Here is a 72,089-nt window from a genome sequence, read left to right on the forward strand (position 1 = left end):
TGGAAGATGTCTAACCTGAAGCACGTCAGAACAAACCTGTGTTGGGCATTTAAAACACTGATTAAATACGGTTGCATCGTGAAGCTTGTCAAAACAGATTGATTATGCTGTACAGTAGGCTTGTCAAGTTCCAACGTTAATCTCTTTTCCTCTAGGATATTTAAACATTCACTCCTTAGTACTTTCCTCGAGGTATGCATCAAGGTTTCGGGATTATCATAATATTCTGGGTGTAGATATCAGACATAAAATTCTTAATATATTTTAGCCATAGTATTTTCAAAGCATACTCAGAGCCACAACAGTCCTGTGCAATCACGCGATTAAAACCTGTATGGTCCGATGTCCATAGTTTATGCCAGAGAAGGACTGGCTGTACCCTTATCAGATCTTCTAAATAAGTTGCATTCAATTTGGAACAACTAATTGGGAGCCCAAGAAGATTTTAAAAAAAAAACCATTTTCTAGCCTCTGTAAAGAATCCACATTTGCATGCCCCCAAAGCTCGGAACATACATCGCAATCGATCAACATTTAGCATTATAAATGTTCAGCATTTCATTAGGGTGTTTACGGCCCAATTTCCTTGAGAAGTTGCACAGGCCTGTGATTGATCTAGAAAACTGCATCCTTCTCGAATTTACTGCACTTTTCCAATTGCCGTCACTATCAAATAAAATTCCCAAGTACAAAAAAATAGGCGTTTGAGGTCAAATCGCATTTCCTATTAAAATATTGCGCCCCTTAGATAACTTTTGGCCAGCTTTCATAACATAAGTTTTGCTTATATTTATTATTAAACCCAAGTTCTCCATAAAGTGTACAAATTTATCTAAAAGGTGCAGCAGAGCCATGGGGGTGCAGGTCACGAGCACCACGTCGTCCGCGTATAGCAGTGCTGGTACGGGCCGATGGCCGATTTGAGGCAAGTCGATACAAGAGCCTGCAAGAGTGCTGCCCAAGCTGTTGATGTATAAATTAAATTGAAACGGGGCCAATATGCACCCCTGACGGACTCCATTGTTAATGTCAATTGAGAGTGTGCATTCACCTCTCGTACCAAAGCGAATCTTTCCAGAGCTCATTGAGTACAAGTATCTAAGGAAATTAACAATGGCGCAATCGACACCCATTGAAGTAATTATAGACCAAAGTTTATCATGAACAACACAGTCAAATGCGGAGGTCAAATCCACAAACACCAAAAACAGATTGCCCCTATTTATATGTGTATACTTGTTCAGCAATAAATTTAGGTTAATGGCCAGCTCAGTGGTCCCAATTCCCAGGCGCAAGCCATATTGAAAGTCGGACATGATGTTGCCCACTCCTTTAATCTGCCCAGCACAATGCGACCCACCACCTTGACTAGAGAATCCAGCAAAGAGATGGGTCTGTAGTGTACGGGGCAGTTACGATCACCCTTTTTAAATATTGGCACAATATAGGATTCGGACCAGAGCTCGGGAACCCAGCGTTCCGGCAAGATTTAAAAAACAAAGTGAAGAGTGGGCCCCAGAGATCAGTATTATTTTTTAAAATATTAATTGGGATCCCATCCGGGCCTGGTGCTTTTCCTCTTTTGCTTGAACCAAGTGCCCAATTCACCTCTTCCAGTGTAAAATTAAAATCAAAGTATTTCGACAAAAAAGTAGGCCCAGAGGGGACATTTCCCACCACAGACGCTATGCTATTTTGACCGTTTTCAGTTAAACCCGTATATAATTTAGCAAAGTGAGCTACCCATTCTTCTTCTGTAATGGTGACCTCAATTCTGGGCATATCATCATCACTAAAGAAGGGAGAGTTTATGACACGTCAGTATGCCATGGAGTCATGATTAAGGCTCGCCTCGTGCAGGTTATCCCATGCCTCCTCCTTAAGACCCTTTTTGCGTTTTTTTAATGCTAGCCTGTAGGCCCGCCTGCAATTCTGTACTTCTGTAAGATTCCTCTGTATCTCTTTCAGGACCCTCTTTAGGTTTTTGTGTGCCTGAGTACAGGCATAATCAAACCACCCTTGGGTTTTCCTAACCCCTCTGTTCTGGTTGATAGTCAACCCAGCCTTAATCCCCTCGCTGATTTCGTTTAAGGCCTCCATAACCTTACTAGCTTCTGCAGTCTCAGCCAAACAGATCTCAAAACCCCTTCTCTGCTGGCTAATTAGTTGGTCTTAAAAACTAGACGGGTCAACCATAGACCAGCGTAAAGTAAAGCCATTCAAACAGGAGAGTACTATATTCTTTGCACCTTGATTGATTAGAGAGCTAGTATCCAGTGTTAGACTCTGGGGAAAATGATCACTCACTGCAAAGTTATGTAATAAGAAATTGAAGATAAAGGCAGAATAGCATTTAGGGAATAGAAGGAAATCAATAACACTCTTTCCCCGCTGCCATCAAATGCAGCTCATTAAGTTTCTCGCCATATCCTGAATGGGAAAAGTGAGTGACATCGTCCCCGGTAGGGGAAATCATGCCACAGACTTTGTTGGCTGACAGTTGGCAAGGTTGAATATTAAAATCACCCCCCAGATCAAAATTTTATCGATGGATCCCTTATCCAATATTATTTCCAACTCCACATCAAGATGACATAATGTTTCCAGTATATCTGAATTACAAGCTTTATAAAAGTTGACTAAAATCAACAAAAAAAGAGGGTGAAATATCAACCTGAACAATTTGATAAAACGGATGGTAGGAGTTTGCAGTTACATTAATGGAGGCTAGTTTATTGGATATGTAGATGCAGAGGCCACCCTTTGGTATACGGTGTCTTGATGGAATGGCTGGAGAATGGAAAGACTTAAGGCAATTAAATTGTATAAGTTCAATGGCCCATGTTTCTTGTAGCATCATGATGTTGAAGCCTGCCATAAACTCTAGCCATTCTGGTATATTTTGCTTACTGCGAAGCCCCGCTATGTTACAGCATAAAACTGCAATATTATTCCTAAAAATTGTGGTTAAATTCTTATTAATCTCATTCCTCAAGGTAGTCTACACCACAGATGTTAGAGGGTTTAATACTTCCTCATCTATCGAATGGTGCCTGCCATTTACAGTTGGAGTTATGGTGTCCGTATTTGTCTTATTTCTTGTTGAAACTAGCCCCACCACTTCAGATGAATTAGCTAAGTCTTCTGCTATTTCTGGACAGTTCTTAGGGGTCAAGGTTGGGGTTACCAGGGCAGTTGTATTGACATTAGCCCGAACTGGTGCCTCGGCCCCCAGTCAATCCACCCCAGTGAGATCCGAGAGACAATAAAACCTATTGGATAGAATGATAGGATATGCAGATGGATGAGCTTGCTCTACAATGCAGATTGGCGGTTGGGGTAGGGGTTGTGAGGAAAAGAAGGACTGTGTATGTTCATGCTGGTAGTTCAAATTCCGTAAGGGTGGTTGATAAAAGAAACACAATTGTAAGACTGTTATTTGATTTGGGTTCAAAGATGCTGAACCAAGCTTGCTAATTAGATTTTTTGCTAAAGTTGGAGATTTAAAGGAAAGCACCACAAAATCACCCTTCAGTACTTTAGGTCCTCTACCAACCCACCCAATACGCCTAGCCATCTTAAATTCTACAAAAAGTGCATTCCCAAAACCTATTTTAGTGTTTATCCAATTAAGTGATTTATTTCTTAGCTAGTCCCGGGTTCTTTGGCAAATGCACCTATAGTTGGGACATTATCTAGAATAACCACATAGGGAGTCGCTTGCGGTTGGAGATCTAATCGATCGTCATTAACCCTGCACGGGGCAAAGCCAACACTCATACTCTGCTTGTGAGGCAGGATACTGGAAGGGCCCCTGTTCTCAGATGACCTATTTTCTGTTATTAATACTGTTTGGTGCGGAGTCTTTAAATTTGACACAGGGCAAGCAAGTGCTGTAGATCCCCCTGAGGCTGGTTGACCTAGTGTACATTTGTTAGCTCCCAAGTGATTCGAATTTTGGCCATTACTGATATGTTCAGCTGAACGACCCAAATTGGTTATACCCAAACGTTCTACACAAGTATGCACGGCACGTTCAATGGCCTTGAGTCTATCCATAATAGAGCAGAAGGTAGTATTCACAAGTTCAGTTAAGGCTTGGATACCCAAATTACTATTGATTTCAGAGATGATCCCGGAAATCCAAGTCCTCACCTTTTCTTTCATTTTAGAATCGGTGTTCACATGTATAAATCAAAAATACCTTAAATGAAAAACCTCCAAGACTGAGGTTCTGCTAATGTACAATAAAACAAATCTTTAGTAAGCTTCTCTGTGGATGCCTGCTATTGGTGAGTGCCTCGAACAGGTCCACTCTATGAGGGATCTTGGCTTTATTTTAGATTCAGAGCTCAATACGTAGAAACATATTGCTAACATTACCAAAACATGCTCCTATCGGCTTGTTGCTGGCAAACGAATCCTACCTTTTCTCCCTAGTAACCATAGAATAATGGTAGCCAATGCCTTTATTTAGCTGTATATAGATAATGTCAAGTCAGCCTTTCTGGAACTACCAAAGAAAATATCAAAGCTTGTAAAAAAGTAAGTAGGTTATAGATAGAGACAGTCATTACCTTAAAGAAATTAGAGCCAACATCCAATAGTCTGCAACAATTACACAGGCTACCAGTGGGGAAGTGTATCCTCTTTAAGGCTTCCTGCACTATATACAAAATGTACCATGGTACTGCACCGAAGTTCTTAGTGAACAAGTTCAAGAAATACTGTTCCTGGTTGACTGGGGTCAAGATGTAACCCCAATCCTAGTCCAGGTAAGGAACATGCACACCCTAAATTAACCCATGACCACCCTCTGGTAGCTTGGCACAGAGCTGTCAGGCTTACCTTTAGAGGCAGTGTGTAAAGTATTTGTGCAACCTTACAAACAGTAAAACATTGAAAATACCACGCAAAACAGATTCCATGCCAGGTTAAAAAATGAGAGCTTAATGTTATAAGTAAAACAAGACCAAAATGACAAAAATCCAATATGTAGAACTGGAATTATAAATTTCTAATGAATAAACTGTAAAATAGTGCTTAAAAGCATAAAGCGCCAACAGGTGATATCTTGTCGTGCTGGACTGGGTCTAATCCAAAAGTTCAGGCTGACCATTAAGGAGTGCGGGTTGGATGCAGTCTCAGATTAGTCCTGCTGACGTTTTACCTTCTTTAGTTTTGTGCCAAGAGTCCCGTTCAAGGGGAAGACGTTTGCTGGGAGCAAGGAGAACATCACTGGCAATTTCCAGAGGAGTGTGAAGAGCAGACCTGGTGTCACAGATGGATGGGCTGGGGCCTCACAGTGGCGATTCATGCCAGCGGACAATGCTTGCTGGGCGAAGAAATGAACTTGCTGCGGCTCGCGCTGATTCTCTATGCGAGTGGCACAGTTCCGGAGCAAACAGGAATGTTCACGTTTGTGAAGAGCCCAAAAGCACAACTTTAAGAGCTTGAGAACCACGCCAAGTGCCCAGGGACCTGGAAGGAGCCTCTTGGGGGTCAGGAACTTGTTGAAGATGGTTCCAGATGATGAGGGGAGCCTGCTATGTCCCTGAGGCTCAGATCAGGCAGCCAGAAGACCAGCCCTTTGAGTCCCTCTGGGGTCCTGGGTTCAAGATGGGTTCTAGGTCTAGTTCTTCCTCTTCAGGAAAGAGAGAAGCATGTCAGCACAGCAAGGCAGCAGCTCCTTTAGAGTGGCAGTCCATCATAGTGGCAGTCCTTTTAGCAGCACAGCAGTCCTTTCTGGCAGAGTATCCACGGGTCAAGGGGTATACTGAAGTGGTGGTGTCCGAGTTCCAATACTTATACCCAGTTGTGCCTTTGAAGTGGGAGAGACTTCAAAGACATGCCTTTGAAGTACAGAGTCCCTGTCCTTCCTGACTTGGCTCCAGGCTCACTACAGGTGGTTATGGAGCCCTTTGAGTGTGGACAGGACTCTTACGGTGTAAGTGAGGCTAGCCCAGCTCCTCCCTACCATTTTGCCAGGATGGCCCATCAGGTCACACCTAAGCTCCCATTGTGTGTGGCTAATGAGGAAGAATACACAAAGCCCAACTGTCAACTAACCCAGACATGTGATCAGAGACAGGCGGCAGGCAGCAGGCACCAAATGGCTAAAGTAAGAAAATGCCAACTTTCTTAAAAGTGGTATTTTCAGAATTCCAATTTAAAATCAGACTGCACTAAAAGTTGTGATTTTAAATTGTGATTTCAGACGCACCAAACTCGAGTCACTCATATCTTCCAATTTGGAAATTACACCTATAAAATGTAATAAGGCAGTCCCAAAGTTATCGCATGGGAGAAATAGGCCTTGTAGTAGTGACAAACGACTATGAGTTTTTCATTTTACATACTCCTCACAATTTCTTTTGCTAAAATAGAAATTTGGGGCACGCCCACTTACTTCAGAACTCCATGCAGAGGCAAATTCAATTGAATTTTTTTGATCATGCTCCTCTCCAAAGCAATTTTTCTAAAAAGGAGCGTGGCACGTGCCAACACATGCGCTAGTCTATTTGATTCATACAAAAGCCTAAAAGTAAACTATATATGTTGCTGCCATTATTAATAGGCAGCTAAGTAACCTTTTGTGGCATGGCATTTGGAAAACATCAATACCTAGAGTTCTGTCAGGGAGTATTTCCGCGATTCCTACTCACACACAGAACATGATGTGTTGGCAGTTGTAACACCAGGATGTTTTGTTGCCATTTCTTCCACAGGGTTCTGCCATGCTTAATGAGATAGAGGTTCTGTCAACACTTTTATGCTGGTTTGCACCACTAATACTTATTCCGGCTTCTCCTGCTTATATTTCCACCTGTATGATGTATTCATATTTTACTGAGATATTCTAGCATTTATTCACTGAAGCTCTACTAACATTTCTGCCAACTTTTTCTTCTTAAATATATGGCAGCATGTTTTGCAAAAATTAAGACAGGGTTTATGCTATTATTCTACGACATCTAGATAATTATTTTCTCTTATAAAGACTAGATCCTCTGCCAACAATGAGCATCACTGATGTGTCATGGATTGTCTCACTCAGTATGACAATTTATGCAGTGCAACAGGCTGGGATCAAAAGATAGTAAGGTTCTACTGAGTGGCTCCTGTGCACTCATATTGCTTTATTTTGTTAGTTTTCCATTCTAGGCTCCGCCCTTTGTTGTAATGCATGGTGTGCAGCCTGTAAATAATTTTTAACAAATAACTGATATGAATACCATAAATAAATCAATTGTTGGATATTACCAACTACTGCATGTTATTACCCCCAGACTTTTGCCTTCTTCTGTTGAATCCATCTTTTCTGGCCACAGGACTTTACACACTTAACTCCTGCCAACCAGTGGTAAAGTGCCTGTGCTCTCTTCTCTAAACATATTAGAATGGGCATACCTCTAATTGGCACTTTTAATTTACTTGTAAGTCCATAGTACATGTTATTGCATGTACCCAGGGCCTGTTCATTAAATGTTGCTAGTGGGCTGCAGCGCTCATTGTGGTGCCAGCCTAAAGTAGCACTGTAAAACTTGTCCCCAGTTCTGCCATTGCAGCCTTGGTTTGCACTTTCCTTTAAACCTGGCAAAATAGGCCTTTTGTCATTCCTAAACCTTTGTTTTTAACATTCATAAGTCACCCATAAGGTATGTCATAAATGCCCATACAGCAACGTAAAGGCTACACGGAAATTACTGCGATGTTCAGTAATTCAAACTTTTACTGGACGGGTCATCATCCCTACATATCTCAGATTGCAGGGACAGGTAACCATATAGATGCAATTAGGTGTGTTGCAATTCGTGTGTGAACGCAATTCCCATGAATCTTTCACATGGGAATTGCGTTTGAATTACTGAACATCGCAGTAATTTCCGCTGTCATAAAGTGAACACTAAGATGTGCATGCATTTTTTCCAACTCCAACGCTCACCGGATTCATTAAGATGGGTTGTCCTTGAGGCTTTCGCTAAAATCACAAAAGAGGTTCTCCTGTTAAAAGCGCAGAGATGTGTCCATCGGTTGTCTTCACTCACTCGAGGGCTCAATGAGGAAATACCATGGAGTGTGTTGAGAACAGGATATTTAGGGTCACATTGCTATTGACCCGACCGATCTTCACACACTTCCACCCTAGGTGGTAGACTGCATTAACATATGCTTATACCACTACCAGCATACATTCACCTTCGGTGTAATTTAGACGCTGTTCTGCAGTCAATTCTACTTGCAATTATAAGTGCAGTTAGTATCCTCCTAAAGGGGTTCATTACTTGGTTGGCCATCTTCATCTGACTACATCGTTACCATTGTTACCTATTATGGGATCCACACGCTTTATTGTAGGGAGTTCCACTTGCAAGTACAAGCACTTATTTCAAGGAGATCTACATTGTGACAAATATCTAAGCTATTTTAAATATTAGGAACTTTTGATATCATTTGAAAAAATAGCATCTCCTATTCCCCATTCATCACGCAGATCAAGGAGACTGGTGCGGTCACGTTAAGATGGCGGTTATTGTTTTTGTCTAAAAGCCATACTTCCAAAATGGCAGCCTTCAGAATCACACTATTGTGTGATGAGATCCAGATGCTTTATTGTAGCAAGTTCCATTTGTGACCACAAATACTTATTTTAAAGTGATCTAAAATGTGATACATGGCTAGATCCTTCATAATATCAGGGATAGTTGACATCATTTAAAAACGGTATCTCCCCTATTCATCACATAGATCTAGTAGACTGACGCGATCACATCAATATGGCGCTCATTGTGTTCAATAGTCATACTTCTAAGATGGCCACCATGAAAATCACACACAATGTAGGCATTCTAGGTTTTTGACACGATGCCACCATGCCGTTCCAGGCTCCAATTTACACGCTTTGCAGCACTTTTAAGCAGCGCTACACCGGTATTCCAGACCTTCCAGTCCCGGCAGCGGCGGGTAGGTCACCGGCCGAGTTGCGGAGAGCGCAAACGTGAGAATCCTTTCCCCGGTTTGAGCCTCACAGATGCTTTGGCTATAAGCATGTTAATTTTATGTATAACGGATGGCAATTTACCATGGTAACCCAGGACTATCCTGAATACAGGGCAAAAACATACTTACGATAATGCTGAGTCCAACACCTTGCTCTTAAGCGAGTACAGAATATTCTTACAAGAGCTTGATAACACTTGCTACATTATTTATATTTCCTGTACCCTTTCCCCCAAATTGAGCCTCATAGATGCTTTGGCTATAAACATGTTGCCTTATGTTTAGTGGATGGCGATTTTCCTTGATAACCCAGCACTATCCTGAATACAGGGCCAAAACATATACTTGCGGTAATGCTGAGTCCAACCCCTTGCTCTTAAGCAATAACAGAATATTCTTACAAGAGCTTGACAACACATGCTATATTGTTTATACTTCCAGTACATTAACTGAAATTTCAAAGCGTCATGACCTATTTCTTTTCTCACTTACATACCCTCCTTAGCACATGAGGAAGTCCCTTATGTATGACCTGCCGGGTATTGAGGACGTTTTTAAACAATCCTATTAGGGTGAGTCTAATAAATTCTTTCTGCAACTTTGTTTTCACAAGGGGTGCCTGTGTTCACGAGATATCACCTGTGAGAATCACACCACGTGGCACAACTTGCTTTTGCTGGTTTTTAATTCCAATTATCACCTGTTTGTCGTGAATCATTTGCCTAGGGGATAGGAGAGTCAGTTCACATATACTGTATGTTTTGTGCAAATTAACTGTTGTGCAAATTTCTCTCCAAACTGATAGATCCAGTACTATCAGGTAGATCCAGTGCTACCAGGTACTTCACACTAATAGTAGTTTGGGTGGTCAGCAGTGTGAGTTTTTTCCACATCACTACCCTTGTTGAAGATAGATGACAAAGTTTTTTTAGGTCCTGACGAATCGCCCCTAGACTATAGATTAGGCGAGAAACATGTTGACCATTTACACAAAAGAGCCCCTCAACTGAGACATAATTCCAACTTTGCGCCTTTTTGTTTTTACTCAGGGTAGGAGACCCACTGATTAAAATTGTTGTTGCTGGTACTCCCAATCCTTTCTTAACTCACTTATCCAACACATTTTGTCATCTTCACTCACTAGGCCCCTCACCCCCACAGCACCAAACGTCTTTTGGAAAAAAGATCTCCGCCAAAGTGCCCCATCATTGGGAGCCCGTCGGGTATTGCAGCGCTGACCCAATGAGGAGCAGCCCGATGATGAAGCATGACACCCATCTGGGTGTGTTAGGGCCCAATATTCCAATAAAATGGATTGCCACCTCTGAACCATTCATGGCCGAGTTATCTTAGATCCCTTTAACTGACTCTGTTTTAACTAATCAGGAACAGCATATTACTTGTTTTTCTATTGACTCTGGGCATTTATGCTGGACCTCGCCAAAAGCCCATTGTCCCTCTTTTGTATAATAACTTGCAGCAAAACACAGAAAAAGTGCTGCACAAGTGGTTAGGGTTACCCCTTGGAACTTCTACCGCATTGGTTATAGAGCCGCTAGGAGTTCCCCCCACCCATAGGCTGGCATTGGTAATAAATGTGGCATTCCCAGTACCCTCCTCAGAACTCTCCTGCACTAGTGAACAATGAATCAGAAGGACCGCCTTACTGCTTGAAGGAACACAACAAGCTTCCTGAGGCCCTTCTGCAGTTGCCCAGCTGACCAGTTCCAACATTGTCTGCCCAGGTGGAAACCAGGTGATTGAGAGCAGACTGAGCTCGACAGCTTTCGTTCATAGCATTTAGGTTGTAACAGCCTGACATTTTTTCAATGCACCTGCAATTGATAACCTTTAGGATGAGTTACAACAAATTCTGGTAGCCGCAACATTTTTGAAATCTGTATGAGCTGTGTATTGTGATGTGCAAGTGTTCAGCAAACCTGACAATAAGTGATTTAACCCAGTAATAGGATTTTTTCTCCAAACATGTTTTTGAGGTTATTATTAATCTTCTTTATTTTAATGTTTGTTGTTTTCCACAGCTGCTGCTGGCCTCTGTTGACTTTAGTCCTAACTGCCAGGTGATGCCCCCCAGGTCCGGAATCCGTGGCTGGTGTTCAAGTGTACTCCTCTTTTCGTCCCCAAAATGCAATATGTGGGAGGTAGAAACTTTATGCCAACTTTCTGCCTGGAGAACTGACAGAGACCAGGGTCTGCATCAAAGCCGGTCGAACTCCGTTTTGCCACACTGAAGCAGATCTGACTTTTACAGAAAAGGTTATCAATCCAAACATAGAAGGCTTCACCAAGACTGTTGCCGAGCATGTAGATGTTGAGGCCTTTTAGGGAACAGAGTCTAACCACTAAGAACTTTCATACCATCATTGACTACTGCACCAGGACCCCATTCTTGAGCAATCTGCTGTCGAGCCCTGCTTTGGATTCAGTTTGCAGCTTGACGCACAGACGATCACTTTTTCTCCCCAAAATATTGACCTGCACCAAATAGGGTTTGCCTTAACTTTTAACTTTGCCCCAGTTTAGCACAACCAGATACCTGCGGTTGGCGCTTTGTGGTTTTTGTTCCTATATTTAATTCAAACTTTCAAAAATCATATCTTTGGTTCACCTCATTGGATATTAATTGTTGTGATGTCATTGTTTTCATTAAAATATCCTCTACTTTTCTAATTAGGTTAAGGATTTTTCTTATGAGGCGTTTTTACTTCATTACTGTTTGAGTAATGAATACATACTTTACCCTTTGCTTCTAAGTTAAGCCTGACTGCTTTGTGCCAAGCTACCAGAGGGTTAAGCACAGGTTTATCTAGGGACCCTAGTGTTTCAAGCTGACAGGGATTGTGATTATTATTCAAGTATTTAAGGTGGGTTTTCACCCCCTCAACTAATACTCCAATTTCTTACACAATATATAAACACTGTAGCCAAATCTGAATTCCTTTGCTTTTGATGGGCTCCTTCCCTTGCTGGTGCTGCACTCTAAACTACTCTAATCCCTGGAGTGCTGCTACTGCTGCATTGAAACTGTAATTGAATGTTCCAGCCACCAAAGCACAAACCTTGCCGCACTATCTGCACAACCTGATCTTGGAACCAAAACAACAGCTCCAATGTCCCCTACAAAATGAGCAGACAGGATAGGATGACATTTATAAAGCACACTAATACCTGAGGGGGGCAATGCCTACAAATAGCTGCCCAGAAATGACTATCTGCCCACACAGGAGAATCAAATATTCTATCAAGAATACATATGCAGTTCTTATTTATATATATATATTGGATCTCGCTTACTGTGACCAACCATCTTGAGTCACTGTTCAAAAAGTACAAGAGTTGACAACAGAACTTATAAAACAAAGAGTTTACAAACGAAGTGCGCTTGATTGCCACATACTTCAACCTAAAGCTTTTCCATCTGCAGAAGATAAAAGGTTTTATGAATGGCATACACAAATAACATAATGCACAGATATAGTATAATATGCCAATGTAGTCGTAAAACAGGATTCTATAACTTGACCAGCTTAAAACTCGCCTCATGAATTTGGTGGACACTTGCCTTTCATCTGCTATGTAACAATGGCTATTTGCTGGTGAGTGAGGTCTTTGTCCCCACATTTATGTATTCTTCTTCGTAGGTCAAGCGCTTCCTCGAAAATATATTTAAAAGCCTTCATTGCAGCCCTGAAGGGATGCTATGACCACCCATAATGTGTGAAGCACTATAAACATCTATTCTTATGCACAAAACATCCCGTACTATACTAAAAAACATCTGGTACTGAATTGCAATATCCACCCCTTGCTCTTTACCTCAGAATAGGTACAGGAGGCACAGCGAATGTTAGTCACATTAATCTAAAAAACAACATGGATGCGATAGAGAAGATAAAGATTGCTGGACGTCCTCAATTCGACGTTTATTTGATAGAATGGAGGTTGGTAGGTTGACATATAACAAAGAAAGTATAACTGTTTGCATGAGGATAATATGCAGCAACTGTGCAGACAGAAACACTTCCAATTCACCACCCTGGACTGCATATTCACTCCTTATTCCTATTCATCGGATCAGCTTAGATCCTGGCTGTGCTCCTTGCTACTTGCCACTGTAATTCATCACCCAATTCCGTGCATACCAGTACTGAGAAGGACGTAGATGCACTACAAACCCTTGGTCCTTTCAACAAGTTCATTTTGTTTATGAAATACAGATCTGTGAAATCATTTATTTGCTCATCGGGTACGCTTTTTTTTATATCTCAGGGCATTCAAATGTGTTTTGTTAATCCTATAAACGAAATCCGTTTTCAGACTGGCCAGCCTTGTATTTTATTCATTATCTAAGCGGCATTTCTATGTTCTCCGTTGACTATTTTGCACAAGACGAAAGGGGAAGTTTGGGGGGGGGGGGGGAGGGGTATAAGGATGGCAGATTCATATAGGGTCTCACTTCCCAAATAAATGTATCTTCAGGCAAGTAGTCGGATCAAGTGTCACCAAATCGGGCCGTGGCATTGTTTGAATCAGATTGACCTTGGTTTGAGATCACAGTCTTACCCCCTTCACCTGAGAAGAGTTTGACAGACTGGTGCAATAGCGCATGCATTGCCACTAGGCAGCACATTGTGCGCCAAAGCAAGGAAAAGATAGGAAGATGCAGTATAATGTTAAATACGGTGCATTCCTGCCCTTTTCCTCTCATGCAGCACAGCAAGGTGACTTGCTGCGCTGCATGATTTCTTGAAAAATGTGCCCCATATCTCTCTTTGTTTTCTGTTCACTGCTAATGCACCTCACCAATCCAACTTGGTGAACATTTTAGTAAGGATGCTTTGCCCTGCTTCCAAATGGCCCTCTCTTAAACTGTAAAATTAAGTTTCAATAAGGATGTTCCTTTGCCAAAAAAGGCATACATGCATATACGTTCTCACACAGTGGAAATCAATGGCTTATCAACAGAATCTTTCCCCTTTAAAACTGGATGGAATTCTGTAATCTGCACTATAACAGATTTACCACAGAGACAGCCACTCTCCTCCAGACCAGATATTCACCTTTCCTTCACAACATACAAGTGAATTCTGCCTATTAACACATTTTGCTGTGACTTCACATGAGCTCTTTAGGTGTGTCTAATTGGGGAACCTTGCTAAAGAGAGAAACTTGTAAGCATTTAGTTCTATACTTGTATGATTACAATTCCACAGCCTTGAGAAAGACTTGGTTTGCATGCCGCGTATGGGCAAAACAAGTGTTGGCTGAAAGAAATCCTATGAACTCCTAGGCCGCTGAATGAAGAACAATATGCCAATATCAAACAGCCAAATGCATTTTGATAGAAATTTTGTGGAAGCCGTAGGTTGGGCGAAGCAACATGGTGGCGCTGGGTTAGCTCTGTCTGGTCCTCTTCCCAAGCAGCACCGAGCCTCAATGGCATTCTCAGACCCGTACCCGGACTCCTCCTTCCCCCGGTTCTTGATGTTGCCAACCTGGTCCTGAGCACTAGCCAGTGCTTGTCAGAGATGGTGAGTGGGTTGTGGCCATGCTGCTGAGTTTACAGAATCGGTGGGTTTCTTCAAATGATCTTCTCAGCCGCTGGGCTGTGGGCGGACCCTTCCCTCCGGCAAGGGAGAATGGTTTTGCGGCCTACTGGCAAGTGCTTTCTGGGAGAACAATTTGCTGGATTGGGACCCCGTCAGCAATGTTTCCATTGGCAAAGGAGAGTTTTTGACTGGACTGAGAGAAGGCGCCTCCCAGAGTGGTATAGGGGCAGGTGGTGGAGACGGAGGCACACTACCTGGAGTCTGGTGCAGTGCAATGATTGTCTTCATTTTCCTGTGCTCCTGTTGTTAATTTAAAGACATTACAAAGTTGCAGCAGTGATTTTCCCTGTTACAGTTACTGCTCAAGACGGCAGAGGGATTTTTAAATTCTAAGCTAAGGAGTCTGGCTTTTTTTGTTGAAAATTACCTCCAGCCTCTACTTCTTTAGGATGGCAGCTAAGTAATTGGCTCTGAGAGGTGTTGCTGCTCAAACCTCTTTAGCATCTCCCTGCAGTCCACAGAGGACAGAGAGGAAGAGACGCCAACCTGTTAAAGTCCCAGTTGCTAAAACAACTAATCTCTGTGATTCTGCTAAAGCTGGGGAGTGCGGGATGGCACAGCCATCTGCTATGCTCCCTACTGGTGAGACCTGTGGGTCGCAAAATCAGGATACGAGTCTTAAGGGCCAAATCGGATCAACCAGTCATTACGGATGCAGTCTCCCTACCTGTATCAAACTTTACCACATAATGTCAGAGAACTTTAGATCGCTATATTTCTCCCTCTCACGCGGCAGCCCCTATGGCTGGTGGATGGTGAGACTTCACTCAAGAATTTCTTGGGAGCCTGTGTCAGGGACCCCTGCGCCGCCCCACAAGAGTTGTCATCAGGGGCGGCAGCCCTGGCCGCAATCTCTACTAGCCTTGCTCCTGGGCTTAATCCTGGGCCACATCAAAGAGGGTCCCAGAAGGCAAATGCCCATCAGTGTCCTTTTTCTGGTACTTCAGAGGACCTCGCAGATACTGTAGCAACAGGGGATCCTGACACGGGCACGGTCATAACTGCACAGCAACCCCCATTTGTATTTGTATTTGATTTATAAAGCACCGGAATCGCACCGGAGGGAGTGTCTCCGCGCTGCAGAAAAAGGCAAAAGACAGGTCAGAATAATCAGTAACGGAATAGATCGGTTTTGAGGAGTTTTCCTGAAGCGGAGGAGATTGGAGCATTTACGCAGTTTCATGGGCAATGAATTCCAATATTTCGGATCCAGATAGGGAAACTTTTGCCTCCAGTTCGTAGTTTGCTAAAGCGGGGGACAGCAAGCAGACCTTTACCCTCTGAACAAAGCAGTCTGCCCGGGAGGTAGAACTTAAGTTTTTCTGCCAGGTAGCTCGGACTCCCACCATAGAGTGCCCATCTCAGATTTGTGCTCTGCAGAAGCCCCCTGGGGCCTTCTTTACATTATCAGATGCTGGGAGTATGTCAGATGTTGACTCTGAGGATCACAAACCAGGAAGTATTGCTGTTATGAATAGTTGTATGGGTTGGTTGCCTTTTAGAGCAAAAGATAAAGGAGGCAGCCTATCATCAAACACCATTGACCGGAGGGCAGGTGTGGCTTCAGTACAAGCACCCAAATTGAAGAATTGGTCGCACTTGCCTTTACACAGGTGTCCTCGATCCTGTGGTTTCTGCATCAGCGTCCAAGGATTAACTCTGTGTGACCCCCATGGTATGGAGCTTACCCCTACAAATGCTTCTCCTCTGGCCTTAGTGATAGTCGCCTCTTCAACCTCTCTTGTTGCTCCTCACCGAACACAAGACATGGGTGAAATGGTGCCAATCACTGCTACTACTGCCACTTCCGAGCCTGCTCCTCTACTTTATCTGCTATCTACAATCTCCTACAACAGCATAGAGAGAAGTATTGTAAGGACTCTCTCATGCTAAAAAGTGCAGATCTCTAGACGCACGTTGTATTGAGGAAATTCTCCAGGAATATGGATATTCTCCACACGTGTCTTGGCAAAGTTGGGACAACTCAGACGGAAAGGCAGGTTGCAGTGGGGAAGTCAATTTGGACTCCTTGCAGCCCGAATCTTAGTTGGGTATGCTCTTGTCTAGGGTAAGAACTTGGAGAGTAGATCTCACAGGAATTAACTCAGGATCGTTGATATTCCTGAAGGGGCAGAGCGGGACAACCCTTGAGGATATATAGTTCATCTCTTCAAGGAGTCTTTACCTGCCCTAAATGATTGGTACATGGATGGTATGATCGAAAGGACTCATTGCTTTCCATTGTACCCACCTAAGGAGGGTCAGCTGACTCATTATTCACAGCTATCGTGATCTATGTCTGTAAATTTTTATTGCAGCAGGAGATCTTCTGGGTGACTCCACCAAGGTCACCAAACAAAGCTTGTGGAGTAGAGTTTTTTGTCTGCTTGGATTTTTGTAAGGAGACAGCGGTCAGATGGTGGCAACTCCTTGAACATATTCCTGCTCTTTAAAAACTTTGGACGACAGTCTTGTTAATGCAACCTGCTACTTTGTGTATCAAGTACATTGGCCAAATGAACTTTGCTTTTGATGTGGTGAAGGTTGCAGATCTGTTGCAAAAATAGCAGCAAGAAAAATAATGTGTTGTTAGATCTGACTCTTTTGGTTGGTCACTGGTCTGTTTCTTGTAGGCATTCGAGCAGGCACTAGATTTATAATGGTCCTCTTACTTCTATCCTTGTTTTCTTTTTCTCCTATGTTCACTCATCGCTCATGGAGGGGCGGGGTCTTCTTCCTCTCTTTTATTGTCTTTTTTCTCATTTTTCTTTTTCTGATCCATTCTTCTGATTTTCTGATGTCGGGCTGATTTCTTACGTAAACATTTATTTTTCTTCTTTTACCTCTTTTTTTCTATTTTTTATCCTCAGCTTGGGGGAGCTTCAATCTGTACAGCAATTTGTGGGGTCGGATATATTTTTCATGATTCAAGGGGGTGAGGGATGGCCCATGTTTGGGGCTTTGCTTTGGGGGGGGTGTGGATCTGGGGGGCTGGTGCCGGCAGATTGTGTTTTTCAGGGATGAATGGGCTATGCACAGCTTATTGATTTAAAAAAGGAGTAAAATTTGGTTTGGGTTTGTAGGAAAAAAACAAAAATTGGAGACAAAAAAGAATATTTTCATCATTGTGATCCGATCTATCAATGCTTCTGAATTCTCAGTTATTCAAATAAAAAAGAATTAAAAATAATAGATAGAAATGTGTGAATTATACAACAAATTGTATAGAATAAAATAAATGTTTCCAGACTGCATAGGTGTAAAAGAATATACAGTTCTTGAATTATCTTTTCTTTAAAAACCATTTTTCCTTTGCATTGTTTCTTAAAACCTTGCTTGGTATGACAAAAAAGAAAACCCAACATAACATTTAAAAAATAAACATTGCTACATTTAACATACTTTTAAGTATCGGCTAAAATGCCAGACAGATTTTACTTTGTTAGTCAGATGGTTTTAGTTGTGTGGTCAAGATACAATTGAAAACATGTTTTTGCAACAATGGCTATCTTTTAGGGTGTGTGGAGGTACGTTACATTTTCTTTGAATAGGGAGCGGGGTTACGCTATTTGTAAAAATACCTGTGTGCCTGTTTCCAAGGGATGACAGTCACAACTATGGCCCTCTTTACATTATCTGGCAGACTTGCGTCCACCCGACACCGTTTCGGTGAGGGAACCAACCGACTATAGGTCGGGCGGTTCTGCACACCGAATTTGGATGTGACAGCACATGGTGCCGCTGCAAACTTCTTTTTTTCAATGGGAGCTTGTGCGGGGGGCAAAACCGCCTGCAGCTTAAGCTGACATTGAAAAATGGTGCCTGCCACATGGGGCAGGAATGTGAAGGCCAGGGCCACAAACGGATGGCCGGGGGCCCTGCTAGGGGCCCCCAAAGGCACTTTTCGACAGCAGTTTCATGTTGGAAAGTCCGACATGGAACTGCTGTCAGAAAGTGCCATCGTAATCCTGATGGCAAAAACGCCATCCCTTATGGAATATGAGGCCCTTACGACTGGCCAACAGGCTCCTTGTTCCCATCGGAACCCAGTCTGATTAACCGGCCTGTTTAAACTCCGACAGCCATCTTTGTAATACGGTGGTTGGAGTTTAAACCTTAGATGTCGGTCGGAAAGCCTCTGACTGCACCTGTCATCTAAATCAGGCCCAGAGTGTCCCAGTCCTCCTTATGTAGTTGCCTGCTTTAATGCCTCCTAGGATCAGCGCTTTAAAAGTAGGATTTAAATAAGAAGTGAACCCTTCCTTTATATTGCATGCAAATATCCTCAGTCTGAAAAGCACATTTTGTAATGCCAGTTCCGTTTGCTAGAGCTGCTGAAAAAGTGTCCCTGAACATTTGCCACATTGTTTATGTCTGTGCCTGGAAGCATAGACATCACAGAGCATTTCCAAAATGCTGATAAATGTTAATCAAAATAGCTGAGAGCGTGTTAACTCCAAAACGCTCAACGCGGTTTAGGAAAATTTGATTTCCAGAAGGATGTTTTTGTACAATATATCTTCAAAACGTATTTTTTGCACATTAACACAGCTCAAATCCTTTACTATGATTTAAAATTCAAATACAACCGCACTGCTGCATAACCAACATAATAATCATATGAATAAATACTCCTCGCCACAGTTCTACTTTATCATACCCAGCTTTGCTACAGCATTAATTGGTAATGTATTCTTTTTGCAGCTCATCAGAATGACATGACTTGCAATACAGCAGCTTTTATTCTTCTGTGTTGAAGTTGTGTCTTTTTTTTTAATAAAGATCATGTTTTCAAAACAGATATTCAAAAATAATCAAACAGGGCATCACACTTTTTTTCACAATCGCCAACAACCTAGATGGAACCCCAAAATAAAAGGACATGATTAGAAAATGGCAATCAGTGTATGACAATACACGTCACATTAATCACATTAAAATATTTTAACAGGGATACTATGTGAAACATCTCAAAACCCAAGCAAAGCCATAACATCATTCATCCATGACCAACAAATGGCCAACAGCTCCCCATGGATTTCATACCCAAAGACACTGTAGAACAAGTCATTGATATGTCCATGCCCAAAATAATGAAAGTTTCCAAACCAAAAAGGTTCAATGACCCTGTAATAAAAAGATGTAGGCATGGCCATTGATGGAGCATCAGAATCAAGAAGTGGGAGTGTGAAATATTAGGCTGTATCATTGACTTAAAAACCAATTTCCATACTTCTTCACACTGCTCCCCGAATGTTCTGAGAACTCTGCATTGGGAACACCAACACCGTTTATCATCTGTTACTACTGAGCTATCAGCTTGTGATTGGGTGTGTAAATAGATTTTGTTTCCACCATCTTGTTTAGTTTAGATGCAACATAACCTTCATTGATTACCCTTGCAAAGCAATTGATCAATTTGAGGTCTTTTCCCTGGGAACCCACATATGATTGTCATGTTAGGATTCATGAGGTTGCAGAAGTCCAGGTTAACATTCTATGGTTGTCCTAAAGTTGAGAAAACTGCAGAGTATTGTGTGGGTATTAATTTATCAGCCAGGGAAATGGCTGTCAGCGTCCTGTGTTTGCTTTCTGTAACCAGGTTGGTTATTCCAAATGTGTGTGGACAATCTAGCTTATACCCATCGTAACCTTAAAGAGGGTCTGATATTTAAAAAAGTTTGCCAAACTGATCTACCTTCCCTTACTATTTGTTAAACCTTAACTTGTGCTAAACAACCCCAGGCTTTCTATTACTCCAAAGGACTGTCTTCCTGATGAGAGCAATAGAGTCAAAGTATAAAAGGGAAAGCTTTATACGTAGGCTTGTTAAGGCACAAGAACATTATGGGCTTTATTAAGAGTCCGGCGGTCAAGACCGGCCAAAATCGCAGGGGCGTGGTGGTGGCTGTCTTCCAATCCCCCCATTACGGCCAGGGCAGTCGGGCCGCCCTGGGACCACCGCAACCAGAGATTTCTGGTGGTGGTGCAATGATCTTGAGGTGACAATATGCTTGGCGGGGGCACTGCAGACCCGCCAAACATATTATGAGTTTCCTCACTGCCACACTATTCAGGGCAGTGCGACCACCATGAAAAATGTGGTGGTGAGGAAACAAAGCTGCCTCATGCCATGTGGCTGCACACAGGGGGGCACAACATGTGCCCCCTCTGGGCATGCACACCAGTAGCTGCACAGCATGGACTGCAGCAGTCCATGCCGTGCAGGTATTGCCTTTGATGTCCTCATTGCTGTGCATATTTCCCAGACGCTGCCCTGGGAACGCAAAAGAACCACCCGCCAGACAGGAGAAGACTGACCTGGCAGGCAGTTCGTACATAGTTTTGGTGGGGCGGGAGCAGAGCGGTCCCACACCACCAATCTCATCGTATAGCCATATGTAAAAGTTTGCAAAATTCACTACAGTGTCAAAACTGAACTTGAGAGAATACCTTCCATAAAACAATCATGCAAAATACTGGCAAAAGGACAGATTTGAGAAGAAATATGCCACAGGATATTTTCTACTCAAACAGGTCTCCGGTGTAAAATAAATGAGTGAAATTAAAGGCCCATAAAATTTGTAAAATTTCATATTGCGTGAGGTTTACAAATTTCACTAGCATGATAAACATTTCTCAAATTACTCATCAAGTAATTTCTCACTGGAGCGAACATCATGTTTTTATCTGTACCTTGCCTTTTTTAACGGCTTTAATCTCAGTTTTACAATAATTCAGGGTGTATTCCAAAATGGTCTTGGTGTATTTTGACCACGAATACAGGGATTATTACTCCTTACTGAAGGATGTCTTCCTTATCACCACAATCCCCTTAATATAGGGACAATTTCCTAATGTTTGTTAAAGTGGTTCCAATGTTAGCACAAACAAAAATGGTGAAAAGGGGAACCTCTGATTGGCATATTGAAGAAATTCAATCCAAAATGAGCAGATTCCATGACCCTTGTCACAAGCCCTGCAAGACTAGATTGTGTAATAACACAATGGAACCAAAAATTACCAAACCTATATTTTCTCACAACTACTCAATACTTTTCATAGAGACATTATCCAGTGCCCTTCCAGCATCAAGCAACAGGGATGTTGCTTGAGGGGCCAGAAGTTTGAGCCTTTCAATAAAATGTCATAGCAGTCTCAAGGCAGGCTCAAGGCATTACTCACCAAATGCCGGTTATGAATCCTGGATGTATTGTATGTATTGATTTTTGGACGCATTTTTGCAGTCTGTTCACTAGAAGTGAGCCTCCCTCTCGCACTCGTCATTTAAACTAAAAAGATGTCCCTTGTCAAACCTTATTGACGGACACACTTAAGGTGATTGTGATCACTATTTTGTTTAAGGTCTTTCCAATTTTTTCTATTAAAAGAGATGAAGAGGTCTCAGTTACTACAGGCTGCCACATTTAGTTTATAAGGTGAAGTCACTGGTCATCATCCCTGGGTGTAGCTACTCCACCCCAAAAACTGTAATGTGCTATCACCTACCAGGATCTTGGGCAAAGAAATAGAGGGAGTTATCCCTTCAAGACCACAGCATGAAAGACCAATTGAAGGCCCACTAATCATACTGAAAAATAAGTGTTTCTCTAAGAAATATTAGATCTGTAGCCTCGGATCCCAGCAGTTGCAAGAAAGGCCTCTGGAAGCATTTTGTGTCTCTGTAGCTCAAACAGGAGGTCATTGTCTGTCGCATAATGTGTCCTTGGTTCAAAGCAGGCAGGCCCAGTCTTCTCTCTTCAGACAACAGGGCAATCCATCTTCTGAGTCTCCATGGGTCCAGGAGTGTTCTGATGAGAGGTTCTGAGGATGCCACTTCCATACTCAGTGCTAGACTGTGGGTGAGGTCACCCCCTATGTCGAACCCTAAACAGAGTCTGGTCAGCTTCCCCCTTTTCCTTGGATTTGGCTCCAATCTGTCTACAGAGACAAAGGGCAGGCCAGTGACAACACAGGCATCTTCAAAAGTCAGAAAGAGGTTAAGTACAGCCCAAGACTACCCTTTGAAGCTCAGGACAACTGTTAGGCCATCCTGCTCAGGAGAACACCGTTCCCTACACCCAAGTTCCTTTTAGTCCCTTGTCTGGAAGGAATACACATCACATAAGAGCTATTCACAGTCATGTGACCCTAAACACATTTGGTTTGTGCCAAAAAATTGTCAAATTTCTAAAAGGAACGTAAAATCTGGCTTTACCCTTATAGAGGATTTTATATTAAAATTCAAAGAAGTGGAAGAAAATGTCTCTCTCTGCTCTCAAACTGAAGTTATCATTTCTTAATTGTAATGAAGTAACTCAGTGTAAGTCTCTGGGAGAGTTCACCTTGCTAGTTTGAAAAATGGCTTTATGAGTTTTTACCTTTTCAGGACATGTAAAACTTAAGTACACATGTCCTACTTTTCAAATACCATGCACCGTGCCTTTGGGCCTAATTTAGGGGTGACATAAATTGTAAAAAGGAAGGATTAGGACTAGCAAAAGGTTATTTTTTCTCAGACTGAAATGGCACTGCAGGTTCAGTGGCATGCCTGAGACATATTTTACAATGCTACTTTACTGGGTGCTGCAGCCCACTAGTAGCATTTAATTTACAGGCCCTGGAGATTTATAAGTAAATTGAACCCACCAATAAGCTGTATACCAATTTGACTAAGTTTAAAATGGAGCATGCAAGCACTTTACCACTGGTTAGCTGGAGGAAAAGTGTGCAGCCCTATAGCCAAAAAAAACAGTTTCAGCAAAGAAAGGGCCACGTCCAACATTAATCATACAGTAACAGCCAGAGTATTTAACCTAGAGTAACTCCAATAACCTAAAGGGGAATTACGTGAAATTGCAATATTATTTTCATTTGCCTAAATATTATATTAGTGAATAATACAATGGATGTACTTTCATGCACTGCATAAGGCAGGCATCCCTCATTTAGGAATCTCTAGCACATGGAATGGTCAAGTTTTTACTTGCAAGTCTTTCAAATTCAAAGTTAAATGAGTGCCTAGAGCACCCATGATAGACCGTTGGAAGTGTTTTTTACTTGCATGTAAAATGGTATTAATTGGCCAATAGTAATGCAATGAATTCTTACATGGGTTAGTGGCTCATGTATTTATTTTGAGTGTATTTAATCAGAGGGTTTACTGCAGTGATTGGATGTTGTATTTGGGTCATCACTTTAGCCAGGGAAATTAACGAGTATTCGCAAAGTGAACACGTCTCGCCTATGGGACAAATTGGCTTTGCAGCATGGTTAAAGAATAAAGCGGTAGCCCCATCACTTTGTCGGCACATGCACCACATGTGTGCATCTACATATTAACTCCGGAACTTTTGTTGATTGCTTTCATCTTCATTGTCTTCTTTTTGCTCTCTCTACTCTTCTGTCTTTGCAGACCATTGTCCTGTCCTTCAACCCCCATTCTTTTGTCACACACTCCCCTGTCCCCTCTGGCTCTTATCCAGCCTCTCACTCTCTTCGCCCTCCACTTATTCTGCATATCTCAGTAACTCTCTCCCCTCATCTTCGTTATCTCTATCTGTCCTCTTGATCTTCTTTCTTTGCAGACAATCCTCCTGCCAACCCACCTCCACTCTTCTGCTCATTCTTCACCATGTCTCATCTACTCCGTCACTCCCTTTGTTTCTCTTGCTCGGCTTTCTCCTTCTTCCGTCCCTCTCATCGTCCCCTTCCCTCTTCCGCACTGTCTCTGAGCTCTCATCTTCTCCCTCCTGCCTACCTCTGGTATCTCCCTCCCTCACTGCGTAGCACCGCAGAAGCAAGAGCAGGACACCCACATCTCAGCAGCATCTTTGGCCCCATGTTCCAAATCACAATAATGCTGAGCCTGCGACTGCATTGAAAATTGACTGACTGAAGGCTGCAGGTCACCATCTTCTTATCCCGGTCCAGTGCGAGGAAGCAGTTGAAACACTATAGAACATACAGGTTACGCACACACACTGCTTAATGTGTAAAAGAGTAAATGCTGGGGCCAAAGGTTTTGCTCAGAAGCAGAAGCTGGTGAATTCATATGTCAGGGATACCGAATACCAAGGCAGCATAATCCAGATTCCCCCTCCTGCCTCTTTCATCCACCACCATACACTCCCTGCCCCTTTAGCTTACTCTTTCAGATTCTTTAGCATCCCTGCTTTCTCTCTTTTCCACTGTTTCCCTCTTTCTCTTCCTCCTCCGTTGCTCCTTTTGTTTTCAGGTCTCGCCTATGCAGCGCGCATGCGCACCCTAGGAGGCGACCTCTTGGAATCGATTCGCTTTTTTGCCCAAAAACGTGCACGCTTTGCATTGCCTTCAATTGCAACGCATGCACATTTGGTGTTTCCCTTGCGGGAGCAAGCTTTGGCGACATCTGTTTGTAATTATCTTGCAAACAGATGGTGCCCCTGCTCGCTCCCGCAAGGGAAACACTGTGTGTGCTCTCGGCCGCTCTCCCCCCACCCCTCCCACTTGTTTACCGAGCGTTAGCCCGTGCTCCCTCAAGGTAAACAGCCGCCCCCTCCCTCCTTACCCGTTAAAGGCCTTGCGTGGGGCCGCCTTTAGCTCTGCACATCCATAGAGGAGGTTTATGAGCGCGCCTTGCTAGATCTCTCCTGCCCTCATCAGGCAGCCTACTGCAACTGCTTAGCATCTATTCTACGCTGTACTCTGAATGGCTAGGAAACAAAGGGGCATTTTCTTCTTACGTGCTTTGTGTTTCGGCATCGGTTCTACAGCTCTGTGGGCAGCCCTGTGTGTACCTAGACAGCAAATGGTACCCCAGGTCTCAGCTCAGAAGAAGGGTACTGCCAGAGGAGGTATACACCCCATACGGAAAGTGTTCTAAAAGTTTTTATAAAGTGAGATTACTGCCCTCGAGATGTCTTAGGTTCTCCCGGTTGCGATAAATAAGTGACCTGCGGTACACAGAAATGAAGTGATTTGCCTAGGATCACACAACGTGGTCGAATTGGGAGGCAGAGATAAGAACTCAAGCCCAATTTGTTTGCACAATTCTATGACCGTTTTGCAAAACTATTCTTTCGGAAGGAAATGTGGTTTGCTGATATCTCGTATGACTTATTTGAAGTGACTGCAGCTTCCTTAAAGAAGTCTTACTAGATCCTGGCAGGAAACTGGGTTGAACAGAAAATGTCTCTCGGCCACAAATTTCTGAACGGAGCAGTCTCCCGCTGATAACTCCTGAACAATGCGTGAGGTGCGGAAATGCATAATTCGATATTTTGAACAAATTATGTGAATTTCGCATTACATACGATTCGGGAATTTCATATTTTTTGTGTGGAATTAAGACTTGCAATCAACCCTTTACAATCAAAGGACCCATCTCCTGCTCCTAGCGTATGTAGTTCGGTGGATTTAACTCTCCCTCTGACGGTCAGAGGGAGAGTCCGACCCCTTATTCTGTCCGTCCGTATCTACACCTTGCTGTAGTATTAAATATTACAGATGTTGGACAGACTGCATGAGAGGATTTGACGGGCTGCTCAGGATTTACTATTTGCACCCTCTTTCAGGATACTGTATGGTAAACAGTTAAATTCAAGTCACCATGGCTGGGGTACTCCACCCTTTAAAGGCACCCACACTCTCCCTTTCTCCCTCTTCCCACCAGATACAGTGCTTGTGGGGGACCCCAGGCCTCTCATTGACACTCAAAAGACAGCGTCAGCGGATTTAAGAACCCCTTTAAGCTATGTTAATAGGTACTTGGTATAGCGCAGCGACACGCCCGAGGGCCGGACCATCCCCAAAAGAAGGACCATTCCCAAAGAAATGTATTCTTCACTTATACCGTCTGCTCCACCGTCTCTGTCTCTGGACATCTTGTGTATCCCTCTGCAGCCCTCCTTTCTGTCAGTCCCCCCCTCATCCCTCCCCCACCGCCCTGTCTTCTTCTCTCCCTCCCTCAGACCTTCTCTTTAATCTTTCAGTTATTCAGAACCTCTTTGTCTCTTCCTGCTCCTTCTTTTCTGTCTCTGGACATCTCGTGTATCCCTCTGCCACCATCCTCTCTTTATTTCTCAGTTCATCCCGTCCTCCGCCGCCGTTTCCCTCTCTCCATTCCTCTGACTATCTCTTTAATCTCCCCCTTAACCTTTCAGTCACTCAATGTCTCTTTCTCTCTTCGTCTCCTCCTTAATCTCCTAGGCAATGTATTCTCTCCCAGCACTATGTATTCTTATTTCAACCCAATTTCTCGCACACCTGCCCCTCCCCCAGACCATCCCTTTTATGCCTCTCATTCTTTTTATTCTCTCTCGTAGATCCTCTCATGTGGCCTATCCCACCTGCGTCTCTTAAGCCACCTCTCCTAACCCTCTCTGCCTGCCTCTCTTACACATCTCTGCTAACCCTCCCCCACCTACCACTCTAAAACATCTGCCCTAACCCTCCCCGTCTGCCTCTTACACCATCTCTCCTAGCTACCTCCGCCTGCCTCTCTTACACATCTCTCCTAATCCTCCCCGTCTGCCTCTCTTACACATCTCTCCTAACCCTCCCCATCTGCCTCTCTTACACATCTCTCCTAACCCTCCCCGTATGCCTCTCTTACACATCTCTCCTAACCCTCCCCGTCTGCCTCTCTTACACATCTCTCCTAACCCTCCCCGTCTGCCTCTCTTACACATCACTCCAAACCCTACCCACCTGCCTCTCTTAGACCATCTCTCCTAACCCTCCCTGTCTGCCTTTTACACCATCTCTCCTAACCCTCCCCCGCCTGCCTCTCTTACACATCTATCCTAACCCTCCCCTGCCTGCCTCTCTTACACATCTCTCCTAACCCTCCCCGCTTGCCTCTCTTAGACCATCTCTCCTAACCCTCCCACCTGCCACTCTTACACATTTCTCCTAACCCTCCCACCTGCCCCTCTTACACATCTCTCCCAATTCTCCTCGCTTGCCTCTCTGTCTTCATATCTTGTATCACTCTCCCTCCTTACATCAGTTTTATCCCACATGCACTTCACATCCTTTCTCTCTTTAGGCCTTTCCATGTATCCCTTTTCCACTTTCTTCTCCTCCCATCTCTTTCATCCCTTTCCTCTCTCACTCTCTCCTAGGTCATCTAATGTTTCCCTCCCAACGTATTCCCTTTCCTTCCATCTCTTGCATCCCTTTCCTACATCCTGCCTTATATTTCTCTCTCCTAGGCCACCTCATGCACTTTACTTCATCTTCGACCATCTCTTTCAGCCCTCTCCAAAACCTCTCATTTTTTGTCTGTCTCGTGGACCATCTTGTGTTTCCTTCTCTTCCCTCCCTCTCTGACCATCTATTGTTTGTATGATAGAGGCACACATGGCTAAACCACGCGTGCCTCTACCACACAACCAACGCGTCTTAACCTCGTTATTTCGTGGTAGAGGCTTGAATGGTAAAGGGGTATGCATGGCTAGGCTAGCGGCCACCTCCCCTGCCCTAAGCTACAAACTCCCTACCTGCCCGCCCTACCCTGAGATCCTAATACCAGACCCCCTACCAACCCCCATGCTGTCCCTAACCCTTAACAAACACTACGTACCCCGACCCCCTCCACCCCATTGCGGTGTCCCTAAAACTAGCCACAACCCCTATTTTAAACAAGCATTGGCATAGCCAATAGGTCTCGCCTTTGGGACCTTATAAATGTTTAGCTATGCAACAGTTGATGTTGTTGCACCAAGGATATTGTGCTGGATAACTAATAACTTATAAGGTCCCAAATGTGAGACCTATTGGCTATGCCAATGCTTGTTTTTCTTGCTTTGGCTCAAAGTTTGACACAGAAAAATAAGCGCCGGTGGGACCCATCTGTAATTGCCTGGTCAAACTAACGACAGTGCACATGTACATGCGACACATCAGGAAAGCCTGGTTAGGCCTTCGACAAGACATACAGGAAGCACCAGGTGCAGACATTTAGATTCCGGTTTACTGAGGATGGTACTGACCACGGAACGAACTGCAAACGTCCCAGACACCCATAAAAAGCGCCAGCCATAGACACAGGCAAGCATTGGCTAGCAGCTGCAGTCCGATTGGCTGCCGAACTCAGGATTGCTGTCCAGGGCTTTTGCTAACCCTGGACTCCTTGGAGGGAGACTTGAAATTAATTAAACATTTCAATACTGCTCCGACCACGTCCCTTTCTTATATCCAGGGAGCAGGGTTGTCAAACAGGCCACATAGGCCTTTCTTGAAGACGGCTCTTCTCTTTAGCACTTCCCGATGTTCTGTTCGGTTCAGTAAATGCTTATTCGGTCACATCATTGTACCATAAAACAGAAGAATTATAACTAAACGACGTAAATAATAAGAAATAATCCTAAAACAATACACAACCATCCCAAACATCTAAAGACTTCCTAATTGTGATAGCTCTACAGAGCAAATTACTAACAGATTATCATGGAATTGTAAATATAAAAATGCTGGTCTACAATTCTTAAACCCATGTTGTTGGAAAACGAGGCCGCATCTGTGAGGCCTGCACAAATAACATGACTACATTTGTCCTTCACTGGTAACCAAACACCCAATTGTAGCGCCTGACTTTCAGATGGTAGCATTGCAGAGCAGTCTGAGGCTTACTCAAGGGAGGTGGTGTGGGCTAGTAAACGCCATTTGCAGGTGCGCCAAAAATAACACTCAATAATTGATTGTCCAGTCTGTACTTTGCTTTATAAAAGTAAGAGTACATTTATTAAACACACACATTACTCAATACTATGCACCAATTTACAAATATACATAAGCTGTTGGAATTACTTTGTGACATTGCATAACATCTCCACCCCTTCCGCAGGGGGGGTGGGGTCTAGTACCACCACTCCCATGTATGCACATCAACTTGGCCCCAGTGCAGTTAGTTGAACATAACCTGGAGCGAGGGCCCTGCGCACTGGCACCATCCCAGTGGTGACCCACCCCATTACCTCAACAAGCATTAAAAAGGGGTAAACCTGCCTTGGTGACACATGATCCTGACTGAGAATCTCCTATTGACCATAAAGTATGCACCTCTATATCTTAAAGGCTAGCAGCCTGGGGTCTTCACTTGAGCGCAGTAGCAAGAATCCATGTTTACGCACACTTTAGAATGACAGTACTCATCACCTTGGTTGATCATTTGAATGCATTGCAATTACAGCCCCTAAAGGCATCACAGATGAAATCACAGGGTTATGCATATACAGCCAGACACCCGTGCAGGACTGTCTGGCAACATAACCCCACTTGGCTTATGACATCTCCTTACACAGGTGACTTACAGTCCCTTCAAAAGAAGTACTCCTGGCAACTACACTTCTCCTGCAGTGCACCTCTTCACTTTAAAAGGAATCAAAGGTAAAAGCATGGGATTACATAAATACAGCCAGACTCCTAGCAGGAAGGTCCAGCAACATACCTCCATTTAGCTTAACATCGCCTTACACAGGTACTTCACTTTACACATGTGACTTTCAGTCCACCTAAAAAGAAATAACCACTAGTAAATGCATTTTGGTGCAATTACACCACTTCACCTCCAGGGGATGCACTTCTTCACACATCCCCAACTCAGCCCTTCACTTCATGATGCACTTCTCCACACACCCTCAGCTGTAGAACAAAAGTTCCAGCCTAGAATATGTTTAAATGCTAGCTGAGCCCTTGAGGGGTAGTTTCCTTTAGGTCCCCATGACACTGAGGGTGGGACTTTTCTTCGTGCTGGGGGGGGAAGACTGCGCTTCTCCAGCAGCTCCCCCAGCACCTTTTCACAAGCGAGGGTGACCCCCCCCCTCCTCTGGGGGCCACAAAGCACCAAAACGGCAGATTTCTTCATGCTGGGGGGGGGGAGACTGCGATTCTCTAGCAACTTCCCCAGCACCTTTTCACAAGTGAGGGTGACCCCCCTCCTCTGGGGGCCACAAAACACCAAAATGGCAGATTTCCAAATTTCTGGCGAGGCATTATGGGGCGCTTCATGCTCCTCTTTACCAGCCCCAGCCACTGGAAACACTCTCCTCTGCCCTCGGGATCTCCGAGAGGGTAGATTCAGAAGGGTGCTGTCTTCACTGGCTCCCTGCGCCAGCCTTTCGCCTGGCTCTCCTACTTGGCCTCTCTTCTCCCTGCGCAGAGGCCACTGCTCCTGCGCTCCGGTCCTGGGCTCTTCTTCTGGTGCTGTTAGGGTCCTGGGGGCAGTCAGGGGGTCTCTCCTTCCAACTGCCCATTGCGCCAGACTCCAGCACCTTCCGACTCAGCAGACCACACCCCAGAGAGAGCTTCTCTTCCTGTGCAAGCACTTTTTAAAAGTTGAGTAGGGGGCTGGCAGGAAGTCCCTGTTGGTCCTATCAAACAGCGACACATCACTTTCCTGCCCTTGCTCCCTCCTTCTTGTCCAGCCTCTGGGTTTGTTCAAAATGGCGTCGTCCAGTGTCTCTGGCCACATGGCCTCTGAAACCCAACTCCTTCCCTCCTTGGTGCAGCCTGGTGCCTGGCACCTAGTAATGGATGAGCCTGTATCCCCACCCATCATCTCTTCATGGAGAGGAGGCCCTTGCTTGTGGAAGAAAGGTTATCAATCCATCCAGCTGAGGTCAGCCCTCAGCCTGGGTCTGGTCATGGCTGGCTTAGAGAAATACGACAGTTCTGGATGACCCAAAAGCAGTACAAATATGACTTTGGACTCTGCAGAATACTTATTTTCACATTCGCTACATTGGACTGAAGTGCGTGTCAGGAATCTGTAGGCCTAATGGAAGTTAATCTAGCCGTGGGCCCCACATCCCCATAGGGGAATAATGAAGTGAAAACACAGTAAAACACACTGACTTTCCCTGGCCTGTTTCTTTGCAGTGTATAAAGCCTATTCCATGTCACCACCCAATACTGCATAAGTCCTGCCACACCATTCACTTTATAGCTGCTCCTGGACTGCGCACGCTAGGAATCTCCTCTGTGCAGCCCGTACACGTGTGCACACGCATGTACACATGTGTCTGCATGTAACCAGCCCGGTGTCCCTTACTCCAGCTGCTGTGCAGTGGCCTGGTCAAGCCAGGGGGACACCAGTAAAATACCCATGCAGTCTCTTACATGCTGAGTTTACTGTGGGTGAGTGCCAATTTATGAGGCTCCCCCACAGTAAAAGCTCAACAATTAGGTGCTCAAAATGCAAAAAATCCGGGCGGCCCATAGTGTCAGAACCACCTTCTAACACGTCATCTCAACAAAGGAACAAAAAAGGTAATAAAAAATGTATTTATTAAATGTACAAAAAAAACGAAAGAAGTATAAAGAGTGCATTGGTGTTTTAATTGGTAAACCATCACAAGGACAAGGATAAAAATACATTTTCTTCCAGCCGTGTTAAAAGACAGAAGAAAACGAATAACACCCATCTCATTCTGGACAATAACGAATGATCAATAAAAGCAGAAACAAACTATAGAAGAGGCCCGTACCAGGACTGGACTTCAAAAACAAATGCCACCTGGCGGAAGGTTTTGTGTGATCAATTGTGAGATTAACAGCTCCTCTATTCAGGGTGAAACCATAACTCCAGGTCGATCTTTAGGCGAAAAGGTTCCGGGATGTATAAACACTTCAGGTCTCCCTAACAGATAGCAGAGTTTGATAGCATATTTAAACCAAGAAATTTTGATGAAAACATCTAGCTTCAAACACCAAACTGAAATTCAAAGTAGTGAGGGAGAAGAGTAGAGATAATCTTGAGCAAACTTAATCCCTAATTAACTGTGGCTGAGCAACACCCAATAAAATCTTGCAAAAACAATTGTCAGTCACCTGGCATCTGTTAACATATTCATAATCCCAGATTGGGATTACCTTTACCTGCATCCCGTGATTGAGGGGGTGGGGGGTGGGAGACTCCTCTCCTATTCATGTGAGTGGTATTTATAGCACCAAGGACTCCGACAGCATGGCTTGCCCTTCTGTGTGCTGGTGACTACCTGGTGGGGACTACACATACCATCATCCCATGGATTGAGGAGGGGATAAAGGAGACCATACCCCTATTCATGCACTCCTGCAGCATGGAACTTGCCTGAGACAAAGAAGGACTCACTTCTGGCCAGTCACCTTCTGCTTGTGACCAATCAGTGGCCGGAAGAGTCTGGGCTCCGCTTTTTAGGTTCATTCCTTACCATTGGCTTTGCAATGTGCATCTCACATTTGCTTGCCTTCCATTTGCTGGCTTTATGTGTTTTAGGCTGTCAGCTTGAGATAGTTCCTCCCGTGGAGCATAGCCTGTTCATCACTACTCCTTGTATTCTTCCACGAGTGCTCTCTTTCTGTAAACAAGCATTTAAATGATGTTCTTATCTTGTCACATTGCTGTGCATTCAAAGACCGAGGTCAAATGTCAGGCTCTGTCTCTCAGGGAGCTTAGTTCTTACTTTTATTTCTCTGACATCAAAGATAGAGGATTTATGTGACAATCCTGCTGGTTACTCATGTAATACGTGAGACAGTAGGATGTTATTTGTTCTAGCACTTAACAACATTTAAATGTCTGTAAATGAACTATGCAAATATTCCAGAATATATCTGAATTAGAAAGCACAAATGAAGCACATATTTTGTAATTCGGAAGTGTGGAGGAAACAAATGTTTTAATACCATCAAAGCAAATCAATACACTTAGTGATGCCATTTCCACACATTATTGTGTGCACTGTATAGTTTTATCAGTAAAACTAGCAGTGCAAATGGTCAGATCAATTGATTTTTTTTTTGTCTCTAATGGCAGTGCACTACCACACCATGCATATGCTACTCTAGGCCAATCCACGCTGCTCCACGACACACTACTCCCATCTATGCTGCTACACTTCACTCGCCACTCAACGCTGCACCACTCTACGCCCCTCCACTCTGCCCCTCTCCACTCTTCTCTATGCCACAAACTCCGCTCTACTCCACGTCACTCTTCTCTACGCCACAAACTTTTAGCAATGCTGAACAGCAGCCATGCTGGTGTACAACATGGCTAAAACAAATTGGCAAAGCCACTAGCTCTTTTGTATTGGCTTTGCCAATGACCTTTTATTTTGGAATTATAGATCTTTTTTCACTGCGGGGAAAGGAAGGCTGCGATTCTCCCATCTGTGTTTCGTTCTTTTAAGAGCCAGAATCATTCCTAACTGTTTGATAATTTTCTTGCCAAGGCTTTTCGGGTAGATAACGATTAGTTTGCCAGCGCAGAACAGCAGCACCTAAATGTAACCTCCAATAAACCATGTTTATCTAATTCTACCAATAAGGGCTTGGTGTTTGAGGTGCTCACCCACAATAAAAATCACACCTGCCTAGGGATGGTGCTCAGTGTGCCCTGCAGTCAGAGGACTGGATACAAATTCTCCATTGAATCCCAAAATATTGTCGGAATTGTGTGAATTCTTTGGGAGTCAACATTTTAGGCAAATTGGACGATGTGTTAGAATAGGCCCATCATATGCATCTTCACTAAGTGCAGCATGTCTGTGTACATCACTCAGTGAAGCCTGCCCCTCTATGACTTTCGTTAACTAAGTAAAAGCAGAACTGCTCATATTGTTAAACACCTTAATGTTTGGCACAGAGTAGCCTCATTGTGTCTATTACGGTGTGAAATGCTGCAGAATCTGTCACTCGGGGAACTGCCGCAGTATCTGCCTGAAAGCATCCAATTTAGGCCTCCACTGAGAGACGCTTCCATGGTCTGTCACTGAGGGAAGCATTGTAATGGCCATCACTCGCCTACAGCTGCAGCGTCTGCCACTGAGCACAGCAGCTGGAAGTAATACTGTGAGCGACAGACCCACCAGTACAAAAAACACATCGATGGTACTAGGGCGGCCTCTCTGTTCCTACACCCGTGCATGTACCCTGCTCTTCCCTTATAGTTCTCCTCTCCTGCTCACACCCTGTGTCATTTTCGGACTACAGTTTTCCCATCCCCTATTCTCAACATATTAATCTAGAGTGGTTCAGCACCCTAAATTATTCAAATCATGTCACTTATATTGAATAGGAGTGCAGCAAAATGTTCTCATATATTCAACACACACAATGCATGTTTTTTACAGAACACAACATCCTTTAGACATATTAAGCTGATAATTATTTATTCATTTTCTTCTTTTGATAATCCATTTAAAACCATAGCCAACGCATTTTGTCCTCGCAGACTCCTTCAGTCCTTCTTAAATAGACAAACTATGCTGCTTCATCTGTCATTTTTCCAGTGTTTTGCTTAGAAGGCCAGCTGATGGCATCCTCTCATTTAAGAAGTGAGACTCAGTGATGACTGTATAGAATCGGTACTTCAAAGTATTCTCAACAATATCTCGATATCCAGTATTCAAAATTATGGTTATGATACAGTAGATTGTGTCCTATTCGTGATGGGCAAAGTTCCTGCGTTACTGCTCTCATAGCATCCTGCTGTGTGGTTTAAATAGAGCCCTGAAGAAGTCCAAAAGGACGAAATGCATTAGCTCCGGTTTTAAATGGACTATCCTTGGATTTCCCTGCTACATATTTTGGAACCAGGAGTGGGGTACATTTTCTGACCTGAGAATTTTAACAGGAGCAAGAATATTGGAGGGCCCACCAACACAGGAAAAAGTGAGACACACATCACATCTGACAGTTGATCACTTCCTGTGGCCTTTGGATTTCAGACGGCATTTAATTGAAGGTAATTCACATTTGACAGGCCCCTGGGGAAGGTTACAGTTGCTTCCAATGGCTGTGCTCTGCCTCATGCTTACCGGTCGAACATCTGGTATGTGCAGCCTGCTTCATGGATTGGTAGGAGGATTGTCCCTTCAGCATGTCACAAGGAGGTGGCAGCGTGATGTCGCACAGTTCAAGGTCCTAGGAGGCACTGCAGGGAAGATGTCAGACGCAGCAGCCATTTTTGATTGGGATGCAATTTAGCAATTTTGTTGGATTGAGTCAACTGTGTTTTAAAATTCAGTCTATTGGAAGCAGTGATTTGCTGTGCTGACCTGCCGGATTCTGATTCAGCCAAAGTGGGAAGTTATGGTGAAACGGCTATTGATGCTCTTATAAAAACATTTGTTTGGGAGCAATATAAAGAAATCCTGAGGTACTTCAGTTATTACGACAGTTACTGGTAGAATTTGAATACTTGCCTATTTCGTATTTATTTCCTGGCAACACCTCATATGGAATCATAGCAATGGCTTCCAACCAAAGGGTTATACAACCACCACAATTTCTTCTGAGGGCATGATAAACCCGAAATTAAATTGAAGGAGTGGCTATGTATTTATGAAAATTACTTAACTGAGATAGATACATGGGATTATGAGCTTCCGAGGAAGCACTCATTGTTATTTAACCACTAGGCCATTGCTGGACAAAGAGTATTTGAAAATCTTTCTGATGTAGTTGCTCCATCATCAGAGAGTAATACTATTTGGAATGTGTACATGGAGGCAAAGGAAAGAATGAACAAGCAATACTCTGAGGAGTCTAGTGTACTCGTTTCTTTAATAGACAACAATCTCGTGAGGAATTTATTGCTGTGGTAATGGTGGTAGCTTCGACTTGTAAATCTGAAGTCAAAATAGATTTCTAGATGAGACCAGTTTGTATCTAACTGTTACTCTAAGAAAACATAGGAACGTTTGCTAAAATGCGCAGTCGTACTCTGATAGAAGCTACTGATGTAGCGAAGAGCACAGAAAGGTCTAATGTTTTATCACAACCTTTATTTAATCAGGGGAGATTATCTCCAGTTAGCTGCATTTCTACTGAAAATGTGGTTTATGCAATGAATGTGAAAACTGGGAAAAATAACAAACCTCCAAACAATGGTATTAGATGTGGTTCTAGGAGTCATTTGGGAAACAGTACATTGTGTCCTTCCATTGGCAAAAACATGCAATAATTGTAGGTAGACTCGACATTTCCAATCAGTGTGTAGCACTATGTTGAATGTGCTTAATAAGGTGAAAAAAAGTAACGTGAATATGCCAGACGAAAGTATGAATGTGTGTGTGCAGGAGTGAGTAGCGAAGTTTGAAAATGTGCTTTTGCCGGTGGACGCTGTAAAAGAATCTGGGCCAGGTAAGAAAATCAAGGGACCAATATGTTAGGCCACAGTTGATAGAGTTTCACTGATGGTTATGGCAGATTCAGAGGCGCCAAATACCATTTTGGCTGACCCTACATACTAAAGGTTTTGGTCTAAGTCTTGTCTTAAATCTACTGATATAAATCCAAACGTTTTTGGGGAGTACAACATTGTAATGATGGGGTATTTTGGAGAAACTTTGGAATGTTCAGGATGAACAATTTGGACGAAAGTATATGTGGCTGTGACATTGTGGGATGGAAAGTCTAAGCGAGAGTTGGCATTATATTGGGACCAGGTAATGAGAATCCGATTGTGTTAGGAGACATTCCCATTTTAGCTGTAAGTACAGATGAGAAAATTATGCAGACTATGATGGCTAAATATCCAGGTATATTTAAGAATGAAATTGGTTAAGTCAAAGGTTTTGAGCACGGAATTACGTTGAAGGAGAATGCCTGAACCAAGGACAGACCAATACCTTTGAGTGTTAAAAAGGATTCAAAAATTTTATTGGACAAGTTATGTGCTGACGGGGTGATAACACCTGCTGAATCCTCAGAATAGGCTTCTCCAGTAGTTTTGGCATGGAAATGGACAGGGGAGTTAAGCGTGTGTGTGTTGGAATGAAGATCTTTAAATCAGAACATCTTAGAAGATTGTCACCCCTTGAGGTGCATTCACAAAATCTTAACTGTTGTGGGGGCTGCTCAGTACTTCCCTTCTCTAGACCTGCATTCAGCTTACCATCAAGTTCCATTAAGTGCGAAGTCGCAAGACCAAACTACATTTAGGAAGCCTGATGGGGCTTACAAGTATTTGCATTCACCATTTGGCTTATCCTCAGCAGCCAGTGTATTTTTAATGTATGATGGTTGTTTTGTTTGGTGATCTGGAAGGGGTACAAGCTTTCCTAGATGACATCCTTGTCTTCACGGAAAGTCAGGAGGAGCACATGAAAGTGCTTGGACGTGTGATGGGTATCTTAGAAGAAAGAGGCATGACTGTGAAACCTGGGAAATGTGTATTGTTAATTCAACAAGATCATTATTTGGGTCGTACCATTTCAAAGGAAGGGATTAAACCAAAGTTTTGCAATCTGGAAGTGATTCAGACAGCACAACCTCCTGGAGATAAGGATACCCTAGGCATTTTTTTGGTGTGAATATTACGCCAGATTTGTTCCAGGGTATGCTTTAAGTGTGCAGCCTTTACATTCGCTTATAAAGAAAGGCACAAAATGTAATTGGTTTATTCACACAAATGACACTTTTCTAAACATAAAGGAGTTGGTAGTATATGCATTGGCACTTGGTCCTTATATACCCAATGGCAAATCTTTTATTATAGTTAGTGCTAGTTTCGAAGGATACATGTGCAGTTTTTGGACAAAATGTGAATGACAGAGAAACCACAATTGCCTTGGCATCTAGGACACTCAAGGATGGGGAAGTCAACTGCAGTACTATTGAACATGAAGCTTTAGCCTGTGTGTGAGCAGTGCAGAAATGTAAAATCATACATTTGGGGCAGGACGTTCAATGTGTTTATGGATCATAAACCATTGGTTGATCTTTCGAGTGGAAAGTGGTTGGGCAAGGCCTCAGCATGTTTGGTGAGGTTATTTTCTAAACTGCAGGAATATGATATGCGAGTCACGTATATGCAAGGTGGTAAAAGCTTTATGGCAGATTCTCTCTCTCTTACCATTGCCTGCTCAGGATTCTTGTGATGTTATTGATGGCAATTAATAAGTGGTGGCTGTGGTTGATGCAATTTCTGAATGTATGGGAAGTATTACGATAGAAGAATGGAACATAGCAACCTCCAGCATAACAGAACATGTTTCGATTCACTAGAGTTGGGTGGTCAACTAGCAAAAAAACTGGATGATGAGCTTAAGGGTTTTGGGCAGGTTTCTTTTGAGCTAACATGTGAGGGGCAGATTTGTTTAAGAAATGTATGTATGTTGTTCATTCATCCTGAAGGGTTGCATGAACTTATTACTAATAATTCATGAGGGACATTTAGGTATCGCCGCAAGTTATAAAAGGTTTTGTGTTGGTTACTGGTGGTCCAATATGGATAAACAAGTCTCCGCTTTTATTACCAGATGTCCTCAGTGCATTGTCTTGGACACTGGAAAACTGCTAATAAGCCTTTTTTTCCAGTTCCACTCCCTCATGAACCTTGGAAAAAAGTAGTGTTGGATTTTTTTATGTCCCTTACATCTTGTCCCGGGGTATAAGAAATATTTCATTTTTTAATTGTCTATTTTTTTTTATGGTTTTACTTTTTTTTGTTGAGGCACCCAAAACCAAGAATGTTCTCGAGTTCTTAGAGGCAGTTTTTGCTTTTGAAGGACCTCCTAAATAATGAGTCACAGATAATGGTACACATTTTGGTTCCAAGGAAATTAGTGACTTTGCTAAGATGTGTAACTTCAGTCATTTGCAAGTGGCTTTGCACAGCCCTGCCACAAATGGTCAGGTGGAAAGGGCTAAATGTTGTCTGAAGGAGGGTGTCCAACTGCCTTATTGGCTGGATTAAATTGGTTTGATTATCTTAAACAAAGTCTTGGGCTTACTTAACTACTCCTCATGCTACAACTGGTATTTCTCTGTTTAAGTTGTTGAGAGGTAGAGAAGCCAGGATTAAACTTTTACCAGTTTGGCTCAGAGTGAAATGTCCTGACAATAACTTAATTGAGAGTGGTTAGGAGGATGGAATAAAAGAAAGGGTCATGCAGAAACAGGAAGAACAAAAGAGAAATTTTGATAAATGGGAAAAATCTAAATATTGCAGAAGGAAGCTGGGTCTTGATCAAAAAACCTTTTTGGTTTTCATTTTTTTTAATTGATTTTACTAAGAAAATAAACGGTACCTACATCCACCGGCGGATTAGGAACTACATTTAAAAGAAAAAAATAAAGAAAAAGATAGGAAAGAGAAAAAGAGATATGGAAGAAAGGAGAATGAAATAAGCTATGAGTGTGAAGATGGCTTCAAAGTATAAACACACTGTATCACCAACACATAAAATGGAGAATGGTGTGGTCAAAAAACCTTTTAAAGTGATGAAAGGTAATATCTAGTTCACTAATCCAGTTAAGGTGGTGAAACCCTGCAGGTCTTCTGTTATTCTCTATGATAAGGGATGGTGGAACAGGAGTAGTGTAGTCCCCATCTCTGAAGAGCAAGCTAGAAATTAAATGTACGTTCTTTTTTAAAGCCAGGGGTTTCTGAATCCATGTTGACAACATATGTGAATCTTAATACTGATGGAAAACGTCACATTAAAATAATGGAGATGGTGTACATAACAAAGATGGTAGAAGCTCTGAGTGTTCTTCTGAATCTGGTCATTTTGCTGAGCTTTCACAACAGAATTACGATTTTAGTGTGGAACCTGCTTTCCCATCTTTGAAGAGTTGTGAATCTCAGATTGGTAACCACACTCAGAGTTGTGGAATGTCTAAATTTTCTGTCATTAGGAAACCCCCCTCAAAGTTGCAATATTATGTCTTATATTGATTTCTTGTTTGCTTTCTGTTTTGTTTTCTTATGGTGACCTCGTTTTGATAAACTTTACTTTTGTTTACTTTGTTATCAAGAAATGTATTTTGTTGGGAAAAGGAAATAATGTAATATATACTGGTTTGTTATGCTTAATGTGTTTTACCAACGTGTGTTGCACAAGTAAGGTTCCAGTTCAGGGCTGTTGTATGGTTTTAGAATATTTGTCCTTGGCTTTCAGTTGCTGCTGATCCCATGGACTCTCTGGATGCATTAGCTCATGGATCCTATGTTCGATGAAATAACCAAACCTTGTTATGGACTGTGTTTCTTGCATATACCTGCTACATTCCCTTATAAACCTGTGTTCATCGAAGCAGCACCCATACACTAGAAATTAGCCCCGCCTTTACGTCCTAGAGAACAGCAGCACACCTGTTATCTCTGATTGTTGATCTACAGATACAGCACAGATGATCTCTCCTCAGTCTAAACTTTCTTGGAAGTGGGAGAAACAAGCATCCTGTGCCCAATAAATGAAAGTTGCCCACTGCCGTCTTTTAACGCTTTAGAGGTTACTGCTCTAAAGGCTCCACAAGGAGCTACTGTGACATGCAAGCAAGGGACAAATGCTGTCCCTGTCTGCTATTATGGAGCATTCTCGCAGACTCCTCTGGGCAGCATACTTCAGACTTCCACCGAGTCGGGCTGCGCAAGAAACAGACAGGTCGACTTGTATGCTTGGCATAGTGACATAGAGGAGTGTTATCAAGGGTCAGATTAGGATGGGCCTCTGTCGAGCCAGGTGGCAGTAAATATACATGCCAAAGCCTCTAAGCATGCCTGAAGCCAACTTGTCCACCCAAGGTTGGTTTCCCGGAGTTGTTGGCCAGTCTGTCATATATATTCTCCCCCTAACAGGGATGTTAATCCTGGGATAACTGAACTCCTCTTCGAAACTGTCCGCTATCAGTCCAGTCTTGGTGGTCCATAGAGCAGTGAGACTGGAATGTATTGAGCAAGTGATGGCGGGGTAAAATAATGAAATGTCACAGTGATGCAGGCAAGTGAGAGAAGGCTACATAGTACTGAGCAAAACCGTATTCTTATTATTAAACTAAGTAGATTTTATATCCCAATAAATACCATGTCAAACAAGTGGCAGAACTAAAGGTCTTATTTAGAGTTTCTTGGACAGGATACTCAATCAAAATGTGGCGGATTTTCCATCTGCCAAATTACAAGTGCCATAGGCTATAACACGCCTGCAATACTACGGATGCAGCATCTGCCAAGCTTGTAATCGAGCATCCCATCCACCAAACTCTAAATAAGGCCCTAAATGACTACATAATTAACTTGAACAATCTTTGAAATTCCTTTGATTGCTTGCTGCTGTGCTACACTACACTTAGGGATGCGTGCACTGCTGCTGTTCTGCAATTGTCACGAGAGTGACTGAAGTCTCTATTACTGCTGCCATGTTGTAAAGGGTGCTTGCGTTACTGCTGACATGCTGTCCCTGTTCTGTCAGGGTGAGATGCCTGCTGATTCACGTAAGTTTCCTGTGTGAAAGGAAGCGTTGGCCTTCTGATGCCAAAGTGGAAAATAATCTTTTAATCTTATTGAAGCTTGAATCAACACCTGATTTTGGGATTGTTTGTGCCTATGTTAGGCAGTCAACTTATCTTCAAGTTGTTGTATGAACAGATCCGGTAGAAATATATGTTAATTTTTGTCTCAGGCTACAAGTTGTTGTTCAAGTACCTGTACATTTTCTTTGCTCTTACTTTGGGAGGGGTGAAGGAAACACTACACTTAACAAAATAGTGCACGGGCATACCAACTGTCTGGCCAGTCGACCATTCAGACTAAATGAAACAGAGGTTTTTGGGAATTATATATATGGAATCATGTAGACAACCCTATACCACTCTTAGTATGACCAACGCTAGCCCAGTCGTTGATTGCTATGCTTGGAATACACCAATCAAGGATCTAGAAGTTCCAACAAAACGTTTCAACAGAGTAACTGCAAACAAAAGATTGACAGTAAAATCTCACTTTATTAGTTTTCTTGCTCTTGCAATGTGCTGAAAATATTGTAGAACATCTAAGAAACATTTTCCATGACCAGGTCACAAGAGATGACTACCCTGACATAAATGTTGCACCTGGCAATAAACCACCTTGGCATGCATTCTAGTTAGGTTAGTACTTTCTCAAATCTTGCTCACAAGTGTTCCCCATTTCACCTGCTCATCTCACCTTTTCACAAACTTTGTAGGTTTTTCTTGCATACAGTTTATCTGTTCATCAAGAACTATTTTCACCAGTACACACTTCTCAGCACACTACACACACATACATACATACGTACCTACATAGAGAAAGGAGCTTTTACTCAGCCCTCTTTAGCCATTGGCTGGTTAAGCTGAATGGGCTGCCCTTTGCACTTTGTATCAGCCCAGGCAATTGCATGAATGGTTACAAAGGAACAAAGTAGTCCCTTCTACTCCTCCGTTGTCGAGCTCTCAGGTCAAAATCAGAGCTTCTGACAGCTCTCTTTTACAAATGCTTTCTGCTTCTTTGTTTACTAGAGAGTTGGGTGTGGATGAACACTTAATCAACATACCTTCCAGCAGCTTCAGGGACTCAGTGCACATCTAATTGAGAGCCGGATGCAGGAGTCTTAACCCCTTCGCCGCGGCACGAATTCCGCCGCGGCGCTGGGGGGGTTTGGAGGCAGCGCGGCACCGCCATGCTCATGACGGAACCACGCCGTCATGAGTCACGGGCGAGCTGTGCTCATGACGGAGTGGTTCTGTCACGACTCCGCCCACTCACACTAATCGCCCGCAAAGGCGGGGAATCAGCGCCGCGTGGGCGGAGCGGCCGCCAACGGCCGCAGCATGACGGAACCACTCCGTCATGAGCACACGGCGCCCATGGCTCATGACGGAGTGGTTCCGTCATGAGCAGCGATGTGGTGAACAAGTGGCCTGCTGAATCTAGTCAACTAGTGAAAGCATAATTAGCTGAGCGGCATAACATGCTATCTGCATATTCTTGGCTTCTGGGGCACAGGCAGGGAAATGAGTTGGTCTGACAGACTCTAAGGCAGAGTCCTTTAGATCTCCTATCTAAGCTGGGAGGTTGAGCACAGACATAACCACGTCCCTAGAGCCTGAACGAATGAAATAACAGCATAAAATCCTGTCCCTAAAATTCTTATTACAGTCCAGTTGTAACGTCTCAAATCACCTGTAATAAGAAAATGGCACAGCTACTGCCAGAAGCCACAGTGAAAGGCAGGTTACGAAACATAATTACAACTGTAGTTTCAACAACAAACAAGTATTGCTATAGCCAATAGGTCTCGCCTTTGGGACCTTATAAGTGTTTAGCTAGAGCTATTGGCTTTGCAACTCTCTTTTAGCTATGTTGTAGAGCAGCATGGCTGCTGTGCAGCATGTTGAAAAGTTATAGGTAAATATTAATTTGCAGCATTATATCATATACCATTTGTTTGAGGAATTTACTGTTGAACCTATTGGGTTGCCCAGCTTTTAGCTGTCCCTTCTTCTGGACAAGTTTAAATCTAGCCTCCTGAGTGCAAATCTTTAAGGAACCATGCAAGCACAGGTCCTGGCCTATGTGGATGCTAGCCATTCTATATTATGGGTATTGTTGCGTGGCATTAGAGTCCAATAAGCAACTGTCTTTGTGCATTACCCAAAGATGCCGAAGGAGGACGATAAACTATACCATGGTCTCAGAAAAATAGGGTGATTGCTGAATGTTAGAGGGGGATGAGTGCCCAAACAACAAAAAGTAATTTTGCCAGTACTCCACAAATCTTTTCCCTGAGCATATTAGTGTGTAAATATACCAGATTAAAATAATAAAGGGTGGTACAGACACTAGTGTTCCTGGATTCCTAGTTGTTCCTCGTTAGTGCCCTGGTTTTACCTTTGCTTTGTGGAACTTGTAGTCAATATTGTGTTTATAAGGGAGAAAAGCAAAACAGCAAGTTCTGGAATGCAAAGGGGACAAACAGGGCTGGATGAACTGTTCACACTTGAAAAAGCAGCTTGACATCTCTTGTTCCAAAGGCAGTGGGACAGGAAGGGGACAAGGGCCCTAATGCAAGCACCTATTTCCACTGGTTGGTGTTTACGGTGAAGAAGGTCCCGCATACCCATGTACCCGGTGCTGCTGCACCTGATGCACTGATGACAGCAGCGTACCTGGCTGCTGGTGACTAAGCCGTCAAGTTTGTGATCAGATTGCCCAGCAACTATAGTTTTCCACCTTTGAATTTAAAATCAGCTTCCTTAGCATTAAAGTTTAGTTTGGGTGCAGAACACTGCACATCAGGCAACGCTACTAAAGGGAGAAGTGTTTGTTAGCACTGGGTGTTTCAAACAATATGAGTAGCGGTGGATTAACACGGCAGAAGTTTATGACAGGTTTGTCAAGGACTGCGTCACAATGTATTTTCTTAAGAAATGTAAGGTGCCTTGGTTTGCAACGGCTGATGTTGAGAGAAAGGTTTAAATGTAAACAGTTTATCATTTTTAGTAAACAATGCGTCTCGGCTGATTTAAACATGTTCAATGCACGAGTGGCTATTGTCTGAACATTATGTGCCTGGTAACAGAAAGACATGTTAATAGCAAATTAATTTGCATTTCTAATAATACCTTGCTTTTGTTTGTTATCGTTTCGTTGATTTCTTGCATTTTTACACACCTGAAACTGTACTTTGTGCAGTTCACAGCATATGAAAACCAAGCCTCCACACTCAACAAAACCTTAGTCAAGCAAGGGTATGTGGCATGCTATAATCTCTAATTGGGAAGTTGGTGGGACGTAAGCACCCTTTATTGAGCTTCAGCCAAACACTGCATTTTAAAAGCGGGCGGGAGGGAGGCGGGTGGCACGTAGAGGGGCTACGCGGAGTGTGCGGGTGTGCGTAGATTTGCCCCCACTCCATGATGCTCAGCATAGCCCCACTACGCCCACTACGCCCAGCGTTAATGTTGACCCTTTTATCTCCAGAGGGGGCTGCAGGTATGCTGCTACCATTACTGCTGGACTCTGTCTGCCTGGACTTGATATCCAAAAACAACAGTTGATGGACAGAATGCAGAACAATGTCATACATTTACCCCAGTACAGAGATCTGGGCCTAAATCCATTGTTTTTTTGCTCACTATGCAATTCCAGTTTGACCAAATCATAATATTTTGCATTTGAAACAAAACTTCAGTCCGGAGTAATTATCGTGTGTTAGATCTGGGGGTCTCTAGTTGGCAGGGTAGGTACCACTGTCCAAGTAGGGACCCTTGCTTCTAGTCAGGGAAAGGGGGGTACACTGTTAAGATAACCCCTGCTCACCCTCTAGGTAGCTTGGCCTGAGCAATCTAGGCTAGCAAAGGCAATGTGTAAAGTATTTGTACCAACACTCATAGTAACACAGTGAAAACACCACAGATTTACTCCACACCAGTTTTAGAAAAATAAGGTATCGTTACTAAAAACTTCACAAGACCAAATACTACAGAAAAACCAACATACAATTAAAAAGATTACTTTAAAGATAAGTCAAGAGTTTGCAGAAAGTACTCCAGGATGTAAAAGTCAGTGTCCTGCACAATGCGACTCGCAATGCACAAAATGCGACACTCTCGTGCCCAACAGTACCTGTAGTTGCGATAAGGTTCCCAAAAGCTATAACAAGGAAGATGGCAAAGGCGATGCGATACTCCTGAGATCTTGGGGAGGCTTTGCAGCAGCCCTGCTTCACGCAGCAGAGGTGGATGCACCGGCTCCGATCTGTAGGGGGAGGATGCGATGACTTTGGCTTTCGTTGCATAGGCTTCTTAGGGGGAAGCTTCACGCACAGGTACGATGCGACGATCTTCGATGCGGCGCGATGCGCGGTGCAGCGCTGACTTCTGGCGCTGCAACCTTTGATGCGTCGCGATGCGCGGCATTGACTTCTGGCGCCGCAACCCTTGATGCGTCATGGGACGGGACTCTGCGTCGACACACGCAGCAACTGGATACTTTCACGCACCGGCAGTGGTGCGTGCCGCAAACTGGTTCTGCGACGACCCTCGCAGCGTCGGGAATCTTCACGCACCGGGACGATGCTCGACGCACTCGGCGATGCGGGGACTCCGGGTGCTGCGATGACGCCGCAATGAAATTCTCCTCGCACTCTCGTTCTTGCGACTCGCAATCGGATGATGCGCTGGGTACCAGTTACTCTTTTTCACGCTTCTGCTTCCCAGCTCCCAAACACAGCAAAAACGACCTCCTGAGGCCCCAAGACTGGGCAAGCACTCCAAGGCAGGTCAGAACTCCTTCAGCAGAGTTCCAGGGGAGCTGGTGGTGAAGTCCTTTTGTTCCTGGGACTTCTTAACAGGGAGCCAGCTCTTCTCAGGCCCTTGGAGATCAGAATCAAAAGAAGGGGACACAGCAAAGTCCTTCCCCTCTCCTTGGCAGCAAAGCAAAACAGCAAGCAGGCAGTCTTCTCCTCTTCAGTTCTTTTCAGCTCTCTCCTTGGCAGAGGTTCCTTCCTAGTTCCAAAGTGATCTAAAGTTTAGGTGTCTGGGGTCCTCTTCTTATACCCCTCCAAGTCTTTGTCTCTCTTTGTTTCAGTGGGGGGATTCCCCTGCTCAAACCGGTTCCTGGGTGTGCTCTGCCCTGGAGCACCTGGTTCCTTTCAGAGTGAGGGGCAGGGTCGTTAGACGCTCAGCAGGAGGTGGAGCCTTCTTTGTGCCAGCAGAGGCAGAGTCCTCAGCCTGGCCAGCAGGGGGTGGAGCCGGCATTGTACTGGCAGAGGCAGCCCTACTCAAACCCAGGGGCTACTCCTCCCACCCATCTAAAGCAGATCTCCCTATTCACCCTGCTGCTGACTCATCCAGACTCCTGGATTCACCTAGCCCATCACATGACACCAGTCAGCCAACCAGCACACAGGCACACAGGAAGGTTAAACAGGAGAATAGCTACTTTCTAAAAAGTGCTATTCTCACACAGTGAATTTAAAAACCATCTTGCTAAAAAGATGTATAATTAAATTCTGAACACAAAGATACCAAACTTGGATTTTCTATCTTGCCCTTATGGGAAGATAGGCATGTAAACAGCCTCCCCCATTCTGTCCTATGGGCAAGACAGCCTCTTAGCAGTGAAAAACGAAAATGGCTGTAATTCACTACCAGGGCATGTTACACACCTCAGTACATGCCCTACCTTTCAGATACACTGCACCCAGCCCAGGGGGTACCTAGGGCCACCATAGGGATGCCTGACATGTACGGAAAGGGAAGGATAAGGCCTGTTCAGTGGTTGCACTGGCCAGGTCGACATGACAGTCCTGGACTGCACATAGGCACTGCAAGCAGGCCTAAGACATCATTTTAGGGCTACTCCTGTGGGTGGCACAATCAGTGCTGCAGCCCACTAGTAGCATTTGAATCACCAGCCCTGGCACACCCAGTGCACTTTACTAGGGGCTAACTGGTGAAACAAATATACCAATCATGGATAACCAATCAATATAACAATTTATACAGAGAGCATATACACTTTAGCACTGATCAGCAGTGGTAAAGTGCCCAGGGTCCTATTGCCAACAACCACGGGTCAGAAAAAATAAAGGAGGAAGAAGCAAAAAGTTTGGGGATAACCCTGCAAAAAGGGCCGTTTCCAACATCGTGGTTATGAAGTGTGAAGCGATCAAGAGAACGGGTGATTTGGTTAAATGGATGAAAGAGCGAGGTTTCAAAAGGAGCAAGGGTGACAAGCAATAGATGCGGAGAATCGTCAGAGTAACAAAAGCGTGTATTTCAACAGCTATCGTAGTTGAAAGAATGTGCTCACTATTTAGTGCTCTAAATCACACAAAAATAACAAGTGATTAGTGCGAGGTGTGACCGGTAAAACAATAGCGTGTGATACGCTGTCCGAAAAATATCACAATCAGAAAAAGTGGTTGGAGTGCTCAAGTAAACATGCTTGTTTATAAATGCTAAAAAACAATGGCATGTGAAACGCTGTTCCGAAAATATCACGGTTGGAAAACGTGATTAAAGTGCTCTGATGGACATGCTCGTCTTTTGGTGCTGAGAAACGATAGAAAGTTTCTGAATACGGTGTTTAGTGAGCGCGTAGATGGTGAAATCATGCCGCTTGTTAAGTTGCAATAAGAAAGTAAAATCAAACCTTTAATGGAAACGGAGTGACCCGCTTAATGAAAACGATAAACGTGATGGCGGGTTTTAACAAGGTGTACCTGTAAATAGAGTGAGAACTCAGTGCTCATAATTACCAAGGCGTGTAACCGAAATAAAATACTAGAAGGGATTTTTGCCGGACTTACCATAGTATGGTGAAAAAACGGTTTCGGACGCCACGTCCACGTTCGTGTGTGAATGATTAGTCTTCCGTGTGTAAGATTTAAAAGGTTTTGAAAAAGTCTAATCACGTGACAGATAGACATCGAGCGTAGTGATCAGAAGAAAGAGTTTAGTCTATGAATATTGTGATGTTGTGAGTAAAAGTGTCCATAAGGTAAAAAAGTGATAAAGAAGGATGAAAAAAATAATAAAGAAGGATGAAAAAAATAATAATCAAAGAATGTAAGGAGAAAAAACATGATGGTATAGATACAATTATAACCAAGGTGACATGATGGTTCGGTGTTAAGGCACACCAGACGCTTTGCTGAGATTCTGAATACATAAAGATGATGTTGTCATGGTGGTATAGTACGCTATAAAAAGCAATTCAGTTCTAAACGTTCATTCAATCATTTTGGCTGTGGTGTATTCAAATGATTAATCCAGAATATTTCTCTTCTTAAAAGGTGTTGTGAATTATCCCTTCCTGGGAACATTGGTACATTTTCTAATATGCAAAAACGAAGTTGATTGTGATTGTGCTGGTTAAAATGCATAGCTACTGTGAATTTGGTGTTTTTCAGTCTTATGTTGCTTTTGAGTTCAATGACTCGTGTCTTGATTTTCCTTTGAGTTTTTCCAACATAGGCTTGACTACAAGGGCATTTCAACATGTATATTAGGTTGCTGCTGTCGCATGTTCCTGTTACTCGTAATTTGATGGGAGTACCTTTGGTGGGATGCAAAATTTAATGGCCCTTAATGATGGCATTACAGTTACTACAGTTATGGCACGGTAAGCTGCCACGATACTTTACATTGGTAGTGTCTTCCTTTGGTTGTAATAGTTCCTTAAAATTATGTGTGCGTGCATAAGCAAATCTTGGATTGATTGAAAATATTCCTCTGAAGTCTTCTTCGAGTGTGAGTAATGGCCAGTGTTTGAGGATAATTTTTTTTATACTGTAACTTCTGGTAGAAAATTTAGAGACAGACACTGATCTCTGTTCATCATTTTTTTGTTGCGGTGTAAGTAACAGCTTCCTTTCAAGCCCTTGCACGCTTTCCATGGCTTCATTGAGAATGGCTTCCGGATATCCTCTCTGTTTAAATTTTTTGATGGTGGTGATCTTGTGTTCATTGTATCAGTTGAGGCTATTCTTTTAATAAGGAGTAGTTGGGAAAATGGTAAGTGTTTTTTTAGTGATGGCTGATGAAAACTTGTGTAGTGGAGAAAATTGTTTCTGTCAGTTGGTTTGCTGAATACTCTTGTGTTTAGAAATCCTTCATTATTCATCAGAACATCCAAAAAAGATATTCCATTCTTACTGATAGTAGATGTGAAGCTGATTCTGTCATTGACTAAGTTGAGTTTTTGAATCGCCATGATAAGTGTTGATTCTGTTCCTTTCCATAACACAAAAATGTCATTGATGTAAAGTTTATACATGATGAGATTATGATTCCAATCCAGATTTTGAAGTACATGGTCCCGCTCAAACCTATGCATGAAGATATTAGCATACGATGGTGCTGCACAGTTTCCCATCGAAGTTCCCGATGATTGAACAAAAAAGTGTTCATCCCTTTTGAAATAACTGTGGCAGAGAGTAAAATGTACTAGCTCCATCAAGAACACTTTCAAATTTTCATCTTTGTCACTGGGTATTAAGAAAGATTCCACTGCTGTTAGACCCATGTCATATCTTATTGAGGTATAGAGAGACCTCACATCAATCGTACATAGAATCATGTCTTTAGTGAAAAGTGGTTTATGATCTTCCAGAATGTTGAGAAAATCGGTGGTGTCTTTGATGTAAGTACTCATATCTTGAACAATAGGTTGAAGATGTTTGTCGATGAACTTTCCTGCTGGTTCATGCATGGAATTAATCGTGGAGACGATGGGTCGAAATGGCGGGGAGGTGCCGTGTTTATGAAGCTTGGGGATCATATAGATATACGGAATCGCAGGATTGGTTTTGATGAGGTAATCTCTCTCTTTTTTGCCAATTATTCCTTGGTCAATTGCGGTGTCAATGATTTGGGTCAGAATCTTCATGAATTCATTAGTAGGGTCCATGTCTAGTTTTATATAGGTATTGGCTTCGTTGACGTGTTCATTGACATTTTTCAAATAGAAATCTGTATCCATAATAGCAAGGGCTCTGTCCATGTCCGCTTGGCGAATGGTTATTTCCTTGTTTGTAGCCAATTGGTGTAATGCTTGTCTTTCTTTTTGTGTGGTGTTTGTGACTTTTAGATCTGGAATGTTTGAATATCTGTTTAGCTTCTTTCAGAATTACATTTTCAAATGCATCCAAAACTTTATGACTTACTGGTGGCACGAATTTGCTTTTTATTCTTAAACCCAATAGTTTGTCTTGCTGGGGTTCATCTGGTGTTTCAACCACATTGGTGAAGAAGTGTCTTAAGCGTAAGGATCGTAAAAATTTGTACATACATATTTGTGTCTCTAAGATGTTAGAATGGTATGTTGGAACATATGAAGTACCTTTTTGTAAGGTTTGTAATTGAAACTCTGTGATATGTTGCTTAGATATATTCATCACTAGGGTTTCTGGCTACTCGTATTTTTGGCGATTGTGTCTAGTGTGGGCTTTCTTTTTTGACCTGCCCCTCCGGGTTCTTCTTGTTGTCCTGTACCTCTCTCTAAAGAAGAAGTATCTGTCGATGGATGATGTCCTATGTCTCTAGATGTTGAGGGTACTAATCCGTCTGTTCTGGAACTTGTGGTGCCCGTCGGGGTTTGCTTTCTGTGTTGAGAATCATCTGATGATGAAGTATCTTCAGATGATCTACCAGTGGTCGGTGTTTGTTGTCTGCGGCGTGCGTATATATCTGCCCAATTGTAGACTTCGCCAAGCCTATAATCCGTGGTGTCTCGTTTGAATTTTCTTATTTTCCGATCATTTAATTCTTTGGTGTAATTTTCTAACTGCTGGTTAATATCTTTAAGTACTTCATCCCATTCTTCTTTATTTAAAGTGGTGCTTAATTCTTGTTTCAATTGGGTTGCCTCTTTATTGAGCTCCTCTACGAGTTTTGCTAGTTCTTCAATTATCAGTAGTATTAAGTCTAAGAAACATTTGTTTAGGATGGCGAACCACTTCTCCGTGAAGCGTGCATTGTTTTTACATAATGTAGATTTGAGGGATAACCTTAGGCCACGTGGTATTCGTTGGGCTTTATGATATTTGATTAGTGTACTGGCATGTAGTCATTGGTTTACTATGCGTTTAGACATGTAAACTAGTTGTTTGATGTTTGACTGAGTTGATCCTGTGCCAGTGCTTGTACTTTCAGTTTCCTTGATGAGAGAGTAGATGCGCTGAGTATCCTCCTCAATGAAAAGAAATGTATCTGCTCGTTGATCCGTTGTGTGTGATATTTCTTCAAATAACATGATGGTTAACTGAGTGCGTGTTCACTCTATTTACAGGTACACCTTGTTAAAACCCGCCATCACGTTTATCGTTTTCATTAAGCGGGTCACTCGTTTCCATTAAAGGTTTGATTTTACTTTCTTATAGCAACTTAACAAGCGGCATGATTTCACCATCTACGTGCTCACTAAACACCGTACTCAGAAACTTGCTATAGTTTCTCAGCACCAAAAGACGAGCATGTCCATCAGAGCACTTTACTCATGTTTTCCAACCGTGATATTTTCGGAACAGCGTTTCACACGCCATTGTCTTTTAGCATTTATAAACGAGCATGTTTACTTGAGCACTCCAACCACTTTTTCTGATTGTGATATTTTTCGGACAGCGTATCACACGCTATTGTTTTACCGGTCACACCTCGCACTAATCACTTGTTAATTTTGTGTGATTTAGAGCACTGAATAGCGAGCACATTCTTTCAACTACGATAGCTCTTGAAATACACGCTTTTGTTACTTTGACGATTCTCCGCATCCATTGCTTGTCACCCTTGCTCCTTTTGAAACCTCGCTCTTTCATCCATTTAACCAAATCATCCATTCTCTTGATTGCGTCACACCTCATAACCACGATAATTACTCCGGACTGAAGTTTTGTTTCAAATGCAAAATATTATGATTTGGTCTGTACCAATGTTTGATTGTAACATCTTTAATACTTTCAGAATGCAAGTCCCCTGATGAAGGGCAAGCCCGAAATGCATTATGCAGAAATACGTGAAAATCAGTAAACACGTTAAAAAAAAAAATAATAATAATTATACTATGATTATAATAGTATGAAATCAAAAAGGATAAAAGAGAAAGAACGACATACATTACTACATTTCTGCATATTTATTGAAAGTTCAACACCCCGGGAGTGCTGAGTAGGAGACGCTACTCCCACGGGAGATAACGCTATACCAGTATTTATTCCACACTCATGCCCAGGAGGGTTAACCCACCAGGCACCCAGAAATTATATCACTTTTGAAGATCCGATTTTACCAGGTGTGCGAAGGCCCATGTTCCAATTGGATTTCAAAGTTTCTAAAAGTGCCATTTTCAGAAAAGTAATTTGAAATCAGACTTCACCATAAATTAGGATTTTAAATTAGGACTCCAGAGACACCAAACTTGAACAGTTATATTTTCCCATTTGGTAATTACCCTTATAAAATGTAACAATGTAATCCCAATGTTATTCAAAGGGAGATGTAGGCCTTGTAGTAGTGTAAAATTTATTTAAGAATCTTTCACTACCAGGACATGTAAATCTTAAAAATACGTATCTTGCTTTTTAAATTCATTGCACCCTGCCCCTCTGGGCTATCCGGGTCTAACCAAGGGTTGACGTATATGTATTGAAAAGGAAGGCTTTGGCCTGGCAAGAGGATTATCTTATCAGGTCGATATGGCAGTTTAAAACTGCACACACAGGCTCTGCGATGGCAGGCCTGTGACATGTTTAAAGGGCTACTTAAGGGGGTGGCAAAATTAGTGTTTCAGGCCCACTAGTAGCATTTAATTTACAGCCCCTAGACAACTGTAGTGAGTGCATTTTACCAAGGAAGTATAAGTAAATTAAATGTGCCAACTGGGGATTCACCAATGATATCATGTTTTAAGGAACGTACACAAGCACTTTAGCAGTGGTAAAGTGCATAGAATCCGAACGCTAGCAAAAATGAAGTCAGCAAAATCAGGAGGTCTGAAGGCAAAAAGTCTGGGGAAACTACACAAAGTATGTCAGATCTAACCTGCCTCCTTAACATTTAACACCTAAACTAAGGCAGTCCCCTAACCAGCACCTCTCCACAGCTGATGTGTGATGTGTGCCAGGTTATTTAAGAGACATCCAGCAAGGCTGCTCTAGGGACATAGAGGCCAGTGACTTCTGGCTTCCCCATTTGTCCCAGATCCATGGTCCACTATTAAAAAAAAAAAGCTTCCTCTTGAGGAACTGGAGCAGCAGTCAGGCATGGAGAATGAGAGTGGCTCATTTACCAACTAGTCCCCAATATCATACACTAACGCTGAAGTGAGAGAAGGGCATGGAAATTCTGCTTTGGATAGTGATGGTATGTATACTAGCTATTTCAGGAACCCAGGGATTGACAAACTGAATTTAAAAACATCTACTTACAATAAGACTGTCACAATAAATTAACTGCTTCCCCTTCAGCTGTGAGGGCCTAAGAAATATTTAACCATATTTTCAGAATCTAAATGTATACCAGTATGGTTAAAAAGAATTCCACCATGAATACATATCCAAAACAAAACAACATTTTTAAATGCACATTTTGGCAATAGGAAATTTGTTTGAACACACATTGCGTTTTATGCATAGTTCGGAGAGCAAAGTAAAAGTAGCACTTCCGTTGTTAGTTTGATTTGTAACAAAAACTGTGATACTGGAATGAAAACTATTAGCAGCCCCAGCTGACACCTAAAGTGTTCCTTTGACATATACCTACGAGCAAAACTAAATGTTGGGAGATGAAGCAGTCTGACATCATGTCTGGGCAAGGAGAAAGCAGCTTTATTTGGGAGCAAGTTAGGCTCACAATACACACATCCTTCGTCTATACCATACACTATAACAATCTCTAAGCAACACAATAACAGATAATGACTAATCCTTCACGACCCTCTAAACATTTGATCACACAATTTCCCCCTCCTCTCATTTTTAATATAAAACTGTTAACACTTTCCTTCCTAACCACCGATGGATAGGGGAGGCTGTGGCGCGCAGAGCCGCGTGGCTGCAGCGGTGTCCCCCATGGAGCTCAAACCGCCCCCTCATATGAACCGCTGGCCTCCTCAACACTCCGGGCATGCTGAAAAAGTGCTGCCTTGAGTGGGATGGCCAAGAGGCCATCTAGCGGCTCTGGAGGTCCGGTCCATGCCTGGCGCGGCGAGGAGAGGGGGCATACAGCACCAAAGTGCCATTATGCTGCCATTTGGACCAGTGGCTGCCTGGTCGCCACCCTGCTCGACCTGGGCTGGGGGAAAGAAGGCATCCTACTGCGCTTGGTGCAAACTATGTTTCCAGAGTGATCCCATGGTGCTGCAGACAGCTGGAGTGCCGGACAGGGAGTCGAGGAGGGTGCGGCGCCGGAAGGGGAAAGGTCTCATTTTAGATAGTGCAGATGATGCCAAGAAGAACAACAGGTACAGGAGGTGAGCCTGCAGTTGCCCCCTACTTTCAACTCTCTGTGGCTCAATACCGCTGATGTGCCGTCTTCTCCCCGCCTTCAAGAGTACACCTCGCCAGATGCAGGACTGATGAGGAGTGCCCCAAACTGTTGACTCAAAGAATGCCACCTCATGTTTCCCTCAGTCTCGTGACTCGCCAGTTACAGGAAGGGTGAGGAGGCCCTCATCCCAGCATTGGAGAGAAGATCATGCTTTGTAAATTTGTATTTTTTTTTTCTTCAAACCTTACCACTTCTACTTTTATTAAAATGTAATCTTGAGTGAATCTGCAAATTGTATATATGTAACTCTATTCACTAGTATCTGTAGTAGACTTGTGTAGTTATGACCATTCTTATGTGACTTTAGAGTTTTTCTGTTTATATCTTTTAAATAACTCATGTACTGCAAAATCCTTATGTAATGTAACTGGTCATTTTGTAAAGTGCTCTGACACCTTCGGGTAAAGTTTGCGCAATATAAAATCACATTAAATAAATAAAACCCAACATTTAACCAACTTCAGAACTCCTTGCTCCTCAAGCTTTCCCAACATCTATTTCAGTTTGTCTATCTTGCCCGCCCCTGGACTAGTCTCACTTTCCGAAGGACCTTTACTTCTCTCTCGTCTTCTGATATTTCCTTCCTTCCTTAACCAGGAACCCAAATCTTGTTCTTTGAGTCATCACAGCCTGCATCCCTACAACAGAATCCCCCTGACCTGCTGCTAAAAGCCATGTACCGAGAGGGGCTTCTCAACACACATCGGTGAATGTCCCCGCTGCGTGCTGCTCGATTATGTCATGGCTGTTGCATCATAGACCTGTGCTGTCCTACCTATTGCTTGCCTTTCATCCTAGGTGAAGAGGGAGGAAATTAGGCCGGGATGAAATTGAAATTATGCCGACATAATTCATGCAAATTCGGAATTTCACGCTTCCTTCTTACACAAACTTACCAGAATTACATTATTATGCCACTTCACATAATTATGTGCCATCCTTTGTGAAAATGTACTTCAAATGGTGCAATTTGTGGTAAAAACTTTACTGCAAATGCAAGGGAACAGCAGAATGCAAGTGGCTGTTCGCTGTGCTTTTATTTAATGCGTCCTCATGGCAAAAACTGCAGCAAAGACGCATTTCACACTAAAATGGAGCACGAAATGACAGATTTGCATTTTGAGTAATTACACAAACTTTTGCTGTAATTTCCATTAATTATACGAAAGCAAAGAACACAATTTTTACACACAGCTAGCTGTGGTGCTGCAAACAATTGTGAGAGGGGGGGGGGGGGGGGCTGCCATCAATGTCAAATGAAGTCATAGGCATTGCGAAAAACCCAAGAGTAGCTGAAAGAAAAGTGCAACAAATGAGTCACATTCTTTCCGCAAGAGAGTCGTGGGGTGTGGTTTGTAGCGGGTGGTGCATTTTGGAGCCAGTGTTGTAAATGTACATTACTAAAGCACGGTGTGATAGTGCACCATCATTTACAGACAGCACATTTTTCTTGATCTAGCAACTAATAAATGGAACTATATAGCACATATATAATGTGGGGAAATCAGGTTTCTGCGAGTATTTATTCTTTGCACATCACTAAATAAAGTGTCTTTATTTGTTTTGATCCTATTAAGAATCTTTCTTTGCATCACACTTCAGAATTACAAAAAAAGTTTCATTTGTGCTTTCTGAACTGCTGATATATTTTTTAATATGTGTGTACAGTACATGTACAGGTATTTAAATGTTGAGTTAAAAAAAAAAATGGCATCCTACAAACTTTCATTTCACAGTCCCTGCACTCCAGCAGGATTGCCACATAGTTTCTAGTCAACAAAATTCTGTCACTTTTTAGTCAGTGAATGAAAAGTAAACACCAATATCCATGTTAAACGATTGAGCAACAATGTGCCCGGATACATAGCCTGACATTTGGCCTCTTGCTTTGAACCCACAGAAAAAAGTTACAAGATAAAGACAACATTTCAAAGCTTCATTCTTGCTCATTCACTTTCTGAAATCCATCATGGTCATTTCTAGGGGTGCCCCAGCATCCCCAGCACTCCTGTTTCCAACGCCCATGACCCCTAGTGGTTCACTTCCCTCTCAGTTGGAAACCAGACTGCCTGCACACTACTTCAAATAGCACCCGAGAAAATAAAAAGCAATATTTGGCCTCACTTTTCTGCATCTAAGCTTGCAATAAAAAGAATCCGAAGCATTTCACATCCTGTAGCTGGGAAGTCATCCTGTTGTCCCGCTCTCTCGGTGAAGGACCGGCCTGTGCTGCATTCAGCCCATTACCAGGCGCGCAGATATTCACAACTCTGGTAATGGGTGGCACATCTCGAGCGCCGAAATTACAAATATAAATTGGTCACTCTTTCTGTCTGCTGTGGGCTTGTAAATGAGAAATGTAAGCTAGAGGGGCTGTGGATTAATGAGCAGAGACCCACTGCTGCTATAACAAGCAGCCGTGTCAAGGATCTTTTACAAAGATGTACCCTCATTATCACAGGAGTATGTTCATTAGAGATCCGTGCACAGAAAGCACACTGCTACATTTTTTTGTTCAGAAAGGCCAACTATGAAATAAATATTTGAACAATGCCATTGAATAGAGGGTATGAAAGAAATTTAGAGAACAGCAATTTGATGAATTCGCATTGTTTATTCCAACATGGAATACAAGTCTTCAGTGTTATTGTTCCAAAGTGCATAAACACAATGATAAAAATCATATAAAACATTCTGATCAATATATAGGTGTAGGGAGGAAAGTAAAATGGTGTATTACAGATAGCCTAGAGAAAGCTCAAGAGGTAGAAAGGCTTTGGTAAATCATTCCCATTGTTTTGAGCCCATGTCTAGTAATAACAAAACAATGAGTAAACCGTTGGATCGTAAGGAACTCGCATCTAGACTGTTATTTTCTTTGGTTTGAATGAACCCATTTCTTAAGCCAGTGTGCAGGCCCTCAAGGAGCCCACTTAGCAGAGGTCAGGTATTATCGGTTTATAGGGAACAAAGCACATGCCGGTATGTGCTGTATACAATATAGTAGAAATGAAGGCCCACACAGCCCACCTTCACATTTTCTTGCTTCATATTACCGGTTCCAGGTGCAATAACGGGAGAAAAAGTAAGTCCTAACAAGAAGGCCCAATTGACTAAAGATGCTTTTACGCAATCTGTCAACATGATCAACAATGTGAAGAACACATGCAAATCAGTAATGCTGGTGAAAAAAAATAAGTACTGGTAAGGGTATTAAATATAATTTAGAAGTCTCACCTTAATGTGACATGCTTAGAAATGTTCACCATAACTGCAAAATGGTCAGATTTTAATCAAATGTATTATTTTATTAGGCAACATATTGTTTGCAATAATTAAACTTCTGATTCTCACACTATTTCACATAATGCTTGAATAGAATAGTAGCACATTCTAAACAATATTTCTGGTTTGTATTAATGAAATGCATTACTAGACAACTACCTTGCCACTTGCCTGTGGCCTCCAGTTCCTGCTTGTTCCAGACTGATACAATGACACTGAAGCTGGGTTTTCCCACTCACCATTCTTCCCGCCAACAGAAGCCCTGCCCACCCCAGGACCTATTTAATGCAGACGGCAGTGCAACTGTGCCACTGGCATGCTGAAATCATGGCAAAGGCAAGCCCATCTTCACCTGTCTGCTCCTGGACTGCGACCAGCGCCACGACACCTGGCCCTACTGCCCTCGAAGATACACCATCGCTGAGTTCTATACCCTCGAAACCAACCACCGCAACAAAAACTGTCACAATGCTGACCAACACTGTAGAGTAGAACCTTTCCCCTGCACCCACTGCCACTTCACTTGCCACTGCACACACACTAGTCCACCAGCCAGTCCCACCCCAAACACACCACAGACACCACCTGAACAAAAACACCAAATTGCATGCGCCCTTCTCAACACACGCTCACTATGTAAGCATGCCAGTGAATTATGGGACCTCATGGCCACCCTCACACCAAACATCACTGAAACCTGGCTTAGCCCCACATCTGCCCCAAACATTTCCACAGCGATCGCCAATGGATATATAATCACTCACCAGAACCACACCAACAAGCCGGGCAGAGGAACATCCATCATCCACAAAGAGACCATACAGTGTACCATCATCACCTATAATACCACCTCCCCCATGGAACATCTCAACTTCACGCTCCACACGGACGACAAGACAACCATCAAAATCACCCTTGTATGCTGACACCCATGCCTGTCCTCCAGCTTCTGCAACACCATCGCAGACTTCATTATGTCCCTAGTCTTAAAATCCAAGGACTATAGCTTCCTCTGCAACCTACATTTTCACATAAACGACCCCAACGACAAAAACACTGCACAACTCCTTGACAGTATGAGCAGCCTCGGATTGACCCAGATCGTCCACGACCCTACACACAACAGGACATGTGCTGTACCCAATTCTACCTCCAGCTGCTGCATCAAATACAGCCATGTCACAGAACTCACATGGACCGACCACTCCACCATCCACTTCAGCCTCCGCAGCCGCGCACCACCATCCCCAAGATTACCAACCCCCCCCACCAGAGGTGGAAAAAAATATCAGAGACCAGCTGGGTGCAATCTCTCAACATCTTCAGCCCTGCGACTGCCACCAGCCTCGAACAGCGAGTGAAAAACTTCAATGCCTGAATCACCAATTGTGCATACAGCATCATCCCCATCAAGAGGAACATCCAGAGAAAATCATCCAAAAAGGCAAGCTGGTACACCCAAGAACTCGGAACAGCGAAACGGGACAGCAAACAGTTGGAGAAGAGATGTAGCGCCAGCAAGGTCACCTCCTACAGGGCAGCCTTCAAGACCTCCCTCAACCTCTACCACCGCCTGCTGAGGGCAAAAAAGATGACAGCACTTGCAGCACACGTCAAAGCCAGTGCCAACAACACCAAGGAACTTTTCAACATCGTCACAGAATTCTCCAACCCCGCTGCCAACAAAAACACCACACCCTGACAGGAGCTGTGCAACAATCTTGCCCACTTTTTCCACATCAAAATCGCAACCATATACAGAAGCTTTGAACCCCAATCCACACCTACGGACTTCCTCGACAGATATGCCACCACGTAACTGACACAAACCACACACTGGCCACCTGGAACATCCTCTTCACCCATCACCACTGCAACATTTCCTGATGCCTAGAAACATGCCAAAGTCAGAACACTACTCAAAAAACCCTCCACCGACCCCAGTTAACTTAGAAACTACTGGCCCATTGAAGGTACTGGAAAAGATCATCAACAAACTCATGACAGAGCTGGAGCAGAACCAACTACTTGACGCCTCCCAATTTGGCTTCTACAGTAATCACAGCATCGAAACTGCCCTGATAGCAGCCACCGACGACATCTGAACCCTCCTTGACCGAGGAGAAAGAGCAGCTTTGATCCTCTTCGACCTCTCAGGAGCCTTTGACACCATATCCTATCACTAGCTGATTGAAAGACTCCACCATATCGAAATTCAAGGGGACACGCTCAGATGGATCGCGTCCTTCCTTACCGGAAGATCCCAGAGGATCCACCTCCCACCTATCACCTCTGAACCCAAGGAGATCACCTGCGGTATCCCCCAGGGCTCATCCCACAGCCTCACATCTCTTCTATGCATATATTACCTCACTGGCCAACATCATCAGATCCCACGTACACTACTTAATTTTCTACGCAGATGACCCCACCCTCGCCAGAACCAACTTCCACAGATGCCTTGACAAATGCCACCAACTGGATGAAGACTAACTGCCTGCAACGGACACAGACAAGACGAAAAGTATTGATCTTTGGCAACAGCAGCAACACATGAAACGACTCCTGGTGGCCATCAGACCTAGGACCCGCACCAACTCCCTACGACTATGCCAGCATCCTCGGAATCATCACTGACAAAAAACTCACGGATCAACATTTTCACCTCCAACTGCTTCCTCACTCTCTGCATGCTATGCGAGATCTTCAAGTCGCTACCCCTACCCACAATGAGATGCACCGTGACACAGGCCCTCATCACCAGCTGTCTGGACAAAGAAATGCCCTCTACATAGGAATCACCATACACCTCCTGCAGAAACTTTAGACCATACAGAAAGCCGCAGCCAGACTCATCCTTGGCCTTCCAGATGAACCCACATCACACCCTACCTCAGGCAACTCCACTGGCTGGCCGTCCAGAAGAGATGGCAATTCGAGTTGCTGACACAGACACACACACACAAGGCTCTACACAACCAAGGACCTGCATAAATTAACCACCGCCTGAACTTCCTGCAACCACCAAGAAGACTATGCTCCACCCACCTCCCTTACACTTGCCCATACTCCCGCATCTACCAAAGCAGAAGTGGAGGAAGCTCCTTCTACCACATTGTAGCAAAGACCTGGAACAGCCTCCCCACACACATCTGGACCATCACATTCACTGCCTGAATTCCGAATGGCCCTCAAGACCTGGATGTTCAAATAAGCCTCCGGGACCTGCAAGCACCTAGATCCCCAATGGAGTGATTAGCCCGCTTTATAAATGATTGATTGAAGAGTATTTTTGCAAAAAAAATTTTTTTCTTCTCTTTAGCATAGTTCATTGTTTATGCAGTGAAACAATTATTTTATAACCCACACCCGCAATTGATAAAATAAATTTTAAACACATGCTGATAAGACAGCACCAAGAAACTTTAATTGCAGACATATACCACTGCTCCTCAAAAGGCCAGCAGAAAATGGATCTTATTTTCCACACCCAGAATCCGGTGAGATGGAACTCCATTCTCAGATCCCACCTCCACATCTCTAAAACTATCAGCACCCCTCTCATCTGCAAACTAACGTTCCTAATACCTAACCACCTCACACGCAGTGCCAACACCTTTGCAACTATCTACAGCAATGGCACAATCCTGATCCAAGCCAACAATGACAACCTGGATGCTTTCGACTCACTCTTCCCCACGCTATGTCTTGCCCTCACTCATCTATCCCACTCTCACACGAAAGCTACCCTGTCCTCGAGCCAGACGTCCCGGGAAAACTATCAAATCAATCTATCGACTCAATCCCAAGCCTACAACATATCTCCCCCCAACCCCACCATCCCCTTTAACTCCCCCCCTAACCAACGCAAATCATCCCTCTTAGGCACACCCAACACTAGGCTCATCCAAGAAGACACACTACAGCCCTTCTCCAGTCTCCCCCTCTCACAATACCCCCAACCAGCATCCAAAGTAACCAGGGCCGGACTGGGAACTACAACCGGCCCTGGCAAAGTGCTCGGCCGCCGAGCTCTTTGCCAGGGCCGTTTTTTGGCCGATTTTGTTACACGGCCGATTTTGCAGCTATGCTGTAAAATCGGCCCTGTAACAAAACCGGCCCCCAGGAGCCCATAACTGGCCTCCACCTGTGCGGCGCACCGGGGGATTGCCCGGTGCCCGCTACGGCCAGTCCGGCCCTGAATGTAACCGACCTACAGACAACAGCCCCGAACTCCCCTCCTGCACTAAACCCAGTGAATTTGCAGCACACTCTCCGAAACAATCTATCACAACCTACCGCCGTGATTTCCCCCATAAACCACTCAGATACTAGAAGCACAGAGAGCCGCTCCCACACCGATAAGCTATCATTCCCAAACACAACCAAGCACCCCCCAGCCATAAATGGCTTGGCTCTGGACACACCGAGACCAAACTCCCCCACCCCTCCCTCCATGAATACATCCCAGAGCCCAAATTCCCCCACCCCTCCCTCTTTGAATACTTCCCAAAGATTGGCTCGACTAGAATGCCAGCTAGAAATAATTATTCAGGGTATTAACAAAATCCTATCCAACCGAAACACCTACATCACCCATCGCCCACCCCTCACACCCACTGGCACTCCTAATAATCACAGATACCACCACAAAATCCAACAACTCAGATGGAAGTGAACCCCCCTTACAACCCAGCTACATAGATCCAAAAGGACGAGCGCTGCAATGTCCATGCAAGAGGCGTGGGATCTCGCTGAATCCTATAAAGCAGCTCCAACAGTCGCCCCCAGCTCTGTGATCCCAGTAATCACTGGATTTGGTAGAGAACCTACCGTTCCAAAAACAGCGAGACCTCCAGTGCACCTCACCAATATTCCTATGGCTCCCCCAAATAAGGATCTCAACAACAAGAGGGTGGCTTGCATGCTCATAAACTGCAGATCTGCGAACAAACACGCAAACGAACTGGCAGAAACCATCCTAACACACGACATAGACATCACGTTCATCACAGAAACATGGTTGAATGAATCCTCACGCCCCATCTTTGATTTGCTCGTACCCCCGGGGTTCTCTATCATCAACAAGGACAGAAAAAACAAGCGAGGTGGGGGTACCGCAATCATACATAAAAGGAACATCTCTATAACAGAAACTGACTCTCACACACTGGAATACCTAACTGCCACCATCAAAACATCAGACAACAAAATGCTTCATTGCCACCTCATCTACCGCCCTCCAGGCAACACTACCGCATTTGGTGAACATCTGGCTGACCTGATCTCGCACTGCTCACTCTCAAATGCAAACAACCTAATTCTAGGGGACCTGAACTGGAACGAGACTAACAAACCTCTGAACTTTAGGTGAGCTCTTTCACAATAACAATTTGACCCAACACTGCACCGAACAAACCTACAACAAAGGCTCAATCCTGGATGCCATCATAGCTCACAAAGATGCAATCACCATCGACTGTACCCTCCCTATCGACTGGTCAGACCATCATCTCATTCTCTTCCATATCAACCAAAAGTGACATCGACCGCCTCGCACAAATGATCACTTTCACTGGACGAGAAACCTCAGACAGATCCCCCTCGAAGAACTAGAAGAAAGGCTAAGTACACTTGTCCCCTCCAAAGCAGGAGACAGGTCCACAACAGAACTTACCTCACAATACAATGCGGCCCTGACAGACATGCTGGACAAAATAGCTCCCCTGAAACGGAAAAAAAACAAGACCCTCTCATCGAGATCATGGTTCAACACAGACCTAAATCTGGAATGAAGACAACTAAGAGCTGCAGAAAGACTTTGGTGCAACAACCCTTTGTCAACCCACCTCGAGCTACTCAAAAAGGAACGTAGGAAATATAAAAAGCACATCGTTCATGAAAAATCCACCTTCTTCTGCGATGCACTTAATAATGCTAAAACCGCCCCAAGGAACTATTCAATATCATCAGACAGCAAACATCCAAACCATCACCTTCTGCAATTCCGGCCTCCAAAGACCTCTGTAACAAATTTGACAATTTCGTCAACGAAAAAATATTAAAGATTGAGCTCTCACTTAAGGACCACTCCTGTCCCCCAAATGAAGACCTGCTACTCAACAAGAAGACATGAACCCACCCAGGCAATCCACCAACAACTGGCTATCCTTCGAACCCATCACTGAAACTGAAATTATTGAACTAACCACCAGATCCAAGCCTTCATCACACATTGAGGACCCCATCCCTGCCCAACTGGCAAAAAAAACTCAAACACTCCCTAGCCCCACTCTGGTCAGAGATCATAAATAGCTCCCTGGAAACAGGTATCATGCCTGACTGCCTCAAAATCGGTCAGGTATCACCATTACTATAAAAACCAGGTGCTGACCCTAGCGATCTCAACTACTTTAGGCCTGTTTCCAATCTCCCATATCTAGGAAAACTACTAGAAAAATGTGTACTCCGTCAACTCACCCATCACATGGACAACAATGACCTCCTCGACCCTCACCAATCGGGCTTTAGAAAAGGATGCAGCACGGAAACTGCCATCTTAAATGTCATTGACGACGTTCACAAATCACTGGACAAAGACTGCTGCAGTCTACTCATACTCCTGGACCTCTCGGCGGCCTTCGACACGGTCGACCACAAACTACTCATCAACGTACTCCAAAATAGGATAGGAGCAGAAGGGCTGGTCTCACAATGGTTCACCTCCTTCTTGCAAAACCGATCTCAAAGAATAAAAATCGATAACTTCACATCCGACCTACACCCTATAATCAGAGGCGTTCCCCCCCAAGGTTCAGTTCTCTCACCCGCACTGTTCAACATTTACATGGAGCCACTCACCATCATACTTAAAAAAGCCAATATTCCCTTCCACCTCTATGCCTATGACACCCAGATCTACCTTGAATCATCCACCATAGCAGACATGCAAAGACTCAATGACACCCTAATAGAAGTCCAAAAATGGCTGTCTCAAAACCATCTGAAACTCAACCAAGCCAAAACGGAAATCCTCCTCATAGCCAACAAAGAACAGACCCCCCGAATCACGGAGTGGATAAAGTCCATTGATGCTCTCGACTGTACTCTCATCCCGGCAGACTCCGTGTAGTCATTGGGTTTCACTCTGGACCCCAACCTAGACATGATCAAACAAATCAAGAACACCGCAAGAGAGAGGAGGAGCCTAGCGCGCAACCAAGATGGCCGCGTAGGCTTACGGCTCTCGAGGGCCTCCGCAACCTCCCACGTCTATCCTGACTTAATCCTGGTTTATTTGACGGGCTTCTGCAGATGAACTTGCGCTGAGGTGTCACCCGTTTTCCAAATTCAGATCGGACGCCGGGACCCGGAATGGTTGCACTCCGAAGTTTGCGGCCTGTTCTTGCCTTGGTCCCGATCCCGAGCTGGTGAAGTGCCCGGGTACGAAGTGAACAACAGCGGCTGGCTGAGCTTGCCCTGCCACGGACCCTGCACTTTCACTTTCGTTTTCAAGCTTGCTCTCTGATATCGGCCGAGAGACTCTGGTGTTTCAGAGGGGCGCGGACGGCGAAGTGTCTGGCCTGACTCTCGGATTCTACATGGGCTGACTGTCGGCGACGGCTGTGTTCAATTGAATTATCTACCTGGTCCCCTTTTTTCCTGGTGCGGGCGGGTGCCGGCCTTGGTGGCCTCCGGACGATGGCGGCGAGACTAGACGGAGACAAGTCGAAACCCAAGTCAACCCGGAGGGGTGCCTATACCCAGGTCAATAACATGGATCGATATGCGCAGGCAAAGGGATCCCCTGGTGGCTCGCATAAATCGCCTGAGAGGTCTAAGGAGGTCTCCGGCCCATCGTCGGAATTGACCCTGCTGGACGTCATGGGCGCCATTGAGGAGATGAAGACCGCTGTGGGTAAGCAGTTTGATACCCTGGCTCATAAACTGGACGCGGTCCTGATCGATGTGAATTTGGTCAGGGCAGACCTGTCCAAAACTAACGAGCGGGTCGACTCCTTGAGTCAAGCGGCGTCGAGTCTAACTGTGGACGTGGCCGCCCTGCAGACGGAGGTCCGTAGGTTGCAGCTAGCCAGTGATCTGACGGACCGTCGACTTGAGGACTCTGAAAGCAGGGCTAGACGGAACAATGTTCGTATCATTGGAGTGCCGGAAAGATCGGAGGAATCTGCTGCGGATCTCTTTGTTGAGGACCTGGTGACCAATCGTCTCGCGCCTAAGGGACTGAGCAAGTTCTTTGCGGTGGAGCGGGCCCACAGGATTCCGGGTGGTGCGCCCAAGGTGGGTGCTCCCCCGCGGCCTATAATCGCCCGACTCTTTAACTTTCGGGATAGGAATGCTATCCTTCAGGCGTCGAGGGTTGCCGGGCCGCTGAAGTTTGAGAACTCCAATGTCAGCTTTTACCCGGACTTCATGCAAGCGGTCCAGAAACGACGGCTGGGATTTTTGGGTGTCAAACGGCGCTTGAGGGACATGGAGCTGAAATATGCGATGTTATTCCCGGCGAGGCTGCGGGTTGAGTTCCAGGGTCGTTCCCACTTTTTCGACCGGCCGGAGGCGGTTGGAGACTGGTTGGATGCCCTGCCTCGGGGACAGGATCGAGACAGTCGGATGGCGGAGAGCGGACGGGATTTGGTGGCGCAGGATTAGAACTTGGTTCCTGGTGATGGACTGAACTGGTGACGTTTTGTACCTTGGCTCAACTGGACCCTAGATTGGCACAATATGCCCTCCAAATGCCCGGGGGTTGTGGGGAGCTTATTGGGGTCCTTTCCTCCTTCTGGGGTTCTTTTTGTGGTATGTGTTAGGGCGACAGGCACACTGCGAGTTGGGGGGGTTGTTTGGGCTCAAGCAGGGGTGCAGGGAGGGGGGAGTTGTGGTTTGGGGATTGTGGGGGAGGGGGGTTGTTGGGGATTGTTTGTTTGTTTCGCAAGGCAATGTGAAGTTCTCTGCTGACTTATCCGGGTTGTGCTTTCCGGGAATGTGGGTATCATGCGCGGGAGTGGGATGGGGGGTAGGGGATTGAGAATCCTTTCGTGGAATGTGAATGGACTTGGGGACAGGATCAAGCACGGGGTGGTGTTGCAGTTCTTGAAGCGGATTTCGCCCGACATTGTTTTCCTGCAGGAGACACATTTGATTGGGAACTCCTTCCATGCCCTAAATAGGAGGGGCTATCGCCTTGCCGCTCACTCTGGTTTCACTTCTGGCTCTAGGGGAGTGGGCATTTTGGTTAGGGCCTCTCTCCCATTGGAAGTTGATGAGGTGCTTCACGATGATAGGGGGCGCTATGTGGCACTGGTGGGGAGATGGGAGGGTAGGACTATCTCGCTCGTCGCTGTGTATGTGCCTCCGGGGTTACAGACGGCTACATTTGCTGATTTGGGGCGTTTGGTCCTGGGACTCCCTGGGGGGGTTTTGGTGTTGGGGGGTGACTTTAATGCCGTTGTCTCCGGGTTGGAGGACCGTCACCCCCCCAGGGATCTCCCTAGGGCTCAGGCCTGGTTGGGTGGCTTTTTGGACACTTTGGGACTTGTAGATTGCTGGAGATTGATGCACCCGGGTCAGGCGCAATATACCTTTCACTCGGGGGCCCATGGGAGTCTCTCGAGAATTGATTACATGCTTATGCCAGCGATCCAGGCTGAGATGATTGGGGAGGTGCGTCATTTAGCCCGAGGTATTTCTGATCATTCCCCTATATGGTTGCAACTGAAGGTTGTCCCTGGGGCAGAGGGGAGAGTGGCACCCATTAGCCCCTGGTATCTACGTAACCCTAAGATCCGCGCGGAGCTGGTCAAGTCCACTGATCACTACTTCAATGATAATGTGGGGTCGGTGCCGTCGGCCGTCTCCCTATGGGAGGCTTATAAAGTGGTGATCAGGGGGCAGGCCCTGTCCCTTATCTCCCATGCTAAGAGGTGCGAGAGAGCAGAAGTGGTTCGCCTGGAAACTGAAATAGCTGACATGGAGGAGGACTTGGAGCGGGGAGTTACTGATGAGAAAGTGCATGTTCTCAGCCTCAATCAGATTATAGAGCGCTAGTCACGGAAGCCGCTAAAGGGATGAGTAGAGAGCAGCAAGGACGACTGTATGATGTGGGGATAAGGCCGGAAAGTTGATTGCTTGGTTGGATAAGAAGGAGAGAGCGAGCAGGGTGGTGCCCGTTGTGGAGAGAATGGATGGAGTGCGTGTGACTGACCCGGTGGAGATCGTTGACTGCTTCGCGGCTCATTTCCGCGGGGTATACTCTCCGGTTTCTGTGCGTTCGGAGGAGGATTCTCATCTGTTGCTTAGAGACATTGCATTGCCAACCCTATCGGAGGCTGATGCAGTATTGATGGAGGCGAAGTTGTCGTCAGATGAGATCGCTCTGGCCACTCGCTCGATCGCATCGGGTAAAGCTGTGGGTCCTAATGGTCTTCCCATCGAACTATATAAGTTGCGTCCCGATAAGATAGCGCCGCATCTTCGGGACATGTTTTTCGCGGCACGTGCGGCGGGCTTCTCCCCCCTGACCAACGCCTCGCCAACATAGTTGTGATACACAAAGAGGGGAAGCCGCGAGATCGCTGCGCCTCCTATAGGCCCATTTCGCTACTGAACGCAGAACCCAAAATTCTGGCTAAGGTATTGGCTAATCAACTGGCTCGGGTCGTGGGCGACTTGATTCATCAGGATCAGTCCGGTTTCATACCTCATCGGAATACCGCTCTAAATTTGAGGCGGTTGCACGGCGTGCTGGCTAGAGCGGAATTTATACGTGAGCCGGCCATCTTGGCATCTTTAGATGCTACTATGGCGTTCGACACTTTGGAGTGGCCATATATTTGGGCCGTGTTGGCGAAATTTGGGTTCGGCCCTGAATTTATTGGTTGGGTAAAATTACTATATGCTGACCCTCTGGCTCAGGTGGTGGTGAATGGTAGGGTGTCGGCTCCCTTCGCACTGGGGAGAGGTACGCGGCAGGGATGTCCGTTATCACCCCTTCTCTTTGCACTTTCTTTGGAGCCTCTCGCCGCCTGGTTGCGTTGGGAGCCGTCGTTGCGAGGCATTAGATGGACGCCGGAGTTTGAGGACCGCGTCTCCCTTTACGCGGATGACATCCTTCTGTATCTCACCTCTCCCCGACAGTCGCTGTTTGTATTGGTGGACGTCCTGAATTCCTTTGGTCGCAACTCCGGCCTGGTCATCAACTGGGCCAAGTCGTGTGTTTACGTCCTCTCGGGTGAGGCCCCCCTCCTGCCACGGGATTGCCCTATCCAGATTGCTACCCTGGGGTTCAAATATTTGGGAATCTTTATCTCACTGGATCCCGCGGTCCGCTATGAGCGAAACCTTCTCCCTCCCCTCCAGCGATTGAAGGCCGACGTCGCGAGGTGGCGACGACTTCCGCTCTCGCCACTCGGACGGGCGGCATTGTTTAAAATGATGTCACTGCCTCGCTTCTTGTACGCTTTGCAAAATACTCTAGATGTCGTGCCAGCCCGTTATTTCCGGGAGGTGGAGGGTCTTCAGCGCCAACTGTTTTGGGACGGGCGGCCGCAGATTGCTCTCGCCAAGTTGACGCTCCCTTGGTACGATGGGGGGGTCGCCCTCCCCGATATTAAACGATACTATTGGGCGTCTCAGTTGGCGGCGGTGAACCACGGGATATACGGTCCTGCCTTGAATCCGGCCTTCGAGATGGATACATTTCTGCTCCCGGATGGGGACTATAATAGGGCGCTGTACTCGGTGACTCCGGGCACGCGGTTGACAGGACCCACGCAGGTTGCGGTACGTGTGTGGCACGCGGCGAATGCTGCGATGGGGTGGAGGGATCGCTTGACTCGGGCGACGCCGTTGTATGCTTCTGAGCGGTTGGGCTGTTTGTGGAGATCGAAAGGCTTTGAGAAATGGGATATGATTGGTATATGTAAGGTGGGTGATCTTTGGGCGAAGGGGTCTTTCAAAACGTTTGAAATGCTTAAAACTGAATATAAATTAAACGATAGAGAGTTCTTCCGGTATGCTCAAGTCTACCATGCGCTGTGTTCGGTTTCTCCAGACGTTGCTGCTATCCATCCCCGAGTACTCCCCACTGGAGGATAGAGTGTTGGATGGCTACGTGCCCGACAGCACTATTTCTCTGATTTATAAGAAACTCATTAATGATCGCGCGGACTTGCTGCTCCATCTGCGGGACGTATGGACAGGCGATGGCTTGGAATTGGACGATGAGGACTGGGTATCGGCGGTGGCCTCCCCGAAAGAGGTGGCGATCCCGGCCCGCTTACGATTCGTACAGCTGAAGATCCTTCATAGAGTGTATGTCACGGGGCCCGGTTTGCTGCGTATCGGTTACTCGATGGATGGACAGTGTAAGCGTGGATGTGGCCTGTCGGGTACCTTTCTCCATATCTTATGGGAATGTTCGGAGGTTGTGCGATTTTGGAACGGTATCCACACCGTAATGGAGGAGGTCACGCACGTTGCTCTGTTGCCAGAGGCTAGGAGGTGCTTGTTGAATGTCTGGGAACCGAATGATTGTAATGTGGCACAGACGCAGTGGGTGACCTTGGGGTACATGGTGGCTAAGCGTAACATTGCACAGCTGTGGGGCTCCCCGAGGCCGCCCACGATCGAGGTATGGAAGGAGAATATGGACTGGTGTATGTTTAGGGAAAAGACGGTGTATGTGGCGAGAGGCAAGCCAGGGAAATGGGCTAAGGTGTGGGGTCCATGGAATTTATATCGAGGACGTATCTGCACCCCGCCTCTGCCATTAGAGATCGATATTGCTTTGTCCCCCTAGCCACGCATTCCGCGGGATGGTGTGAGGTGTGTTCCATGCTTTGTTCTCCCGTTGCCCCCCTCTACCGCTTCCAGACAAGACCTGCTTTGGACACTGTACGTTGTTCCCCGTCCTGGGAAGAGCACGCTGCTATTTCAGACTATCATTGCCTTGAGTGTGTTTTATATTTAATAAAAAATGAAACTGTTTATTCCGAATGCTCCTGGCCTATGGCCACGGCCTGTTACATGTGCTCACGAACTGCCGGGAGCTTTGCCTCTGGATCATTTGAATGTGTGGCGTTGCACTGTAGGCCCTCGGGCTCTATAGCGGCCGGCCCTGGTGGTTGTAGGCCCTTGTCTGTATTTTATTGTGTACCAATGGTTTCTAATAAAAATTTTAACAAAAAAAAAAGAACACCGCAACATGTGCCTTCTTCAACTTGAAACTACTAAACAATATCAAGCCCTTCATCCCACCAAACGACCTTAAGCAAGTCACTCAATCACTCGTGCTATCCAGATTAGACTACGGGATCGCCACCCTCACAGCCACAGCTAAATTACACCTTGCCCCTCTTAGATCAACACTGAATGCAGCAGCCAGAA

The sequence above is a fragment of the Triturus cristatus genome, chromosome 4_1 (assembly GCF_964204655.1).
Source record: "Triturus cristatus chromosome 4_1, aTriCri1.1, whole genome shotgun sequence".
NCBI classification, from domain to species: Eukaryota; Metazoa; Chordata; class Amphibia; order Caudata; family Salamandridae; genus Triturus; species Triturus cristatus.